Below are 72,089 nucleotides of genomic sequence, written 5' to 3'. Positions count from 1 at the left end.
ATTGCTACAGCATTGAATAAGTAAATTAACTTTTTTTAGTAACATTTTTTGTAATGTTGGCATGACCAATCTATGAGCAATTAATATTCCAACTATCCAACTCTTTATTTTTGGAAAATGTTTCATAGTTATATTAATTTAATTACTATATGTATCTTGTTAGGTAGACTTCCAAATATTTTATACATTGTGTAATCATTTCTTATGCAATTTATTTTTTGATGTTTTCTTCTGGGTTTTGATGATAATGTTCAGAGAAATTGACAATTCATATGCTACTACCTTCTCCCAGCTATTAATTGTTTCAATTGTTTTACTTTGGTTGATTTTCTGTTGGTCTCTAACTAGGTCATCATATCATTTTGCCATATTCTCATTGATTCAATTTATTCTTTTTGTATTTTTGTCAATTGTTATTCTTAAGGTTGAGTGACGTGATTTGGTAGAAAGTACTAACTCTGGCTTCTGAAAAATAAACATAATAGCTATCTGATTTCTTTCACATGATGATCACATCATAAGTGTAAAGCTAGAAAGAACTTTAGAAATCATCCAATCCCTTCATGTTACAAATAAGGAAAATAAGAGCCAGGAAGATTGAGAGACATGCCCCAAATCATACAGATGACAGAGCTGGGATGACAATTCTTTAAACATACAACTCAACTCTAGAGTTTGGACTTGTGACATAGCACTAATAAAATAAAATGTCATGTTCTTCTCATATATTTTGAATACAAAAGGCAATAAAATCAAAACAATACTTGGGTTTATTCAAAACCTGAAAGAAATCTTTTGAGCAATAGATATTCAAAGAGTCAAGCATGTTGACTGTGCAATAGCTTAAATTCATAAGCAAAAAATATTCTTGGGACCAAAACTTCACATTTCAAACATGGAGCTATTTTATAAGAGGCAGGAGGCATTTTAAGTATCTGTGACTATAGCTTTGAGGCTAAATAAATAAATGGCTATGTGACATTTCCCTCAATAATCTCTACTATGGAAAGGACTACTGTGCTAAAAAAAAAAGGGGGGGGGAGATATATAGTTATGTACACATACATGAAGAGTTGTCAAATGTAATGGATAGAAAGTTGATTTTGGAATCAAGAAGACCTAGGTTGCTTTTGAAACATCCTAGATGTGTTACAGGAAAAGCCTCTCAATTTCTCTGTGCCCAAAGCAAATAAGTTTAAAACTAGGGATTCTGTGGTCCAAAGAGAAAAACCATTATCAGGTTTGGAATCAGAAGGTTTTTATTTCAGGTTCACTTTTTGCCACTTACCATATGAGCAACTCTATGATTTGGGTCAAATAATTTCTCTGTGTAAATCATTTAAGGTCTCATTGCCACCTCTTTTTCCTCTTCAAAAATTACCTGGACTTTAGTCTGCTAGGTCAGCTTTTGCCTTATCTTAAGAGGAACCAGGCCTCCAAGCAACTTCCTAGATCCTTCAGGAGTCAACCCCTGCTGGGGTCTACATAGTCCTCCTTATATTCCTTTTTTCCAACTTCCCTTTATTCATTGTCTTCTCCATTAGAATATCAGCTCCTTGAAGACAAAGACCATTTTGTTTGCTTTTATTTGTAGCCCCAGCACTTAAATTCATAACTAATACTTCATAAATAGTCCATCTATCTATGTCTGTCTATTCATCCATCTAGCTATCCATTTATCCATCCATCGATGTATCTATGTATTTATCTATCTATCCATCTCTCTACCTATCCATATATTTCTCTATTTATCTATCAATCCATTCATCTATCTATTCATCTATCTGCCTATCCTTATATTATCTATCTATCTATCCATCTATTCATCCATACATCTATCTATCTATCTATCAATGCATACAACCATCCATCTTTTTGTCTATCTATCCATCTATATAGCGTCCTATTCATCTATCTGCCCCAGAAAATTCTCCAAGACTCTAAGTTGAAGAACACTTAATGAACTGCATTGATAGAAGGAGTTTTGCTCAATGGAAATTTCCTATACACTGATAAAATTGTGTTTAGAACAAAAAATGAAAATATAAATACAAGTACACTCCCAAAGGACCCCAGAAAGAAAGCCAGAATACTTTTTCACAAAGTCCCCTACCATTCTGTCTCTACCTACTTCAAGTCTGGGGTCTTAGCTATAAGGGTTTTTCAGAATTCAATCAGAAGAATAAAAATAAGAATTTGCAGTACTAAAATAGCCATTGAAAAATAAGAACCATTGTGCCTGAGAGAAACAGGGACAGAGACAGAGACAGAGACAGAGATTAGAAATAACTGATGTTTGTGGCTCTTAATGTTTCCCTTCTGTTAGAAACAAGAAGCGTGTCTTTCGTCATAGTTATACAACATATTGTTCTTCATTTAAGATATAAATATATGATATCATTTAAAAGCATAACTATAGAGTGCAAAATAAAATAAAAAAACTGTATATAAATGATTTATGAGAGCAAGGAATTTAATTATCTTTATATCTTTCTTGGTGACGAGCAAAGTATGTAAATATTTATTATTTGTATGTATATGTTTATTTCTTATGTGTTTGCCTACTTTATAGCAGACATTTAATAAGTGCTTGTTGGAATGACTTATTTGGGGGATTTGGCTTTTTGACGAGTGGTGTAGAGAACTTTCAGTGTTTAAATTCTCTATGCTGATACAAATTTGTGACTCATCTATAACATAGAGTCTTAAAAAGTTGCTTAGGGCAATAGGAAATTAAGTTGTATCTATATCTATCTCCCTATATGTATATGCATATGTATATAAAAGACAAGACTTGAACCCCATGAATTCCTGACTCTAAAACCAGCCTTCTATCTACTCTGCCAGGATTACTCACCCTTTAATTCCTATTTGTAAATAGTTTGCAAAGTTGTTATGAGCTTCATAACAACTACATCTTGTCCCCATTTTACAGACAAGGAAATCAGCTCAGAGAGGTTCCCAAAACCTTAGAGCTGGAAGAAAACCTCAGTGACTGCCTATTCCCACCTATAATTGAAAAAGATCCCTAATATCCTCACTAAATGGTCACCTAGACTTTGTTTGAAGAACAAGGGTTAGAGTGAACTCTATCTTCCAAATGTGTCAGTTCATAAGTGACTTGCATCATAAGGTCACCCAACTGTTATAGGAGAAATTAAATTCAGAATTGAATACAGTTCTTCTGATCCCAAAGGTTTTGTTCAGCTTTGCTACTTGATATTTAGCACCTTTTCCTAGCAGTCTCCTGAGGGACATGTTATAATTCTTTACCACAAATTCCAGATCCCGATTAAGAATTGTCTTAAATCTCAGACAATAGTAAGTAGGACTGATACAGCATATTCAAAGAAAAGACACATTCAGGTTCTGTCATACAGGTTCCCTGTTGTCACTCTCATTTCCTAGGTACCCCCAACACCCTCCATCTAATCCAAGCTACTTCTACCTTCCAGTTCCCATTAAAACTACTCCCTTTACTACTCCAGTGATAAAAATGGGAGCTAAGCTATGATCTGGAGCCATATTTTAAAATAACTTTTGGTCTAAACCATCAGCCATCAGCTGATACTCTGGCATAGAATCTCACCATCTTATTCCCTCTTTAAGATCATAGTCAGAGTTGGAAGCTTAGAAGTCACCTAATCCATTTAACGGATGATGATATTAAAACCCAGAACAATTAGGTGGTTTGCCAAATGTCACAGGGATAGTAAGCATCAGAGGTGGGATTTTAAATCAAGTCCATATGATTCTAGTCAATGACCTTTTCACCCTCTCATTGTGTATGAGGACCCCAGACTTAGAAAAAATGGGCAGGAAATAAGAACAGCAACTCACGCATAGGGTAGAATAGAAAAAACATAGTTACTCAGGTTTAAACTAGAGCCTCAAAGGAAGAGGAAAAACTTCAAGAACAGGGTAGGACAAATAAGAAGGCTGACTTGGTGCTGAGTCACTAAGCTATGAATTCCAGGGGCTAGATATATCTCATAATCTATAGAAAAGGGATTCAGCAGGGGAAGCGCCAAACAGTGGGAATTAGAGAACTGCAAAGGCAGGAAATTACTTACCTATCTCTTAGTCTTCCCCTCCCTTTGGAATAATTTATCTTTATCCTGAAACAGGCAAGAGGGAAACAGCCAATGGAAACTGTCATGGAACAAGGATCTCTTCTCATTTCAGTCATTTCAACTTGGAGCCCTACCCACATTACTGAACTATTCTTGAAAGAAGCCCAATCTGCCTTATAATTCCCTGAAGACTTGGCATAATTAAAAACTTTGTAATTTTTTTTTTTTGCAATATTTACCACTAACTCACAGCAGGGCTTGTTGAAACAGATTCTTAGTGTTGTGTTCAGAGCATCATGTGTTCATGATTATTATCCAAAAACAACAATGATAAAAAATATCCAACGACAGCAATCACAATAATACAACCTGCCAGGCAGAACTACCAACTGTTTGGAGATAGGAGTTACTAGAAGCCTGAGCATTCTCGAGCCCCTAATAAAGAGACACAATGATTGGGGGGGGGGGGGGGAGGGTTGGACCATGAGAGGTAATTCAGCAGTCATTTCAATTGGGTCATGGAAAGCATATTATAATGTCTAGAACACAATGGAAGAGGAAGGAAAAATAGCAAATTCTGACAAATTGTCCAGAAACATTGTTGGTGAAATAGATCAACCAATCCATTAACTCAACAAGTATTTGTTGATTCTATTCAGGTGGCTCAATGGATAGAGGGCCAGATTCCTTGATCACAAAATCAAGAGCTGAAATGTACTTAGGAAAACTGAGATCCAGAGGCCTAAAATGTCTTTCCAAGGGTCACAAGTAATAAGGAGCAAAATTATTATTTGAACCTGGGTCCTATAACTCAAAATCCAATGTTCTTTCAACTCATAAACAGAGTGTAGATTCAAACCCTACACTGGATAACTCAGAAAGCAGTAAGGCATAAGTGGTGAAGTAGATAAAGCATCAGGCCTGGGGTAGAAAAGATTCATCTTTCTGAATTCCAGTCTGATCTCAGATACTTACTAACTCACCCTGGGCAAGTCACTTCACTCTGTTTGCCTCAGTTTCCTCATCTGCAAAATGGAGGAGGAACTGGCAAACCACTCTTAGCAAAATACTAATACTACAAAGATACTAATCTTTGCTAAGAAAACCCCAAATGGGGTTGGGAAGAATTAAACATGACTGATAAGTTAGAAAGCACCCGGCACAGCTTTTACACTTAGGTCTTCTGATTCAGGGAATGGTAGCTTTTCCATTTTACTCTGCTTCTACAAAGAGGGTGGGCTTGGGATGAATCAGTTAACCAACCAGTATTTATTAAACTCCTGCTGAGTGCCAGACTCTGAGCTTTGTTCTGGGAATCCAGAGAAAAACAACAACAAAAATAGTCCCTGCCACCAAAGGGATTATACATTATCAAGGAAAATAACACTCCCACATGAGTAAGTAGAAAATATATGCAAACCCAACAGAAGGTAATTTCTTCAAAAAGGAAAAGGGCTGAGGGGGTGGGGATGGGAGACCTTGCACTGGGCTTGAAATCAGGAAGACCCGATTTCAAATATAGCCACAAACTTGTGATCCTGAGCAAAGCACTTAATTTCTGTTTGCCTAAGTTTCCTTAACTCTAAATAGGAATATTAAGAACACCTACCTCCCAGGGTTGTCATGAGGATCGAGTGAAATAATAGTAGTACAACACTTAGCACAATGCCTGGCACATTGTTGGTGCTTAATAAATAAGTGTTACTTTACTTACTTGTATAAATGTGCTTTAGCTGACTTCTGAAAGAAACTGAATAGTCCAAGAAATAAAGAGAAAGAGAGAGACACATAGAGACAAAGATAGAGAGGGAAGAGGGGGAAAGAGAGGGAGGAAAGAGCAGGGAAAGAAGAGGAAGGAGGAGGGAGGAGAAAGAGGAGAAGAAGAAGAGGAAGGGAGAGACAGAGACAGAGTGAGACAGAAAGAAAAACAGAGACAGAGAAGTGGAAAGAGAGAAAGAGAAAGAAGAAAGAGAGGAAGGGAGAGAGAGAGGGAGAGACAAAAAACAGAGAGAGAAAGAGAGGGAAAGAAAAAAAGGAGGGAGTGAGAGAAAAGGAGGAAGGGAGGGAGTGAGAAGGAGAAAAGGGAGGAAAGAGGGGGGAGGAAGAGAGGGAAGGAGAGAGAGAGGAGGGGAGAAGGGAGAGAGGAGAGAGAAGGGAGAATAGAGAAAGGAAAGACAAGGGAGGAAGAAGAAGAGAGAAAGACATAGAGACAGAGGAAACCTGAGTTCAAACCACCACTACTTGGCCTACAATCTTCCCTCAAACCTTTGTTGGAGACAAAATCAGGATCCTGAACCCAAAAGCCTTGAAGAGCAATGCTTCCATTACAGTGCTCTTAGCCATCTTCCTGGGAAGCAGGCTCTATAGAAACGTAGCCTGGCATCTATTCCTGCAGGGTTATGGTCACTACTATCAGACCCAGAAAAGAAAGTTCTTGTTATCAAAGTCCCTGGCCCTGTCAAATTGTTCAATATTAATCATTCATTCAACAATCATTTATTAAATGTCTGCTATGTGTCAATCAATGTGTGGAGCAGTGGAGATATCAAAAGAAGTAAAAGACAGTCTTTGTCCTCAAGGAATTTACTATTGAAGAAGGGAAATAACATATAACAAATATATACAAAGCAAGTGAGATACACACACACATACACATGTGACAAATAGGAAATAATCTGAAACTAAATGACTTTATGAGTAGAAATAACACTAAAGAACATGTGTAAGCGCTTGTTGTGCTCATATATGCTAAGGACTATGGGACTTTTCTATATGAATTGCCACTGAAATAGCGCTAATATGTCGTTGTGCCCCTATTAGGCTCCTAAGTCCTTGCAGTCAAAGACCATCCTACTTTTTATTTCTATCTCGTATTTAGCACAGCAGGTTTTTGTACATAGTAAACCTTTAATAAATAATTTTTTCACTTATTGTTTTCTTTTAAAACGTAGCTTTGACACTAACTATGCAACCCTAATAAAATCGTGTTGCTTCCCTAGATTCCAGTCTCTCATTAAAAGGATCATAATCCTTGTACTCTAAAGCTGTTGGGAAGAAATCTTGGGAAGGAACCTCTTTTATTAGGAAAGCATTTTGGAAAACATAAAGCAACACAAATGGGCAACTTTTGAAACTGTCAGCTCTGTAAATAGAGGGATATAACAAGCAAATGGGTAAATGGGGGCCTATGTCCTCTCCCTGGAAATCCTGTCTTTTCACCCCATCCCCCAATTCTTGCAAAATTCTTCTTGCCCTTTCTCCCCAAGTATCTAAAGGATTTTTGGCATCTTTACCTTCTGAGAACTAAGGAAATTTCTTTCCTCTCAAAATTTCCATGGTCTCCCTGCTATTCTAAATAAGTCAACAGGTTTTAAGTCACTCAAGAATTATAGGCTGAGAATTGTCTGCCAAAGACCTGGTTGTCACAAGAGACAGGATGTGGAGAATCTGTTGTATATTGGAGCATAACTCTTATAACTTCAGAGGTCATCCAGCCCAATCTGTTCATTTTACAGATGAGTAAACTGAGACTGAGGGAGATTTGCTTAATGCTACACAGGAACAAAAAGAAAATTAGTAGAAGAGCTTTTATTCTGAACCTGTGCCATGTTTAGTTCATGTCTACAGAGAGAATCATTCTCTCAATGACACTTCTGACAATTTTGTCACTTGGCTATATCTAAGGCACCCCTAAATTCATCATTTCACCAAATTGGTTTGTACCATCCAATGCATCCAGTGTAGATCACATCCTTTCCTTACCTTCATAGACAATATTCCTGAACTGCTAAGTCAGAAAAATCCATCACTCCTGGAGCTGAGATCCATATCTGAGCTCTTTGGACAGGAACCATGGAGGCCATTGTTGGGCTCATGCTTTCCAGATTGGTGACAGAGGCGAAAAGAGTACTGACTGTAGTTTTGAGGTGATTAGTCTCAAGAAGGAAGGGAGCTGAGAGTCTGAAGGGTAACAGATGAAGAAACATATATCTATATCAGGGAAGTGACTTACCCAAAATGACACAGGTGGTAAGCATCAAAAGTGAGATTTGAACCCAGATCTTCTAACTTCAGAGCCAATGCTTTATTTAATATATAGAGGCGAAAAGAGTACTGACTGAATATATAACTCTGACTCCTCAAAACTTGTCTCTGCTACTTTGTACCTAGAGCAGTGACACAAATCAGAAGGCTTGGCTTCATAACCTAGTTTGAGCTGATAGACAATCCAGCTGATCTTGGTCTGACCACTTTTCCTCTTTTAATCTCAGTTTTTTCATCTATAAAATGAAGGATTATATGACCCCCTCTGGCATCTTCCAGCTCTAGATCTAAGATTTTGTTAGGGAAAATATCTGCTGAAGCTTGCATTTCACGAACGAAACCTTTGAAAACTTGGGATAGATAGATAGAAGACAGAGAGAAAGAGACAGAAAGAGACATGCAGATAAAAATAAATAGCCAAAAGCAGAGAAAGAAAAAAGAGAAAATAAAGATAAAGATAGATACACAGAAAAAGATATAAAAAGATAGAGAGATGGATATACAAGGAAAGATAAATGGAGAAACATAGACAACCAGATAAGAAGAGAAAGAGACAGATCAATAGATGATAGATAGATAGATAGATAGATAAGAGGAAGGAAGGGACAAAGAGATAGAGACAGAGAGACAGATAAAGAAGGATAGCTAAAAGTAGATGGATAAAGAGAGAGAGATAAAGATAGATAAACAAAGACAGTAGAGAAAGTTATATAGAGAAATACTAGAAAAGACAGATGAAGAAAGATAGATAGCCAGATGAGAGAAAGATAAATAGGTAGATAGATAGATAGATAGATAGAAAAGGAAGGAGGAAGGGACAGAGAGATAGAGACATCAGAGAGATAAAGAGGGATACCTAAAGGAAGACCAATAAAAAGAGAGAGATAGAGAAATATAGTAAAGAAAGATATAGAAAGAAATACAAACCTCCTAATATGGAGGAAAGATAGAGATAAGATGGAGAAAGATGGATAATCAGATAAATATAGAAAGAGATAGAGAGAGAAAGAGATGATAGAGAGATGATAGGCAGATAGATAGAAAAGGAGGGAGGAAGGGACAGAAAGAGATAGAGATAGACATATGATAAAGAATAGCTAAAGGTAGAGAAATAAAAAGAGAAAAAGAGAAATAGAGAAAGAAAGATAATAGTTATAGAAAAAGCAGCTTGGAGAGAGAGAAAAAAGAGAGCGGGGAAAAGGGAGACAGAGAGAAAGGGAATAAGAGAGACAGAAATAGAGGCAGAGACAGAGAAATTTTTAAGTTCTTACTGTTTTCCAGGCACTCTGCTAACTGCTAACTACATATAATCCTACCCCTCCAAGATTTTGCATTCTTACAAGGGAAACACAAAAAAGGGGTATTAGAAAAAAAGGGGAGAAGGTACCTTCTAGAGAGGGCAGTGAGGAAGCTTCAGACAATTTTACAGCTGCCTCAGGCCTGCCTGCTAAGACAGAAAGCTCTCCTACCATAGTCAGGGAATTAGGAAGTTCAGCTCGTTTCTCCTGCGGGATGGAGATGGTCCTAGACAAATGTCATGGCAATGAGACTTCAGAAAGGATCGTCTCTTTACCACAACAAGGCACCAAAATGTAACTTAAACAGAGGGACTCTGGCTCCCATGACAAAAATCTGCACTCAGAGAAGTGCATTAGCCCATGGAATGGGCTATATTTTAACCGGGCCAATGAAAGACATCTTGGTGTCCTCTTGTGAATGTGGCAGAACTCCCCACATCACTCCAGAGACAATGTGTCTCCCAGAAAGACAACTCTTGACAGCATGATGGCACTTTAAATCCCTCCAGGCATGAAGCAAATGCTGATGTACATTGCAACAAATATTTATCAAGCAGCTAGTGAGCACCCAATCCTGAGCAAAGCACTGTGGGACTACTGATGGGGAACAAGTCTCAGCGCCCAGAGTTAGCTAAAGACATAAGACTACTGCAAGTGTGAACATTTTTCTCCCGCCTTACATTTTCTCCTAATATGTCAGATAGAGACCTGCAGAAAAGGGAGACATTATCATAGGCTAGAGTGTCCAAGGAAAGCTTTCTTGAAGAATGAGAAAGATTTAATTAGGTGGAGTAAGAAGGGAAGGTATCACAGAAAGGGAGAAGGACAAAAACTGCTGAGAATGAGCATGGTGATGTGTTAAGGATCGTTAGGATGAAGCCATGCTAGTTAGCATTTGGGACAAAGCCTGGGGTAAGGGTATGTTGGGGAATAGGCAGAGATATCATTGCATATGAAGAAAGGACTGATATTAGGACCATTAAAATCCAGAATTAATACTTTGGATTTGTCTTGTGTATCCATACCCTGGATTTCTATTAATGCTGAACTATTTATTTTCCCAAATATCACCAACACACCTAAGGGAAAACTATATGTTTTCTCCTACTTAAAATCCCAAGAGCACCTGCTTTTCAGCAGAGGAGGAACTAGCATTAGGAAAAACAATAAGAGGAAATGCAAAGGTTGTGAAGAAGTGGAAGGGGGAGAGTGAAACAAAGAACATTGTTTAATGTGAGTGACTCTTTGCAAATTATTCCAAAAACTCTCTGATTTTTTGGATGGAGTACACCTTTGGTGGCCCATATCATAAGCCATAGCTTAATAGATGGCAGTCTAAAATCTCACTCTGATTTGAAGGTGACCCTGGGCTCCCAAAGTCCATGCCAGAAGGCCCCGAATCCTGACAGGTTTTAAATAACTGAAAGGTCTCTGAGGACAGACCTTGTAACAGACTGTGTATCTCAGCAGGTCAATCTGGCAAATGTCCAAGAAGCCCTGCACCAAAATGTTTGCCACTGAACGATAAATCTTCTGGGCTTCAGTAACCAAACTTTAAAAAAGGAAATCATATGTTTCTAACATTAGAAAAACAGATCTTTCCATGGCATAAAGGTATTTCTTTTGTTATAAGGCAAATTGAAAGTTTCAGTGAAGGATCAAAGCCTTTGGTGGACCATTAATAACATATGGCTGACTCCAATCTTGACTTTGCCCAAAGTGAAAACTCATGCCTTAGCCCCACCCTCTTGTAGTGTGATATCTAACACTCTAGAGCACTTTTACAATTAGAGCTCCAACACCGTCACTGCCCAGGGTAGAGCTGTAGGTATCCATGGGACTTGTTAGGATTTTGGCCCATAACGCTGATGCTCAGGGGCCACCCTCAGCCCTCTAGCCTGTCCCTGGCCAGCATCACCCCCCTCCCAGGGTAGCCCACCCTTTTCTGTCTCTCTCCTGGGACCTTCTTTCCCCTCCTGCAACCTCTGTCACCTTCTTCCTTCCCTGTCTCGCACCAACTATCCCATGACTGAATTTAGCCCGGATGCTCAGTTGTAGCTCTGCTCCAAAAGGCACAGAACGCAAACTTCACCTACACATTCTCCCCGCTGCATCGGTCTTTGGAAGGTCCCCCATTGAATCCGAGCTGCATTCTGGGACCAGAGCAAGATTTTGTGCTTCCCATGAAAACTTTGTGATCTCTCTGCAAGCGGGCAGCTTCGGCTGGAGCTCTGCTTCAAGGATTGGCCCACTGAGCCAGCCTGGATGCCTGGAAAGCAAATCTCCTCTTCAATATTCAGTCTTCTTTGTGTCGGTATACATTCACCCAAATGTATATGTGCATACTTAAACTGTGTGCGAGATGGGATGTGTGTCCTTGTGTGTATACAGACACGCACACAGACGCACTCTCCCCAACACAAATATATATTTAAGATTTACTGTTCTGGAAAACCTAGTGAATAATGTGGATGATTAAAACAGATGCCTGGCAGGAAATATTGTTGAGACTCCTCATTTAAATTCAGCCTTTTATTCACACTTGGTAATACACACTGCGGTATGAATTATGGATTCCTGTTTTTATCTCTCACACGACACATGAATGTTTGATAAAGATTGGTTCCAATATTATATTTTGTCAAAATGCTCATTGAAAATTCAGTCAAAAACCGCTTTCCAACAATTATGCACTTACTTCACAAGGCAAGGAGGAGAAGGGTGGGGCAAGGGGGATTCGCCGGGGATGTTGTCACAGGGTTTTTTTGGGGTGCCCGTGATGAAGGGGAGAATAGACAGAACCACCACCCATAGAGATCCTTTCTTTCTCTGCCTCCTGACCACAGCAAGATGGCCCTGATAGGCTTTGCGTGTTGTAAGCTCAGAGACTGTCTGCAGGGTTCTGAAAGGACCAGGGAACGGTCCCCAAAATGTTCTCCAACATCCCCATTAGGGATTTAAACCTAGAAGCTCTTCCAGGTGTCTCGTGACTTATGGTAGGTTGGAACAGAGGAAAGAGGGTGGAATTGAGGGTCAGAGGACCCAAGATCAAATCTCGGCTCCTTTGTTTCCTATCTATAACATCGTGGAGTGTCATTTCCCTGGGTCTCAGTTTCCTCATCTGCAAAATTAGAAGTTGAACTAGAAGATCTCCTTCACCTTCAGATTTATAATCCTGTGGTCCTTAGCTACAAAAATCAGAGGACAAACTGATCAAACGGTCCACTTACTCTGCCATGGTAGAAAGGAAACTAGGCTGGCAATGTGGAGACTGGGGTTATAGACTTTGCTCTAGAACTGGGAATCAAGAAACCTGGGTTCTGGACTTCAATCTAGAAGCATGAATCAGGCTACCTGGTTTCTAGGCTTTGCTCTAGAACTGTATATCATGAGAGCTGGGTTTTGAACTTTGCTCTAGAGTTGTAAATGAATAAACCTGGGTTCTAGGGTTTGTGTTAAAATTGAGAGTCAGGAGATCTGGATTATGGACTTGTTAAAGAACTAAAAAGCAGGAGACCTGGATTCCAGGTTTTGTTCTAGAACTAGAAGTCAGGAGACCTAAGTTTTAGGATTTGTCCTAGAAATGTAGCCCAAGAAGTCTAAGTTCAGGCTTTGCTCTAGAGTTAGCAATCTGGAGACCTGGGTTCTAAGCTTTGTTCTGCAATTGAGGTTCAAGAGACCCGGGTTCTGGACTTTGCTATGTTGCTGTAAATCAGGAGATCTGGGTTCTAGACTTTGTTCTAAAACTAAGAGTCAGGGCTGTTGGGTTCTAAGCTTTGCTCTAGACTTGTGAGCTGAGAGGCCTGCATTCTAGCCTTTGCTCTAGAACTGGAAGTCAAGAGACCTGGGTTCTAGGCTTCATCTATAAAAAGTTACCACTCAAGTAACTTTTCCTGTCTGAGCCTCATGGTTCAACTCATTTCTTATTTGCGTGTTTATTATAGGTTTGGATCAAAGCATCATTGAACAGTAGAACTATACCAAGAAAGGCCCTAGGATCACACACACATAAACTACCTACGCCCATTTTACAGTTAAGGAAACTGAGACCTAAAGAAATTAGGTGATTTTCCCAAGTCATACAGAAGTGTTAAGTGTTAGAGTTTGGATTCACACTCAAGTACTATAAATCTAAGTTGAGAGAGAGACAGAAACAGAGAGAGAAAGAGAGAGAGAAAAAAAATGAGAGAGAGAGAGAGAGAGAGAGAGAGAGAGACTCAGAGACAGAGAGAAAGAGAGAGAGAGAGAGAGAGAGAGAGAGAGAGAGAGAGAGAGAGAGAGACTCAGACAGAGAGAGAGAGAGAGAGAGATACTCAGAGACAGAAACAGAGAAACAGAGACAAAGAGAGACAGAGACAGAGAGAGAAATTTGATCTTGATTTACGGTTTCTTGAGCATGGATAAATCCTGATGAGCTCCTTACACTTATGCAGACCTGCAACTTGTCTCTAATCTATTCTCCTAGAGAGCTACCTGGAGTACTGAGGTTTTAACTAATCAATCAACAAGCATAACAAATAATTAGTAATTATAATAATATAATAACTCATTTATAGAGAGCTTTAGGTTTTGTAAAATGCTTTGCAAATGTTTTATCTCATTTTATTCTCACAACAACCCTAGAAGATAAGTACTTGTATTATCCACATTTTACAGATGAGGAAACTAAGGCACAAAGAGATTTTTTTTTTAAGTGACTTCACATAGCTATGTCGGTGCATCTGAACTCATATCTTCCTGATTCCAGATGCAACACTATCCACTAATCTAGCTGCTATAGAAAGAGTGAAATTAAATAATGCCTCAAAAATTTGTAACCATTAACACCTGCAAGAATAAAGTTTTAAAAAGTGCACAGCAGAGAACAAAAGAACAACCTAAAAGGAAGCAAAGAAAAGTTAGACACTCATGAATATAATTTCTTCTGGTATTATATATCTTATTCTTGAACATGTATTTTATTATTATATATTTTGAATTCTCCCTGATGTTCTGCTGGGCACTTGATAATATTCTACTTTATTTTGTTTTGGTTTCTTTTTTGTTTTTCTTTTGTCTATTCTGTTTTTTAATAAGATTTTTTTTTAACACCTGCAATTATAATAGGCAATGAGAAAACATTTGCAGATGATAATGAATTATACTTCGGGAATCCTAGAAAACCAAGTAAAAAACTAGTTGAAATAATTAATAATTTCAGCAAAGTTGCAGGATATAGAATAAACCCTCATAAATCATCAGCATTTCAATATATTACCAATAAAGTACAGCAAAAAGAGATAGAGAAATTCCATTTAAAATAAATGCTGACAATATAAAATACTTGAGAGTCTACCTGCCAAAATAGTTGATGTCTATTTGGTCTTCCTAGTTTAAGCTCACAAGGCACTATTCTAAGCACTAGAGATACAAGGGCAAAAATGAATCAGTCCATCCCCTTAAGGAATTTACATTCCTTTAAGAGACATAATGCATATGTTATGTATATGTTCTATATAAAAAATAATTAAAAGAATGATTGGGGAAACGGGGAGAACAGGAAAAGACAAAATTGAAGCTGAGCTTTGAAAAAAGCTAAATATTCTAAAGGGTGATAGTGATGAGAGAATGCCTTCTTTTTTAAATATGTATTTTTTTATTTTTATTTATTTATTTATTTTTATTTTTTTTAATTTATGAAATAAAACAAGCATTTCCATAGCATGGTATAATTTTTTAAAATGACATGAAACTGCAAATCTGTTGTTTGTTATTAAATTCTATTTCTTTTAAATATATAATAAACTTATCATGTAAATTTCTTTTTTCTCTGTTTTTTTGCCTCCTCTCTCACCCCACCTTGAGATGGCTATCATTAGACACACACACACACACACACACATATATAATACATATACATACACACATATATGTAAAATCATTCTAGATAGGAGTACATTCTCAGCATGGCATACAATTGGTGCAAAATTACAGAAACAAGAAATGGGATTTAGTGTGTGAGGAGCAACAAGAGAGCCAATTTGGCTGAACAGTAAAATGTCTGCAAAAATAGTGTATTATGAGCCTAAAAAAATAGGTTGGGGGAAAGGTAGGTGATATAGTGGAGAGACCGCTGGCCCTGAAGTCAGGAGGACCTGAGTTCAAATTCAGCTTCTTACTAACTGTGTGTGACTCTGGGCAAGTCACTTAACCCCCAATAGGTTACAAAAAGGGAAGTGGGGGGAACCAACCAAAACAATTAGAAGAAAGAAAAGAAAAGAAAAATAGGTTGGAACTGGGAGAAAAGGCTTTAAGATCTAGGTTAAAAAAATCTGACAGTCATAATAATAACTAGTATTTATATTGTGCTTCAAGGTTTGCAAAGTGCATTACAAATGCTATCTCTAAAACCAGGTGGGTTAGCCACACGGCCAGAAGAACTCAGAGGCAGCTTGATCCAGACTCTCCAATCCCCACTCTGAGCCTCTCTCTTCCATCCCAAGCTGATTTTTCCAAAAGAATCTTAGAATCTTATAAAAGGAGCCAAGCCGACAGTACAGAGAATTGTCAAGTCTCTGCTAAAATTCAGACAACCACTAGGAAGGAACGCCCTGTGGTGATACTGGGCAGGCTTTAGATAGTCAGCACAAAGATGTTCTAGAGAGGGAATAACTAAAAAAAGGAGACCAGAAAGGGGCATTTATTGCTGGGACTAGATCTCAAGAAACATTGAGGGATGATGCTGAATGAGAAGCAGGCTGGAGCCAGATAAAAGAAGGTCTTGAATGCCAAACTGAATTTAAAGTTTGTGTTTCTTATTAGGAGAATTATAAGTTCCAATTAGACATGCACCTTGAACTTTCAAAATAAGGTCATCTCCTTCCCATCTGCACTGCTCTCATGAGACCAGTCCCTGTTTAGGAAGCAGATGAGCAGATTAGAGATGGTTGGGAGCAGGAGCTGGAGGTGGGGATGGGAGATGGGGCTAAATTCTGCCTTCTGGCTCACAGGGTTATACAAATAATCATGGGGAGAAGGTCTTCACCTCAGGGAGTAATCATCTTGTTACAAAATCAAGTTGGGTTCTGCCCAGGGGACATGAAAAGCAGGAGGCCAGAATGGAATAAACAGAAAGTACTCCCTCACCAAGCTTTACTTCTTACCTAGCTTTAATTACTGATTTAGGTGTTGCCTCAGTCAAACTGAGATCTGTTAATGATACAGATCAGAATAACAATGTCCAAAAATTTAGGTTTTATATAAGGAAAAACTTTCCAACAATTAGAGCCATTCAAAAGTGGAATAGGAAGCCCTGTGAGATGATGAGTCCCTCTACCCTGGAGGTCTTGGAGCAAAAGTTGGGTTAACACTTATTCATTCTTCTACAGGGGATTTTTGTTCATATGAGGGCTGACCTAGATAGCCTCTAATTTAGTCCTTATGTCATCACCTTGTCTTGGGGTCCCCTGTCTTGTTTACTTGATCAATACTCTTAAAGTAGTGTTGATTTAGAAAAGAGGCAGAATCCCAGATAGGGAGGAAATAGATTCCTGTTTTAAGTGCCAGGGCTAAATTTCCACCAGGTGCTAACAGATTTCCCCTAAGTTAAATCCTCTCTCACACCAATCCTGTGCCCTTACCAGTAGCCAAACATCCCTATGTCTTGCCAACCTATTGAGATATTTTTTTCTCTTTGACTTTCCTGGGCCTTCCTAGCACTTAACTTCCCACTCATCTGGATTTTATCTTTTAAAATGTCTACCACATTTGACCTCTACCTACTTAACTCCTGTACCATAGTTGGTGTATGTACTTTCTATTTCTCAGCTGGATTTCATCTGGACTGTCCCTCCTTACAAGGAAAGAGTATCTCCTTTATTTTTTATTAACATGCTCAATCAACTCACCAACTATCATATATCATCATGTATCTGCCTATAGTTAGTTTACCTACAATCCTTTGATTTTAAACATTAAATTCATTTGTCCAATTGCTTTAAAGTCATTAGGGAATTGTTTCAGCCCATGGTAGAAAAGACTATAGGTGGGTGGTTGGGAAAGGGAGTTGGGAAGAAATGGGAGAGCACATTGACTTGTTTTTCCCTGATGTTCACCATCTTGAAGAGATAATGAAAAATGGAGGCCATCACCACTCATTTTGACTTTTGTCTTGTCTTTGGACTCATATGATTCTTGAGGAGAGAGTGGAGTTGATAACTTTGCCTCACTTAAATCCGATTCATACACATGTCAAAACCTCACCCTCAATGTCATCGGTTCTTTTCAAGAATAAAAGATGAACAACAATGAAAAATGAGTAGGCATCAGACAACTATAAAATATTTGTCCCAGAGAAATCCACCATATTAGAGAATACATTCTCCAAATGTGTCTGGATCTAATATAATGAAATTTAATAGATTAAATATATAGATTTTTTTAAAAACCAACATTACAAATATAAAGGCCAGAGAGGGACCTGGCAGATGAAGAAAAGCCTTGTATGGGCGATGACCTATGAGTTGAGCTTTGAAGGGAGTAAGAATTTATCTGACACATTTGGGAAAAGTAGATTTATAAGCAGGATATTTACATCAACAATGTGATTTTTGAAGCTTTGTTAAGTATTAATGCACTGGATGAAATGAAGGAGGCAAGAAAGAAACTAAGACTGTAGAAATGCAATTACAATATCCAAGCATGCATCAATCCAGACCTTCGATAGAATGGGGGCAGCAGTATCACTTACTTGCTGAATAAATAATTCCAATTCCTCTCTTCTCTGTTAAATGCAAATAAATGAATCGTATTCATAAATAGAATCCTTTTTCATTTGGATTCTCATTCATATAGTCTTGGGAGTCTCTGTAAATACAGTCATTCTCTTCTGGACTGAGTAATAGTCTAGGCTGGATTAGAACCCTTGCCAAAGCAGCTAAGGAAGCAGGTGACTTTGAGAAGCCACCTGGTCTCTCCCTTCAGTTTCTCCTCTTCTATGAAATCAGGGGGTTAGACTAGGTGATCTTCAAGGCTCCTTTCTAAGTTCAACATTCTGTGATCTTATTCTCTTAATTATAGTATGAAATGATAAACTAAAATGAAGGGTAATCTTGGGAGGTTGGGACCACAAAAAAAAAAAAAAAAAAAAAAAGGAAAAGAAATTAAAAAAACATCCACAGAGAGAGAGAAAGCAAGGTAAAGTCAAGGTCTCTGCAGAGAGAAAAGGGGAGGGGGTGGGTCAGTGAACAGCTGGGTCTAGTGGTGAGTTTATTACCACCTAGTTTGTCTGTGTGTGTGTCTGATAGCTGAAATGACTGGTTTCCCCTACAGAATGCACCACTGGGAACAGAATAATACAGGGAATAGCTTACAGTTTATGTGTCTGATGTTAAAAATCAATGGTTTCCCTCTTCGGAAGGCACCCTCAGGGGCAAAATGCAGCGAATCACTTATTAGTTTGTGCGTACACGCTGGCAGATGATAAAGCAGCATTGAAATCAGTCATACATCGTAATAAAGTACCCATCTCCATCTGAAAGCAAGTATGTGCTCGGGTCTCGGGGGGAATGGGCTTCCATTAACCCACGCCATGCTGTTACTCATCTTTAACCACTGATGGGTCATGGAGAGGGAAGGCAGGAGAGCATCCACCCCTTGGGAGATTTCCCATGAGAGAGAAAGGAGGAAAAAGGAAATGGGGGGGAGGAGCATCCTAACCCCATCAAAGACCAGGGATTCTGGTGTTCTTTGTCCACTCCTGAGCTGAATGAGAGCAAGAAGGCAGGGACTTGATTGATCAAAACAAGCAAGGTTTGCTTTTATACATTTCCATTGGTTCTTCCAAGATTCTGGAATTTCCTAGGACATGTTCCTGCCATCGTCCTATGGAAGGTCTGGATTGATTCAGGAGTTGTGATAAAGTGACAAATCCTTAAATTACAGATCAAATATAAATCTGAGATGAATTCTTTTCTCTTGAACAGAAAAGACAGTACAGGATAGTGGGTATAAATCCCAATCTGACTTCTGACATCTATTGGCTGTGTGGCCCTTGAGCAAATTACCTCAACTCTCAGTGCTAGGTCGCTAATGCCATAAATAACCGAATAGATGTATATGAACATTGGTCAAAGGAGTTTCTCACTGGGAATTCCCTTCCCTGATGAAATCATGTGTCTAGTCAATAAATAATTAAAATAAAAGTTGACATTTATATAGCATTTTACAAGCACTGTCTCATCTGATCATTACAATAGTCCTAAAAAGAGGCAGCACTCCTAGCCCATACATTTTTCAAGTGAGGAAACTGAGGCTCTATGAGGTTAATTTATCCAGAGTCACAGAGTTAGGAAACATCCAAGCAGCATTTGAACTCAGATTCAGTGCTCAACCAGTATTTTAACTTGCCTCTAATTAGTTACAGGACACCCTTAATATTGTAAATTAGTAAGACTAAAGGAGACATAGAAGCAGCATGCTATGAAAGAAAGCACCATGGATTTCACGTTCAGTATTGGTTTTATAATTTACTACCTGTATGAGCTTGAACAAACAACAGGCTCAGTTTCCTCTTCTGCAAAATGGGGTTAATAATGAACACAAATTCATTCAACCAACAGTTATAGAAGGATCAGGTCTTTCTTACTCTGTACTAAAATATGTGATATCCCAAAAGTCTTAGTGTAGCTTTGAGTTAGTAAAGATTAAAGCTACAATTAAAAATTTGAGATGCATTGTAATTACAAATAAAATATGTGAGATATCCAGAAATATCAGCATAAACCAGGGAATCACACCAAAAAGAGACCGCCCTTCCTTCAAGGTAGGGAGATGAATGTATCCAATTGCTGAGATCAAATGTCCACTGCTTATTGGTGCTTGTGTCTCACTTAATCTCCAATTACTTTTGAGGAGCTAGAGAGCTACTAGAGGAAATAGAGGTATGAAGAGAGGAGGTTAGTTAGGGAAGGAAGTTATATTAACTAAGTGAAGTCCTGCTGGGTCTTTAAAGCTCAACTCAAATGCTTCCTCCTCCAGGAACACTTTGCTAATTTCTACTTTTTATTAATATGGAAATCTGTCCCACTCTCATACCTGAAATAGGACTTAGGGATTTTTCTGGTGTACTTTTTGCTTATGGAATCTTGGATAGATTTAAGATGAACATCATATTTCAGGACGAGGAAGGCAATGGACTTTTCATTCTGGTCAGGTCACAGATGCATTATTGTGTTCAATACTGGGTAGATTTTAGAAAACATGGTGGCAATCTGGAGGGCTTCTAGAGGAGGATCCAGAAGAAAGTATCCAAGATGGTAATGGATATTTAAGACAGCCCAGAGGAGAATGAATTGAATGACGAAATCTGGGTTCAAATACCAGACTAACTACTGGCTACTTATGAGGTCTTGGACATTGATAGCTATAATGGCAAGCATTTATACAGCACTTGAAGATCTGCAAAATACTTTATAAATATGATCTAATGCCATCTTCACCACAACCCTGAGAGTTATGTATTATCATTTTTGTTGTTGTTATCATTATTATCATTCCCACTTTATAGTTGAGAAAACTAAGATACTCAAAGGCTAAGTGATTTGCTAATGTCTCTAAACTAGTAAGTATCTGACATAGGATTTGAACTCAGGTGGAGTATATTGCCTAAAGGTAACCACGTAGCAAAATGAAGAGAAATTGGGCCTGGAGTTAAGAAGACCTGTTCAAATACAGTTTACTAGCAAAATGATGCTGGATACCCTTACCTCTATTTGTCTCAGTTTCCTCATCTGAAAAATGGAAATAATCCTAGTACCTATCTTATATGATTGTTGTAAGGATCAAATATATATATATATATATATATATATATATATATATATATATATATATATATATATATATTTGATCCTTAAAATATATATATATATATTACTTTTCTTTGAACTTTAAAGTACTATATAAATGCTAGCCATTATTACCATTATCATTATCATTATTATTATTGTCCGCAGGGCCACCTTGTTATTTCTTCTGTGTTACAATGTCCTTGTATTTGCAAAGAAGGAATCATTCTAGATGATTTCTAGGGTCTTTTCCAGCTCTAAATCTATAATTCTATTAACGAGATATTCTATCTCAAATTCTCTTCAATTATATTAAGGACTAGCCTATGCAAGAAGAATTCTATTTATTCTTCTTGATCTTGGAATCAGAAGCAAGTAGAAGTAGAAAATACAAAAAAGAAATTTTGGCTTAATGAGAAAAAAAGCTTCATAACAATCAGAAGTGTCCAGAAGTGGAATGGGCTTCCCGAAGAGCTTGTGGGTTAACCTCACTGAAGGTTTTCAGACTGAGACTGGATGACTGCTTCTCAAGTTATCCTTGACTTCTATGAAGTCATAGAAGAAGGTTCCATTCTGGACTAGGCTAGATTTATGTGCAATTAGGTGATGTAGTAGACAGAGCGCAGGGCTTGGAACCAGGAAGACTTTTCTTTCTGAGTTTAAATCTGGCCTCAGACAGTTATGTGACCCTAAGCAAGTCACTTCACTCTGTTTGCCTTGGTTTCCTCATTTGTAAAAATGATCTGAAGAAGAAATGACAAACCACTACAGTATTTTTTTCCAAGAAACCCAAATGGGATCAAGAAGAGTTGGACAACAGTAAAGCGACTCAACAACAATAAAAGATTTGACTGTGACTCCATGAACGATTTTTAAACTACCTCTATGATGCTCTTTAGTGGAATTGGTTTCCTTTGTCATTTTTAAAATTCTATTTTATTAGTTTAAAACCATGATTCTGAGAAGTATAAAAAGGCTTGATCAGATATCGTCAAAGGGGTCCATGACACCAGAATAAAAAAATAAAGAACCCCCTGGAATAGATGGTCTCTAGGATCCTTTCTGACATTAAGATTCTGTGTGCTTATGTGATTTACAAATAGGTCTATGTGGTTGTAAATTCTAGCACAGTATCTGATCCATATATGTGGTATGCACACTGAAGCAGCTACTGAGTGGATGGTGTGGCTTCAGGAAGACCCAAGTTCAAATTCTGTGTTAGATACTTTCTAATTATAGATTGTGAGCTCTTTGAGAATAGGAACTATCAAAGTTTTCTCACTGTCCCTAGCACTCAAAATAATGTCTGACATAGAGTTTCAAAAATGCTTGTTGATAGGCTGATAGACTCTAGACAACTTATTCAATTTCCTCATTTCTAAAATGATGAGAATAGTACCTAGATTTCAATGTTGCTCTGTGGATCAAATGAAATATTTATGAAGCCTTTTGAAAATTTTAAAGGCTCTATTAGCTACTATTCTTATTGTAGGTACTTAATTAATTATTGTTGATGATTGATGATTATGTGTGTATATGCAATAATGCACTATTAAATTATAAGTTATATGTGGGCATAACAATTTCACTTAATTTTTATCTGTCCTCTAGAACCTAGCACCAAGTGTCGTGAATACAGAAACAGATTATTAATAAGAGTTTCTTGAATAGAGTAGTAAACGGGTGTCACCTACGGATCAGGGCAAGAGGGAAATGGTAGCCCAGTTCTTTTGTCCAAGGATTTATGCATCAATTTAAGAAAATAGGTGGAAGATACAATTTCACCCCCAAAGGCAGAGTCATACAAGAGCATTAAGCTAGGAGACCTTCCAGGCAATGGGAAACGGAAAGGGGAAAGAACCAAAGAGCAGATATTTTCAATGGGAAGAAAAAGAGGAGGGAAACAATTTGAAGTCCACATCACCACCATTAACACCATCACTATGATAGAATGCCAGTGTCACCATTGTTCCTGGATAGGTTGTGACTCCCCAGATGTAAACTCTTCCTTAGCTACCACTGTCTTATAAGTATTATTTCCCTCTACCAGAGCCTAAGTTCCTTGAGGGTAGGGACTTTTTTCCCTTTTTCCATTCCTAATTTATGTATTAGTATATACATTAGTATGTATTATGTATTAGTATTAATACTCATACATAGATTCAAAAAGAAGAAAGAATGACAGAAAAATTAATGATAGATTCAATATGCTCTTAGACAATCTCTTCCATGTTTTGTTATTATTGTTTAAAAAAGAAAAAAGGTTTATTACCGGCATCTAAGAGAGTAGTCACTAGGTGATGAATTTCTTGATCATGATAACCTCTCAGTTGTGTGAAGAATATCAGCCTACTGTCAAAAAAAAAAATCCCCACTTTTAAGGAGTGCATGGTCTAATCCAGTGGTTCTCAAACTTTTTGAGCTCACAATCCCTTTAAAATCTTAAAAATTATTAAAGACAACTTCTAAAAAGCTTTTAGTAATGTGGGCTGATATTTACCACATTGAAAATTAAAACATCTTAGTATTATTATAAAAATAGTTTTTACTTTGGGAACCATCTGGTCTTTGAAAATCACTTATCTAGGGGCAACTAGATGGCTCAGTGAATGGAACACCAGCCTTGAAATCAGGAGGACCTGAGTTCAAATTTGGTTTCAGACACTTAACACTTCCTAGCTATATGACCCTGGACAAGTCACTTAACCCCAATTGCCTCAGTAAAAAAGAAGATCACTTATCTAGACTATTGCAAAAGAAATAGCATAGAAGATGAAAGGGGGTTATAGTCCTGATACCAACACATGCTAGTTACTGAGTTTGCTTCTCTGAACCTCAGTTTCTTCACTTGTAAAAAAGGGACAAAATTATCTATGCTATCTTATTAATAGGATTGTTATGATAAACAGATATAATTGTAAAGTGCTTTGTAAACCTTAATATTGAAGGCTGATGATCAGCAGAAAAAATATTTTTAGCTGGAATAATTCATCTACCAAGCTTTGTAGGGGTTGCTGATTGCATGGCCAGAAGGAATAACTATTTGTTATTGTTTATTGTTATTGTATTCTCTATAGACAAATAGAAACTATTTGTTTCTCTCCTCTCCCTTTAGAATATTAACTTGAGATGAAGGGACTGTTTTGTTTTTGTCTTTCTATCCTAATGAGATAGAAGTGTCTGGCACATAGTAGGTGCTTAATAAATGCTTGTTTTATTTAATTGAACATATTATTACAAGCTATTATATTATGATTTCATTTCCTGCTATTATTATTAGTCTTTACGTTCCCTAAAAATGACACAAAACAAATATGCATCTATGTCCCAAGGGTTACTAGCAACCTTGTGACCCTAGAGAACATTGGCATGGAAATGTAGGTCACTTAAGAGTCTGGATTTGGAAATTGGAATAGGAAGTAGTTTTCTAAGGGCTTGAGGGCAAAACTGGGGTGAGAAAAATGATTAGAGGAAAATTCCTTATAACTATAAGAGTGACTGGTAATTCTAGGGATGGAAAGAAAACAATTCCCCTGCATGCTAAGTTGAACCAACTGGGGAAATGACCTCATCTGATTTGTTGCCACCTACAAGAACTAAAGCCACAGAAAAGTAGGCAACACTATTGGGAAGATACAAAGTTAATTCAATGACTAAACCCAAAAAGTAATTTTGAGAGGTTTGATGGAAACTTAGGGAAAAGTCATTGGGGAATAGTCCAGGGATTTATTTTGGGCCCTTATGGGATCCAACATTTTAATGATTGACATGAATCATCACTTTCAGTCATGAAAATCAGTACTTTCAGAACTTCTGAGTACCCAAAGTAGAGGAAATAGGTAATTTATCAAATGATAGGATCAGAATATCAGCAAGTTACATTTGACTAAATCTTGTGAGATGAAAAGTTCTCATATACACTGATGGGCCTTATCAATATAGCCTTTCTTAAAACTGAGAACATTCTCAAACCATTTCTACATATCCATCTAATCCAACTTGATGATAGAGAGTCTCCCTAGTATACTAACTGCCTTCCTTTCATTGTATTGATGGACAGCTCCATCTGGTATCTGACCCTCTTGCCATCTTTGCCCTTCTTTGTTTTCAGTCGTTCATCTCTCTGATGACTTCTTATATAAACTTTCTCTTGTGCCATTCTTTCCCATGAGAGGCAGCCCGCTCATGCTGACCACGTACCTCTTCAATGTCATTTGGATGACCCTCATGTTCAGTTCTTTGGAGACTATGATACTGCTTGCATCTAAACAACATCAATAAAAGAATAATCTTGATGATAGGAGCGTTTTTGCTCCAGGGAGCAGCTTAGGGTCACTAAAAGTACGGTATGATTTTTCCAAAGTAATTTAGTCTGCTCACCTCTTTCTGTTTAACTCTGGATCCAGTTCATTGTCCATTTTCAGCATGTGTCCAAGATATATGGACTGCTGAGCCACCTTTATGGGCTGCCTGTTCTCTTCTCAAACCTTCATCACAGATGCCCTTGATGTGTACATAGATTATCCTCATAAAAATTTCATTGTACAAATGATTTTTAATGTACATGCCTATTATGGTCTAGATAATAGACATTCTTTATCCACTTTTTTTTTCTTTGTAGATCCTAAGACCAAACTCTTGTAAGTTATTGTGGAGAGAAAATCTGCATATAGCCAGAATGTCCTAGGACATGATGGTATCAACACAATGGCATCTGGGGAAAAATGATTAAGCACTTACTATATTTCAGGTACCATATTAAGTGCTGGATTTACAAATACAAACAAAAACAGAAAGTTTCTCTCTCAAAGACCTTACATTCTAATAGGGAAAAGAAGGTAAAAAGTAAGGGCACAATTTTGAAGTCTGATTCTCAGGGTTTCTGGTCAAAGCAGAAGTGAATGTAAACATCAATCATTTATACTTTATATGATTTTGTGAATGAATTTAAAGTGTCTGTTAAGCATTTACTGTGTATAAAGCACTCTGCTAAGGACTGATGATACAAATAGGAAAGCAGAGACAGCCACAGCTTTCAAGGAGCTCATGCTCTAATGGGGCGGAGGGAGGGTGGAATCTATAGAGTTTCTTTTATTTCTTCCTTTTTTACTTTTTTGCTGAGGCAATTGGGGTTAAGTGACTTTCCCAGGGTCACACAGCTAGGAAGTGTTAAGTGGCTGAGGTCAGATTTGAACTCAGGTCCTCCTGACTTCAGGGCTGGTGCTCTGTCCACTGTTCCACCTAGCTGCCCCAAATCTATAGAGTTTCAATCAAAAATCATGTGGAAAGGGTTTTAGAATGCAGTAGCAAAATGTTAATGGATCTCCTTTAATGTCATTTCTACCAATAAATTCATTCTGGTTTTGATGCTGAAGTATTTGATGATGTCAAGGACTTCAGAGTTGAGAATTTTCTTTTAGAGGTCTTTAGTAGCTGTGGCTGTGGAAGAGACAGAATTATTAGCACCTGAAGAGGCTTGTAGAGGTTTCCAGACCATATCTCCACAAGGGTGATTTTCTGAATTCTAGTTGGAAGTCATCCATGGACCAGTAGCAAAACTGCTGTCTGGGGAGAATTGCCATTACACAGACCCATTAACTGATCTACCCATTTGTGGTGGTTAATCAGTGGCTGATGTTGATGTTGGGGCTAGGGATAAAAAAGGACTTTTTCTTCCCTTCTTTTCTTCATTTCTCAATGGTGGTGGCAAGGGCCAGGCTGCAAGCAGGGCTGGTACTTTAGAGCACACTGGCTCTGTTTTGTTTTGGTATTTTCCTGTTTTGTTTGGGTGGTTTTTGTTTTGTTTTGTTTTTGTTTGTTTTTCTCAGAGTTCCTGCATTTAGGATTATGGATTGGGTCTATTGCCTTCTGGGAGGAAGTGATGGTTGAGTTATGGAGGTGGTCCATCCCAATTCCAGTCTCTCCCTTGGGATCTTTTAATTCTTTAGTAGAGGATGGTGGATGTCTGTGGTTGTCCTTCATTCTCAAAGAAGGTAATGACATCAGGGAAATAACGCCATGATATTCAAGTGAGTTGAATTTAAGTGAGGTAGGACGGGGTAAGGTCACCTGCCTCACTTTCTCTTCCAGAGCCCATCTGGGTCCAGTAGCAAGATATAGGTCAGAAGGACTGTAGATGGACTTCAAAGGTCTGTCTAGGCAATATTTGACCTGTAAAAGATCTGGTTACTTTAATGTAATTAAAGTTCAACATGTCAACAGTTCAGTATGACAGCCCAAAACTAAAGCAATCTTAAGCTCTGTTGAGAAAGGTCTCATGTCTAGGATTCAGCAAGTACTGCTGTATTCTTCTCTGACCTGATTATGTTTGAAGTATTGTGGGTAGCACTGGATGTCACATTTTAGAAAAGTGCTTTGAGAGTATAGAGTGGTTCTGAGGAAGGATGACAAATCCATAAAGGAACTAGAGACTATGCAATCTAAAGGAAAGCTCAAAGTAAGAGGGGAGGAAATAAGTATTTATGTAGCACCTACTATATATCAGGCTTTGTGTTCTCATACAATTTGATGCTATGCCCAAAGGGCTATCCCTTTTATCCAGCACTCTCACTACTGGGGTCTGTATTTCAAAGAAATAATAGAAAAGGGAAAAGGACTCATGTGCAACTATGTTTGTAGCAGCCTTTTTTGTAGTGGCAAGGAACTGGAAACTGAGTGGATGCCCATCAGGTGTGGAATGGCTGAATAAGTATGGTATATGAAGGTAATGGAATATTTTTGTTCTATAAGAAATGATGAGCAGGCTTATTTCAGAAAAGCCTGGAAAGATTTATTTGAACTGATGCTGAGTGAAGTGAGCCGAACCAAGAGAACATTGTATACAATATCTACAACATTATGTGATGATCACTAATGGATTTTGCTCTCCTCAACAATGTGGGGATTCAAGAAAATCCCAATAGACTATGAAGACTGAATATCAAAGGATAACGTTTTCACTTTTTTGTTTATTTGCTTATTTTCTTGCTTTTTTTCTCATGGCTTTTTCCCTTTTGGTCTAATTTTTCATTTTTTTTTCTTTTTTTATTTTTCAAAACATATGCATAGATAATTCTGCAACATTAGCTCTTATAAAACCTTGTGTCTGGTCTAATTTTTCTTGCATAATATTACAAATATAGAAATTTTTTAATTGTACATATTTAACCTATATCAAATTGCTTGCTGTCTTGGGGAAGAGCAAGGAAGGGATGGAAGGAGAAAATTTTAGAACATAAAGTTTTATAAAAATGAATGTTGAGAACTATCTTCACATGTTTGGAAAAATAAAATACTACTGGAAAAAATCATCTCATTTGATCCTCACAACAACTCTGAGAAGAAGATGTTATTATAATCCTCATTTTATAGTTGAGGAAACTAAGGCAGACATAATTGCCCAGGGTTACACAGATATTACCATCAAAGGCTAGCTTTGAACTCACATCTTCCTGACACCAGAGTATCATTGTACCACCAGCTGCCTCAAAAATTGGAGATGAATAATCTAGGGAAACAGTTCTCAAAATGTAGTCCAGTCCTGTGAGTGTTCTTGAGATCTTTTCAGGAGGTTCACAAGGTCAAAAACTTTTTATTATAATACTGAGATGTTTTGATGTTTAATTTACTAACCTACATAAGTAAAAGTATATGGGGAAGAAAGAAGGTTCTCTGTGATTTTCAGAGTATAAAGTGATCCTAAGACCAAAATTTTGAAAACCACTGGCCAAGGGAAAAGACAGTCACATGATATTTAAAGGGCTATTGAACAGAAAGATTCTATTTTATCAAAGCAGGTAAGAAAGCTGAAACACACCAAGGTTCCTCAACTTATCAGGGATCACACTGACTGAGGCTAGACTTGAATCCAGGATTTCTTGCCTCTAAGCCCAGTGTTCTATTCACTAAGCATCTTCATCCACATCCACATCTTCAAATGGAGTCTGCATGAATATATTTTCTGGGATATTTTAGAAGAGATTCTTATTCAGATATGGTTTGGTCTAGGACCCAAAGGCTTCTGAGGGTGTTTTCCAATTAGATTTAGATTCTATAATGGTGTAATATACCTTCCGGAAGACCTCCCTCAACTCATTCTCAAGTCCAATCCAAATGTTCTAAACTCTTAAAAATAGTTCATGAGCCTCCGCCAGTTCTTTTACCTTTAATATACAGTCCAAAGGCAAAATTAGTTAAAGCAAATCATTTCATCAAACAGCATTTCATGAATAGTGTTCCCTCCATTAGCCTGACACATCTTCTCATAAATACACACAATGTCAATGGGAAGAAGTGTGATGTAAGGATCATTAATAGAAAGGTGCATACACAGGGAACACAAATGGTCCACCCCAAAGTCCTTTCTCTTATTATAGCATCCCCTTCCATTCTCACTCAGTGCAGCTTTCCAGCTGGGATGCTGGGAGCCTCTCCATAGCTTAGCTCTCAGTGCCCAAGGGCTAACTCTTGATTCACAAAACCCTCCAGCCTCACAACTTGACTTAAGCATCATTTTCTGTGCTGCAGGGAATTTCTCTTCTTAAGCAAGTATTCCCACTGACTGATGGCCATGACTGATGAACAAGTGAGAAGAAGGAGCATTCCCCCAGAAACAGCAAAAATAATACCTGCTCTAAAGGTGTGTTCCTCTCTCTCATAACCAGCTCTGAGCCAAAGGCCACAACTCCTCAGAGCTATATCCTGTCTCAAATTATCTTCCAGAGAAGGTGTGCAAATTTTTAAAGAGTCAGCAAGGATGTTGCCAGTCTCTTGCCAGTCTCTTGGGATGACTTCAAGATGCACAGAACACTTCACAATTGTCATCTCATTTTAACCTCACTTCGAACCCTGGAAAGTTGATGTTGTTATTTGTCCCCATTTTACAGAAGCAAAAACTAAGGCAGATAGAGATTAAATGACATGCCCAGAGTCATGCAGTTATTGATGTCAAAGGTCAAATTTGAACTCAGGTCCAGCTATTCCCTGCATCACCTACCTTTTAGCTCAGGGCTGTTTCTAATTTACTCAGTTGTTAGTGTCTTCCCCCCTCTAACCTAAGAAACAACTTCATGTTTACCTTTTATAGATTTTGCATTTACTTGAGTGTGCGTAAACTGTTCCTTGAAGTCAAGGTCCTGTTTCATTTTTGCATTTGTGTTTCCATTGGGATTGGGCTGAAATAGGTATTTAATAAAAGCTTGTTGAACTAAATCCTTAATTGAATGATAAATTGATTGGGACAAACCTTTCTAATCTTAAACAATAAGAAAGAAGTTGGAATAAATAAAGGTTGCCTAAAGATCAATCACAGACCCAGGCCTAAGTCTACACCAAGAGTAGGAGCTAAATGTTCAGCTTAGGACTCCACCAGGAACACACACAGCCTCAGGCAAGTGCCATTTTTAGCAACCCCAGAGAACATCAAATGGGCACGAGGTCTGATCATATGCCAGACAATGTGGTTCTTTCTGGCTCAGCCCAACCCTTGGAAACAAACATTTGTTAAGAGTACTCTTTAAAAAAGGAGGCAGTCCTTCTCCTGGCTTTTATCGTCATCTTAGCCTGAGAGCCCATGCAAAGGCGAAGGATGTCAAATTAACACACCATGTTCAAAATTTATACCTCTGCAAGTAGAAAGCTCTCTAGCTCAGCATTTCCATTTTCCTTTTATATAATATACTTTAGTTTTAAACCCTGAGATACGATACATTATGAACACCAGGATCACAAAGCAAAGAATTAAAAAAAAATAAACAGCCATGATCCAAACATCACTTTGAAGTCATAGAAGGTTGCATTCCCTTTTGTACTCTACATTTCAACAAAAAGCTCTGCTTTTCTTTAGCATCTGGGCATAGGAAGTGACGACAAGCCCTCAAGGTAGAACAAGATTTCTCAGTAAGTTTCTCTGTAGACCTATTGGCCCAGGAGATGGAGGAAGGCAAGATGAAGAGTCACAGACAAGGGACTTCCAAAACAAGCCAGGAGAGAGACAGAACAAATACAAGAATTATAGGTCACATGTCACATCAACCCGTGGTCTACAACTGCCTTCCTTGCCTTCTTTCCTAGTCTAAGCATGTAGCAAAAAGAGCTGTAGAGTAGGAGTTAGTAGACTTGGATTCTCCTCCCAACTCTCCTATTAATTAATCAAGTGAATTTGGGGGATCATAATAATAAATAGTATTTATATAGCCCATTAAAGTTTGCAAAATACTTTACATATTTGTCTCATTTGGTTCACTTAGCAACCATGTGCTGGAGGCAAGTTAAGTATGATTATTTATTTTTTAGTGTTGAGAAAACTAAGAGCTGGGAAAGTTGTGGTGATCAAATAGCTCTTCAAGAATAGAGATATTTAAAAGTAGCAAAACTAGATGAATATAAGAAATTGCTAGGGTAGTGTCAATGGTGATGATGGTATAAGGATGATAATGGTGTCGTGACCACTGTATATAGGTGGTAGTATGGTACAATAGAAAAAATGTTGAACTTGGAGTCAGGGAGCTTCAGTTTGCATCCTAATCTGATACTTATTATCAGTGTGACCTTGGACTCAAGCAGTCACTTAACTTTTCTTAGATCTAATATCCCACCTGTAAAGTGATGATACTGAACTAAATGTACACTAAAGAACAGTGATCTAGAACTTAGTTCTGTTGAAGGTACAGAAGAGCAAAGTTATTTGGCTCAAGGTCATTCAGAATTCAGTAGTGAAGAAAAGTTGGCAATTATCTCTTTTGCACATCTCTGACTGTCTCAGCTGAACTGAAAAGGAAAAGAATCCTCCCTTCTCACCCAACAGGTGCATAATTCTTTGTTCTGTCTCTCTGGGGAGAAGCCATGCAAATTAAAGGATTAGACTTATAGAATCTCAGATTTTCACTATTTGTCTGAGTCCCTTAAAAAGGGACCCAAAAGGCCACCTGGTCAACCCCTTAACTGAAAGACTTCCCCACTTTAACATAGTCAATGAATGCTCATGAGCCTTTACCAAAGTCTTCTATTAATGACAAATCTACTCCATCCCAAAGCAGCCTATTTCAAATTTTTAATAGCTCTAATTCTTAGAAAAATTTCCCTGGATATGAAGCCCAGATTTGTATCTGACTTTTCCATCCATTACTCTAGAGTCAAATTGAACAAGTATGATCCCTCTTATTCCTGACATCCTTTCAGGGCACTTAAATCTAGCTAGCATGTCTTCACTGAGCCTTTTCTTCTAGAATCTGAACTTTTCCAGTTCCTTTAACCAATTATCATATGATATAAACTCAATATTCTTCATCATCATCCTGGCCATCCTTTTCTAGACAACATTCTGGGACATAAGTGTCAAACTCACATGTGTCTATAAAATTCCCAGATCAAAACATAATTGATTAGATTTGTGATGGAAAGAGCTATCCACATCCAGAGAGAGAACTTTGGAGACTGAATGTGGATCAAAGCATGATATTTTTACCTTTTCATTGTTGTTGTTATTTGTTTGCTGTTTTTTCTCATTTTTTTCATGTACTGCATGACAAATATGGAAATAGGTTTAGAAGAATTATATATGTTTAATCGATATTAGATTGCTTGTTGTCTATGAGGGGGTGGGAGGAAGGAAAGAAGAAAATGGAACACAAGGTTTTGCAAAAGTGAATGTTAAAAACTATCTTTGAGTATATTTGGAAAAATAAAAGACTATTAAGAAAAATTTTTAAAAGTTAACTAAAAACATAATTTGTCAACAATCAATTAAATAATTAATAACTATTTTTAAAACTTCAAAAAACATAATTGAAAATTTTTTGACAAAATAAATAAAATGCAATGCAAGAGAGATGATGTGAATTTGTGATTTTCTAAGTTGATAGGTAGCCCACTTCTATTTGTGTTTGACACCATTACTCTAAATTATCCACATCTTTACTAACCTGTGGTATCCAGGATTGAATACAACATTCCATAAATGATTTAACCAGGGCATAGTACAGTGAGACTATCACCTCCTTCCTCCTAGAAACTTGGTCTCTCTAACTGTAGTTTCAAGGATGAAAAAAGTTATGGGGCTGCCATATTACATTAGTAATCCACCACTGTGTGGACTATAGGCAAGTCATTGATGCATCCTGGGCTTCAGTTTTCTTATTATTAAATTGCAATGATAGGACTAGATGGTCTTTGAACACTAAAGAGGATCTTCCAGTTCCAAAGCTATGAAACTATGACCATTGAATTTGTGATTCATTAAAACCCCCAGATCCTTTTTCAGGAAAGAAAAAAAAAATCTTTGGTCTAACCACATTCTCATGAAGTCAATTTTTGTAATGCAAGTGCAAGGTTTTACATTTATCCTCATTAAATTTCATCTTATTATGTTCTGCCTTATATTTTAAGTTGTCAAGAGCTTTTTGGATTCTGACTCTATCATCTAATATGTTAATTACCCCTCACAGTTTTATGTCATCAGCAAATTTGATGTAGCTTTATCCAAATAGAAAGGTAGCATGGTATACTGGAGAGAGAGAAAAAATCTCAGAGCTAGGAAGATCTAAGTTCAAGTTCTACCTCTAGCACATACTTGGGTACATGATATTAGCCCAGTTTTTTAAGCTTTCAAGATTTTGGACAACTTTTTAAGACTAAGTTTCAGAGAAGATGTGCAATAGAACAGGGAATTTCCTCCCTTGAGAGTTTCCTCCGTCAGTGAAATCAGGTTCACTTCCCACCATTAAAAGTTAACTAAGTTATTAATAAAATTGTAAAACAGCACAGGATCAAGTAGAGATCCCTGAGTTTCTCCATTGGAAACCTTCTTCTAAGTTGATATGGAACCATTAAGAACTACTCTTTAAGTCTGATATTCAACCACTAGCAGCCAACCTATTTTTCCCCTTCCTTCTCCAAGAAGAGAACAAGATACTTCACCAAAATGTTCTTCTGGGATGAAGTGTGAAATTCTAGCTTGGAGTGTCACCTCTGCTTGATTTTCTTGCTTTTGCTGGAAGAAGCATGTCTCCCACAATTTTCTTCTCCAAATTATATATTTTTTTTTCTTTTAGAAGATCTTCTTAGTAGCTCATATTTCTACTCACTGCAAAACCATCAGAGTATAACTCACCAGAACTGGTCTGGAATTCATCCAACCATCTACTCATCCATATCCATCCATCCATCTAATTATTTAAATGTTTGTCTCTGTTTCTCCCCAACTACTAGGACAATACTTTCAGCATATTTCAGTGTTTGAAAGAGCCACAGTTACTCTGTCCTCTGATGATGGCTCATAACCCTTTTATGTCTCAGGAAATTGATGGTCCCTGAGATTCTCTGTTGGAAAATGTGATATGATGCAGGCAATTCAATTCAATAAACATTTACAAAGGCCTACCCTTAAAGCATGGTGTTAAGTAGTAGAGGTAGATACAAAAACAAGCAAATCAGCAGTTTCTTCCCTCAAGGAGCTTAAATTCTGGGACAATATCCATTTAAAAAGTGCTTCTTATGCAGCCTAGACTATTCCAGGCACTAGACTGTAACCAAAGATACAAAGATAAAAATCAAATATTTCTTGCCTTCAGGAAGTTCACATTCTATGGTGGAGAAAACATACATATATAAAGAGACATACAAAAGAAATCCAAGGTAATTTTTAATTTTGAGGGAAAAGCAAAAACCTTATTTACAGTTTTGAAGGGTATTAGAAATAATAACAACAATAACAACCAACATTTACAGAGTACTTGCAAGTATACAAAGATTTTTACAAATGTCATTTTATTTCATCCTCACAACAATCCCAGGAGGTAGGTGTTATTATTACTCCCATTTCACAGATAAAGAAACTGAGGTAAGCAGAAGTAAAGTGACTTGGCTAAAGTCTGATAGGTAGGAAGTGCTTAAGAATGGATTTTGCTTCTAAGAGATAGAAGTGAAGAGTAATTATGTTTTAGGTGTGAAGGAAATCTTGTGCACAGAGAGAAGAGATGGGAAAGCAAGTGTGAGGAATTTCAAGAAAATGAGTTTGACCGGACTAAAGAATACATGAAGAAGAAGAATGTATAATGAGAGTGAACAGGAAGATTGGAACCAGATTGCAAAGGACTTTAAACGCCAAAGATCTCTAACTTGTCTACAGAGACCCAAATACAAGGCAATTTGAGGAGGGAAAACCCCCTTATAAGCTGAGGAGGTCAAGGAAGGATTTGCAGAGAGAGTAATGAATAAACAGGGACTTGAAGAAAAAATAAGGAGGTTGAATGGTAGATGGGTCAATTGTATCAATCTGGTCAATTGAACTTAACTGGGCTTGAACTCAAATTCATTCCTTGGATGACAGACATACAATTCATCACCCAAAGCATCTCATTTCAGGCTCTTCCAAATTGGTAGGACCCATCAACTCTTGCATTCTGCTTCAAATACTTTCTAAAGTCTAGGATGATCTCAGTAGCAAGAAGAAGTATCAAATGAGAACCTTAGTGGAGACCTCGCACGAGCTAGCTGCTTAATTAAAAAGACTAATTTAAAAAAGGAGTCCTTGGACTGAATGTGGATCAAAGCATAATATTTTCACTTTTGTTTGTTTTTTTCTTCTCACAATTTTTTTCCTTTTTTAATCTGATTTTTCTTGCATAACATGACAAATGTGGAAATATATTTTAAAAGATTGCACATATTTAACCTATATCAGATTGCTTGCTGTCTTGGGGAGGGGGGGAAGCAAGAAAGGAAGAGAGAAAAAATTAGAATACAAAGTTTTGCAAAAATAAATGTTAAAAGGGGTAACTAGATGGTACAGTGGATAGAGTTCCACCCCTGAAGTCAGGAGGACCTGAGTTCCAATTTGACTTCAGACACTTCCTAGATGTGTGACCCCTGGGCAAGTCACTTAACCCCAATTACCTCAGCATAAATAAATGTTGAAAACTATCTTTTCTTGGAAAAATAAAATACTATTAAAAAATACTACTTGAAGACAGAGTCTGGTATAGGAGATATGACCAAAATGCAGATAAATGTGTGTTTAGAAAATCCTAATTGGTTTTATAAGTGCATAATACACTGACCCACAATTAGTTTTAGTCATAGACAGCCTTCATGTCTTCCCTTTCCCCAGTAAGCTGTCAACACCCTTTAAACTCTATAGGATATATGAAAACTAAAGATTAAACAAAACAAAGAAACAAAAAAACCCCCACCATATTGAAGGGTCTTTGAGAAAACTAATAACTGCCTCCATTTCTGATCTCATTGGGAGCAACACTTAGAATCAAATTCCAGATACATAAGAGATAGTAAAGGATTCTGGTTTGAGTGATGTGATACACAGTGATGGGGCTGTGATTCTGACTCTGGCCCTTACCAGCTCGATGGCGTTGGGACGGTAATGTAATTCTTTAGGCATTTAATATCAAATCAACATTCTTAAAACAATATTCCGTCCTATCACATTCAAGACAAAATGCAAAATCCCAGATCTGGTACTTTATGCCCTTCTCAACTGGCTCCCAGCTACTTTTATGGTCTTACAGAAACCATCATTCCCTTCATGGACTCTCACTTCCTTTAAAACCGGCTTGCTGGCTATCCCTCAGACAAAGCATTAGTTCTCCTTTCTCATATTCTTTGCACAGACAATCCTTAAAATCACTTTATGTCATTTTGTATATACTTTTTATTTGTAATTTTGTATCCATGTTGTATCTATTATCTACAAACTTGGGAAAAATACTGGAGGTGGACTTATCATTTCCCTCTGGGCTCATTTTACAGAAGAAGAAACTTAGGTAAACAGGTAAGTGACCTGTCTAGGGTCAAATAGCTTAGTAAGTGTCTGTGGTTGAATCTGAATTTATGAAGATAAGTTTTCCTGACTCCAAATACTTTATCTATTGTACTATCTATCTGTCCTCTTTGAACATAGAGATGTAATTTTTGTCTTTTTATCTCTAATGCCTATATGATCAGCACATAGTAGGGTTTAAAATAAATATTTATTTAACTGAATTGAATTTTTTGAGCTTCAGTTTCCTTTTTTGTAAAATATATATGAAAGAACCAGAGATTCATAACCATTATTTGATTGTCATAATATTCTTTTAAGATTCACAGGAAATCATTATCATTTCATACAAGAACCAAAGAGCTTAAATGAGCTGTCCAAAGTCTTGCAGCAAGTTGATAGCAGAATCAGGACTAGAACTCAGGTCTCTAGACTCCCATTCCAGCATTCTTTCCAATCTACCCTGCTTCCTCAATCTGCCATTCCAGATTTTCATTGCCTTCAGGCACAGGGTTCCAAATCAGAGCCAAGTTGTGGTCACAGGGGTGGAACTGGATGGCGCACAGGGCAGTCATGCCAAGGTGTTGAATTGAATAGACTCATGCCAACAGCAAGGACCAGATGCTAGATTGCGGGAGCTATTCCACCAGCAATGGCATCTGGTGTCCTCTCCCGCTCATTCTGTTCCTGCTTATTCAGGCAGTTCATCTTAGAACCCACGTCCATTCCCAGGAGTGCCATCTTGGGTCAGGAATTTTACCTCTTTCCTCTCGTCCCTTTGCCCCCTTGGCACCAATGCCCACTTTCTGCCAGCAGTGTTCAGGCTTGTAGTGCCTAACTGTGCATTTAAGCGGGAACTGCTAAAACCCTGATTGTTTGTTAATTATAAGGCAGAGAAATTGCCAGGGCATCGAATGCTACTCCCAATTGCCATATTAATTGTCCTTCGTTATCTCTCCACATAAAAGACCACTTGATAGAGACAAAAGCTAGTTAGCTATTCATTCTGCCATAACCTGGCTGTGGAGATGAGCAGAGCTCCGGCTGGCTTCCATCCACTTCCTTCCAGACACAAACCCTCTCTCATCCCTGCAATCCTAGACCTGGAAACCAGCCCTGGACCTCCATGACACAGGTGCAGCACAATGGAGGACACACACATTCCAAACTTTCAAACAAACAAGGCCACTCATTCTTGGGGGTGGAGGGGTGGGACTCATGGGGGAGGGGGTTAAGAAAAGAGACCAGGATTTTTTTGGAGGCAGGGCTGAGGCAAGGAAGGGGAGGGAGAAAGAAAAAAAAAACCAAGAAACTAAGAGAAATTGAGGCACAAAGAGATACAGAGATGCACACCAAGACAGAAAGGCAGAGACAGAAACAAAGGAAACGAAATTAGAATAACTAGCAAGAAAGAATAGTGAACAAATCAGGAATTAGAATCCTATAAACACAATTTGCTTCAAATAGAAAAGGGTTGAAAAAACAATTAACAGAGGCACAGAATTCACTGTTGACACTAAAGTCATCAGTGCCTGTGAATACATAAATGTGTGTTTGGATTTTTCACAAGTATGTTTGAACTTTATGCATCGAATTTTGCAGTGGGACATTAGGGATTTAGGCATAAGCAACAGATGATATGATATTTTGTTGATCTCTCTTGAATGATATTTATTCATTTATTGTGTCCTTCCTTGCTATATGCAGTAACGGGTATTCATCATTGACTATGACAGGTAAATTTGAATTTGTTCATCGAAAATCACAGAATCATAGAATTTTTAGCTTTGAAAGAGCCCTTATTAACAGCCTAACTCAGACATGAAAAGAAGTCTCTCTCTTTCTGTGTATCTATCTGTCTTTCCATCTCTCTCTGTCTCTCTAACATGCCCAATAAGTGTTGTTTCCCATTTTCCATTTGAAGACCTCCAAGAAGAGATTATCCAGCTAACTCTTGGAGAAGGAAACAGTAAACTACTCCAGTATCTAACTGGACTAAATGTGACTAAATGTGACTGAACAACAATAGTTAACTGTAGAGACCCTCATTTGGTTGGGTTGGGGGTGCTTTGCTAATTTTTTTCTTCTTCCTCTGCTTTTCTTTAAAAAAATTGTTTATCATATAAGATAATTCTTTAGGGGAAAGGTAACACAAAAGGAAATTTTGATGATGCAAAACCAAAAGATATCAATCTATTTAAAGAGAGAGAGAGAGAGAGAGAGAGAGAGAGAGAGAGAGAGAGAGACTGCCTTAGTGATATAACAATAAAGAACTTATAGGACTATTGAAGGTGACAAAGACTCTAACTCAGATTCAGTTTACTCCTGTTTCTTAGGCCAGATCATGGAAAGGCAATTTAAAGCCAGTATCAGAAATATCTATGAGATCCATGATGCAGAAGCTCTGAAATGGGTATAGCTCTACTCACAGATATGCCCTGATCAAGAACTTCCAGTACCTCCCATTTTCAATACAATAAAATCCAAACTCATTAGCCTGGCAAAGTCTTCTGCCATCTGGCCAAATAGTCCTGGATACCTTCCTAGCCTTAGTTTTCCTGTTTTTTTTTTTTAATTCAAGCCAACCTAGAATAGTTGCTCTGATGCCATTTTCCCTGGAGCTTTCAATAAGCTGCTCCTTGCCCCTTCCTACTGGCCTGCCTTATTATATATCTTACTCAACTCTGTGAACAGTCTTATTGACTGAACACCTCTCATGTACCCATGCTCCTATACTTGGGAGAATGGAAAACCAAGCCATTGCTGCTGCTATTAATGTTTCTGCCACAGTGTTCTAAAGGAATAATGGACTCCAGATGGGGAACAGGAGGCATAAGGAGTAAGTTTGGGATGTTTTCAGTGGCTACAATTGTGAGTGAGAACAAAGGAAGAAAGACCAAGACAAGCACTAGACTTGGGAGTAACACCTATGCCTTGAGAATTGATGCAAGAAAAGCTACATTTAGAACCTAGTTGGTTGTGCCCTGCCTATATGGTGCATAACGAGTAAGATATAAACTCTTTGAGAGTGCAAACTGTATTTCTTTTAATCTTCTATCTTTAGCACCTAGCAGATGCTAAAGCCCATGGTAGATGTTTGATGAATAGGTGTTATGGGGCACCTAAGTGTCACAATGGATAGAGCACTAGGCCTGGAGTCAGGAAGACCAGATTTCAACTCCAGTCTCAGATAGTTACTGTCTCTGAGACCTTGGATAAGTCATTTTACTTCTGTGTACATTGGATTCTACAACTGTAAAATGAAAATAATAATAGTACGTATTTTGCAGCATTTTTGTGAGAATGAAATGAGATAATATTTGTAAAGTGATTAGCACATAGTAGGTGCCATATAAATGTTTATTACCATCCATGTAAATCCAGTAAATGCAAATGAATAAATTGCTTTAATGAATGGACTCCCTTTTTCAGCTGCAAGACCATCTGTGGAGTTTTGAGACTCTCTCTAAGCACTCTCATTCCTTTTTTCAAAGATAATGGCATATCCATAATCCTTTATACCCCTCTCCCCACCACAATATATCACTCACTCTTTTATTGATGCATGTGTAGGCATGGAAACATGGGAGGCCATATTGTACCTAGCCCTGTGCTAAGTGCTGTGCAGGAAAGATACAAGAGTATGAGAAGTGAACCCTCCTTCCAGGGTATATAGTTTAGCAATGGAGACAGAGCTAATATGCATGAAGTGACTGATATCATAACAACTTCTGAATTATGTGGACAAATCGGTGCAGGAGCTCAGAAAATAAAGGGAACAATTTGGTCTAAAGTCCTTCAGAGAAGGGTTTATAAAGGAAATGGAACTTCAGTGGGACCTTGGAAGATAATATTCCAGGCCAGACTTAATGCAGGCCTATTTAGGGATTTAAAGTGAGACTTAAAATGAGTTACTTGTAAACCATAACAAAAGTAGTTTACCTAACAATAGCGTGGAAAGCATAGTCAGCAAAGGTACCAACTTTGACTCGGTTGGACACAGTTCCTTTTGCTTCTGCATTTGCAATGGCAAAACATCTGGGATGGTGACTCAATCGGTAGCAAAGGATCTATGAACCTCAGGGAGCACAGACTTCAAAAGCAGGATTTTTTTTGGTACCTTAAATAAACCAAAAATAATTGCATGTCACCATTTTAAGTCTGAAACCCCTGCACCAGTCACAATGATGCCATTTGTCTTTTAAGGAAAAAATAACCTAGATTTTGTAGCATAAACTTTATTAGATGTTGAATAACTAGTTTAGCCTACATGGCAAGAACCTCCCAGCTTCTGGAGTTGTTGTTTCTACCATAGATAGATAGGCTCTAGAAAGGCAAAAGACAAAATAAAGGGGCTTCAGGTGAGAGAAACAACATGAGCAAAAGCACAAACATGGGGAAGAGACACATGTGAGAGACAATGAAGAGATTGGTTTGGCAAAAGTGGAGTGTACAAAGGAAATGAGGACGATGAATATAGCATTTTAGAATTTGCAAAGCACTTTAATATGTTATCTCATTTGAATATCACTATAACTCTGTGAGGTAGAAATTAATTACTATTTCTTTTTTTACAGATGAGGAAACTGAGGTTCAGAAAAGTTAAATGATGTGCCCACAATAATATAGATAGATAGAATACATCAGGGGTAGGAGTAAAATCCAGATCTCCCTGACTCTAAATCCAGCATAGTTTCCTCTATAAAATCAGAAAAAAAGTTAGTAAAATAAGTAGATTGGAAGAGTGCCCCTAAGAGCCTCGAAAAGGAGCTAAGATCTACATCTCCAATGGTCTCCCATTCCTTCTAGGTCCTATAGAAGAGGGACATGATCCACATCTTTTTGGTAGAGGGACCTACCAATCTCAAGAAGGAAGCAAAAAGATTTCCTCATGTTGGTCTTCTATACACTACCAGTATCCACAAGCGTGTCCTTGTCCCAGCTACCCTAGCATAGACTAAATTCACCTTGTCTAGAAGATCACAATCCATTTAAAATATGTTTGAACTTCCTCCGTCCTGGAGCAGAGAAGGGAATTAAACCATTCTGTTCTGCCTTCGAGTTTCATTGACTTCTGGCAAAACATGCTGTCCCAGTTCAAAGGGAGGAAAGCATAAGGGGCTTAGAAGGCTCATTGGACATCAAAAGGTTGTTACAAAACAGCATCTTGATGAGCTAATTGTAAACGGATCCCAGGCTTACGGATTACATTTCCCATGAAACATATGGGTTTACAAATTAAGGGAAAGAGTGCTGGGGACAAAATGTGTTCTGGTCTTTGTTGAACCCCAAATATTTGGAAAATAATTCAAGACATTTGCCCACTATGCCGTCAGCTTTCCCTCCCTGCTTTTGTCCTGGGAGCTGATCATGAAGTCACAGGGTTCCCGGTGTCTCCAGGAGGAGGAATTTGCCCCAGCGCTGCTAGAAGGAGTTCAAGGCTGGAACTTAGCCCATTGGCTTCCCAGCACTCTGCCAGAAAGAATCTAAGTAAGATCAGAACCCAGAGGCAGCTCCGGATCCATCCTGAAAGCACCTTTATGGAAGGACTCTGTGACATCTTCATGCCCAGATCTATCAGATAATCATATCAACTACCCACCATTCTGCACACATGTTTTCTGCCTAGAGAAAAACAGCCCCATTTCCCACTATAGTTTCAATGCACACCAGGTCCTTCCCAAGACAAAATCGATCCCAGCTGATTTACTAGGAAGTAATTTTCTTTTTTCTTTTTCTTTTCTTTATTTTTTTGTAAAAAATAGTATGTTTGAATCTGTATTCAGACATCATCAATTCTTTCTCTAGGGATGGATAACATTTTTCATCGTGAGTCCTTCAGAATTGTCTTAGACCATTGTATTGCTGAGAATAGCTAAGTCATTCACAGCTGATCATCATACAATATTGCTGTTACTTTGTACACAATACATGTCACTTTGCATCAGCTTCTGTATGTCTTTCCAGGTTTTTCTGAGAGGATCCTGTTCATCCTTTATTATAGCTCAGTAATATTCCATCACAATCACATGCCATGATTTGTTCAGTCACTGCCCAATTAATGGGCATTTCCTCAGTTTCCAAGCCTTTGTCCCCACAAAAGAGCTACTATAAATGTTTTCATAAAGGTCCTTTTCCTTTCTGTTTTTTTAAATCTATTTCTGATGCAGATCTAATAGTGATATTGTTAGGTACCTTTTAAGTCAAAAGGTACACAAAATTATAGCCCTTTGGACATAGTTCCAAACTGCTTTGCAGAATGGTTGAATCAGGTCACAACTTCACTAATAATGTATTAATGTCTCATTTTACCCACATTCCCTCCAACATTTGTCATTTCCCTCTTCTAGCCTATTAGCCAATCTAAGAGGTATGAGGTACTACCTTAGAATTGTTTTAATTTGCATTTCTAGGAGGTAATTTTCAGGATGGGCTCACTAGCCCATCAATTTTGTTCAGTCTTACTTTCAAAAGCTTTAGAAAAATCAGGAATGACACCTCAATTACAGGCCCTCCACAGAATAGCCTGTGTTCATGTAGTAGGCAGGAGTGAGCAGAGAAAAGAAAGGAAACCTATTTATTTAGAGATACTAAAAATGGGACATCCTTTTAAAAAATCAACTATATTCTGAGAAAGGGGAATGGGCATGAGGGTAAGAGATATGATAACATCTTCTATCCTCAGCTTTATCTACAAAATAAGGGAATTGAATGAGATGATCCCAGAATGAGACTATTTGAAAGTTTAAAGCCACCTGTTTATAGTCAAGTCATGGGATTATAGAAAGAACTCTGGCCCTGGAGTCACAGGGCCTGGATTCAAATCCTACTTCTGATGATTTCAGGACAGTCATTTTAATTTTGTAGGTTCATTTCCCTTTCTATAGAATGAAAGAGGGTTGGACTTCCGTCCTAAATTTATGAACTTAGGATTCTTAAAAAGACAAGAGAGATGACCATCTGATACTGTCTCTGCCACTAAGTTTACAATGCTTCCTATCATACCAGGGATGAGCACACATTTCTTCTGTAGAGGATGTACTCTCCTGCCCAGCTCTGAGGGGATGTTGTTATGTCCATTAACAACTTGTTGAAAAGACTGAGAGCTGCTTCTGGGTCTGGTTACCTGTGGTTCATTTTTATCCCTTTGAAGAAAAATGATTACGGAGATTTGGGTGACTCAGGATTTAAAGGGTCAAAATTACCCCCTTTATACTGGATTTAAAGTGTTCTCTGTAATGGGCTCTCCAACATTATCTGCACCTACCCCTACCTGCAGTATTTGAATATATTTGAGATGCTAGTCTGTCCTTTCTCAGTTTCCATTCCATTTCCTTTTTCTCTCAGGGAGAAGGATCACTGAAGAGAACAATTGCACCCCCTGAATTCTAAAGATTAGCTCAGGGTTCCAGAATGATGCCTTTTGACAACAGGCAGTCCTCCAGACTAACAAGAGCAAGGTTGCATGCTGACAGAAGAGCATTTGTAGCTTCCCTAAGAATCCATTTTTTTTTTACTTTCTCTCCTTTCCTTCTCTTCCTTCCCCATTCATCTGCTCTCCCAGTTCAACATAAGCTCCAATCATAGTCAAGTGGACAGATGTGTAATTATCATAATCCAGAGAGCTGCAGAACCTGGTCACTGGGCCCAGGTGACATAGCTGAAGGTATTCAACAAAGAGTTCTTGCTAAGAAAGAATATTTGATTTTAAAACTTCCATTGAGTGATTGATTTAAAAAACAAATTCACCCTAGTCTTTCCAGGGCTTCAAGATGGAGGAACCTTTTAAAGGCTCATTTCAAACATTTTAAATTTAACATATCTTCCCCCAGTTAATAACAAAAACACTATTCTCACCTCACCTTGGCCTTGCATTGAAGCAAGCAGAAGTGTGATTTTTTAATCTACAGGGTGATTTTCCCCCTACCTATCCACAGACTTTTGTCTCTTCTTCTGAATAGCTAAAGTAAGGGGAAGGGGAATTTTCTTGTAATAATTTATCAGTTCATCATCATCCAGATAAGAGCATGGAAAGGCAGCCATCTTGCAGCTTCCAAGGCTCACAAAGCCCAGGTTGGCAACTCTGCAGCAGTCACAGATGTCGGGCATCTTGTGAAGGGGACTGATATGCTGGAGCTTGATTTACTTGGCACCATCTCACAGGCAAAAGGAGAAATTGGTTGGCTCTAGGACAGATTGCTCTCTGAATGTACACACTGGAAAATGGGGGCTTGAAATCAGGAAAGAAAGCTCAACCTATTTTGGCAGAATAAAAGCTACTTTCCTTCCCCTATTCTGGGACCCCTAGCTCAATCCTTTCCCCATCTCCATCCCTTCACCCTCCCACCCACCCCACAACACCATCACTGCTACCAAAAATAAATAAATAAATAGAGAGGGAGAGAGAGGGAGAGGGAGAGGGAAAGAGAATTCCCTATCTCTCAGAGATTTATCTCTCAGATCAACATTGATGAACTTTCTTCCAAGTAACAAAGCACAGATGAAGGCTAGAATCTAAAAGGGAAAATAAGCAAATAACTTGAAATGGGGTCATTCTAGGAGGACCAAAGATCCAAAATCTCCCAAAGATCCAAAAGAAAGGATTTTAGTTGGAAGCCTAGCTTTGCTACTTGTTACCTCTATTACTTTGATTATGATACTTAATCCAGCCAACTCTCAAATTCCTCATCTATAAAATGAGGATTTGGACTCAATTATCTCCAGCATCTTTTCCAACTCAAAATCTATAATCCAATGATTCAGTCTAATCCCAGGGTTCATGAGATCATAGATTCAGAATTGAAATAAACCTTAGAAATCACCTAATCTAACTGCCTCATTTGAGAGATTAAGAAACCAAAAGAAGGAAAGGAACTTGGACAGGATCACATAGCCAGGATATGAATCCAGTTCTTCCAGTTCTACTCCTATCATTCTTTCCATTTCTCTCATTTTGTGATGAAGCTCAAAGAGGGGATATCATGTCTCCTCATTCCCATTTTTCTTGTAAAAATAATTTTAAATTAAAAGCCCAAAGTTGAATAGCAATATAACCAGCTAGCTTTTTTTTTTTAGTAATTATGTGCATCTTAATTAATTCAATGCATAAAGTATCCTAACAAAATTTCAGTCTCTTTGAAGTCCCCATCAGTATTTTCTGTCCATTAGTAACTACAATTTCATATATATATATATATATATATATATATATATATATATATAATATATTATATATATATATGGTTGCTGTGAGTGTATACTGCATATTTATCCTTTTTTTCCCTTTGCATTATTTCATAAAGGTATTTCTGGGTTTCTTTGCCTTCTCATACTCATTAGTCCTAATGATATTACATTGCATTAATGTATCCCATTTCATTTATCCCCTATCACTGAACAGTAGGTCATAGGATCTACCCCCACCAATTTTTTTCTTTTGCAACTACATATGATACGTCTATGAAATTTTCTGAACAGTTAGTTTCTTTTTGTGGTTGTTGCCCTTGATAAGATTTTTCAAAGTCTATAGAGTCCAGAGTTTTTCCTACTACACCATGATACAATAAAGGCTCAAGTTTACATCTGTGTAAATCCTTATCAAGGGGGATAAAAATAAATATGCTTTCTGCATCATTATCTCTACCAATGAAGTTGAAATGGACAACAGAAGCCTTCTCTGTGACTCTATCTCTACCTCTTCACGTGAACCCATGATATATACAACTTGTGGTCATATTAACTTCCAATATCAATACAAAGGATGGTACCTAGAACAAAGCAAGGAACCTCAAAAGCAATCTAGTCCAACCTCTTCACATTATAGAAGAAGAAACAGAGATGTTGAAAATTTAAATAACTTCCCCTTCTCAAACAGGTAGTAAGTGATAGAACCAAGAATTGAGGCCAGATCTTTCAGCATTCATTCCATCCACTGTTCTGGGGTGATAATTACTGGAGCTTAGTGGAAAGAGTTATGTGCAATCATTTTATTATTATTATTATATGGTATGAAATAATTGTTTTAGTCTGCAAATTAAAAATAAAATACAATTTAAAAATAGAGAAGATTAAAAAAAATGTGGGCTCTGAAATGAGTAGAAAGAACATTGACTTGGTAGGCAGAAGCTCTGGACTTCAACCCTACAGCTTATTATCTCTATGACTTTGAGTAAGTCATTAATCTCTTTGCACTTCAGTTTCCTCATCAATAATATGAGGGCACTGCACTGGAAGACCTTTGGAATTCTTTCCAGTTTTAGTGCTATAAGCCTGAAACCTTATGAACAAGAATCAGAATGTCTTTCCCAGGGCCAACGGGTATGGGTAGAGTTAAAGTAGTCAGGTGAGCAGGTTCCTACCTCAACCCTTGCCTGGTGGCTGCTTTAGAATAGTGGTGATTTCAAATTACCCCTAGTACTGTTCAGGCCCGGGTACGATGGGGCTTAGTAATTCATCAGAGCAACGAGGGCCATAGATTGCTCTCTGTGGCTCTTGAGAGTGCTGGTGGGGCTGTTCCAGCGCCTCATCATGCTCACAGGTGGCATTCAAAAGCTGTTCACCCAAAGCCATGATTTGATGAGCTCCAGGAGCCTGGCACTAGCAGGCAGGAAGGCTCCTCTGATCTACATTTGCATATGTGATCTCATTTGCTCTCCTGCAACAACCCTGACTTGGTGGGCAGGGGGGATTATAATGGAACTGAGAGGAGACTGGACAAAGCAGGTTATCACCTAAGGACAATACAGAATCTGGCCCAAGTCAATCCACTGGGCATTTATGAAGTGACTCCTATGTGCCAGCAACTGGGAATACAAAGATAAAACATAATAATAATAGACTACTTCTACTTCTTCCAATAATAGAAGCCAAACTATTTTTTCATACCCTGCATTTTATTTAACTAAATCAAGAATTTGCAACAATTTTGAAAACAGATCTTAAACATGGACAAAATATAACATACTCAGATATATTAATAATAATAAGTACAATAATAATAATATTACGAATGGACTTGAGGAATACATTTTAATGGTATTTTAATAAGTATTTAATATATTTGCTCTGCATTTCATGTAAGTATTTATTTTGTCACATTTCATGGATGGCAGAGAAGGCATCAAGAGCCACTGAATGTACCATTCACAAGCAGAAGCAGAAATTTTAATCTTTGCTTGAGGTAGACATGTGACTTATTTTAACTCTGGATCAGAGCAAATTAGATCATAGGATTCTGAGATGGGAAGGACTTTAGAGAAATCTCCAACTCTCTAATTTGACAGATGATGAAACTCACATCAGAGGACATGCAATGGGAGAAATGTAAATTGGGAATTTAAATCTAAGCTCTTTTTATTTGCTCTGTGGCTTTGGAGAAGTCAGTACCATCTCTGGCCGTTGGCTTCCTCATCAATAAAATAAGGAGATTGGACAATGGCTCATCTCCATACCTATTATTCTTTATCTTCAGAAGTTCCTTCCAGCCCTAAATCTGTGATCCTTTAAGCCTAAATGGGGAAGTCTGACAGTCAATAAATATTTATTAAGTACCTACTATGTTCCAGATACAGTGCTAAGCACTGGAAAGATAAAAAAAGGCATAAGCTTAGTCTTGCTCTCAAGGAGCTCATATTGTAATGGGAAGACAGAACATAAAAAATTATACATAAAGCATAAATGGAAAATCAGCTCAGAAGAACCAAGACTTGGTAGAGAACTCTTTGGCAATCTGGTGAAATACACATAGCTCTTCTCAGCAGCCTACTTTACCACCTACATTCGTAATCAATGGAAATGCTAAAGTTCAGTTCAAATTTAATAAAATTAAAGAGCTGATTTCCTAGTCCAACAGGTTAAGAACCACTTTAAAGTATATCTGACTCCATCCATTCCTATTTCATATAAGTAAATATGTCAAATTGTTTCATTATTTAAAACTTGGAGAACATTGAAAAAGGTGAGGGAAATGAATCAAGAATACTTAACTGAAGTTCTTGTCCCAAGTTGGGTGTTAATTAGCTCTCTAGGCCTCAGTTTACCCATCTGTAAAATGAAAACAATGTGGTCTAAGATCCTTTTCAGTTCAAAAAATCTGTGATTGCATGTGTCTGAACTGATAACCACTTGGTCTCATACACCACAATCAAAATAATACATTCATACAGGTCACATTTTTTAAAATTCATTTAAAAATGTATTAATCACCTGTTATTTCGAAGCACAATAGAAAGAACTTGAGATAAAAAGACAAAGATAAAGCAATTGCTGCCTTTTTCTGGGCTTCTGTTTCCTCATCTGTGACACGAAGTAGTTGGACCTCAGGACTGCTCAGGTCACTTTCAGATCTAAATCTATAATCCTGACTGATGCAGTCTTACTCTCAAGAAGCTTACAGTCTATCACAGGAAGATGACACATAGCATGTACCCAGAAATCACTATGCCCTTTCCAGCCCTAAATCTAAGCTCATCAGTGAACAAGTATTTATTAAGTATCTACTATGTGCCGGGTATCGTGGTAAGCAGTGGGGACACAAAGAAAAGCAAAAACTCGGGGTTTCACTCAACAACAGCCTCAGAACTCAGGGAATTCAGAGAGGTAGGTCTCAGCAAGGATGGATGCCCCCCTCTTTCTAATCTCCTTCTTTTCTAGCCACCCACAGAAAGAGAGAGAGAGAGGTGCCTGGAAGAAGCAGCTGTCACCCTCCCTCCCCACAGCCACTGCCATTGCCTTTGGGTTCCCACAATCTGATTTTAATAAGGAGGAAGGAATAAGCAGCGGGCAGGAGCCTAATAGCCTTCACTAAGCAATTTGGAGCAAGCCGTGTCAAAGAGAAAGATTTCTAAAAATAATAACAATAAGCATAATATCACGGGGGCTTCCATTATAACACAGCCCAGTTGGCGGCAGGCCTGGTTTTCCAATTAAGATGATAGCATCTGCACCATCATAATCCTAGAGGTTGTAAACTGGGTCGTACTGCTCCTCTTCAGAATGAAAACAGGAGTCAGCTGGTCATAATTTATTGGATGCTGCCTTTTTTCCCCCTTAAAGACACCAGCACTCTTTCTGGTTTGACTGCACGAGCTTCATTTCATAGGTTCCTTAGAGACTGATTCACTGGGAGGGAGGGAGAGTACGTATACACACACACACACACACACACACACACAGACACACGTCTTATGGCAAGGTCTTAACAAGGTGGACAGGATGAGAAACAGTAGATCTTAGGCTATTGGATTTTTCTAAGTTTTGATCATTGATTGCTTATTTAATTAAATTCCACAAACATTTATTAAGTGTCTAGCAGCTGGACAATGAGCCTTGAAAAGAGGAAAACCTGAATTCAGATAGAAATGCTCACATATACTAGCTATGTGATCTTGGATAAGTCTCTACCCTCTCAATGCCCCCAGAGTCTGACTCGAAGATACCAAGTTGGGAAGGACATAGGGAGAAGGAGTTTCTTGGCTGGAAGTTCCCTATACTAATGAAATCACAGAAGCAGTTCTCCCCACTCCCCACCTTTTTATAAATGGAAAGTGCTGCATTTGACCATAATATTCTAAGAATGGACAATCTCCTGTAGTGAATGGGCAAGACTATTGTCTGCCTGAATCAACCAATAAACAAATATTTATTAACCTCTTACTATACAGGTCTACATTATATAGCCTTTTATGATTCCTTCACCACTAGAATCCTGAAATTTTTCTCAGTGGGTGATGATACAATTAATCCTTATCTTCTGTGTTTAATTTTTAGAAGTTCAAGCATTCCCATTTTATCAGTAACTTCATTTTCACTTTCACATTAGCAATTGGGCACATCTGTGATTATTTGCAGTAGAGGAAAAATGAGGCACCTTATGTGCAAGTTTGTGGATCATATTAGACACATCACTGGTCTTGTTCACCCTAGCATTGCACAGTTAACAGTTCTTTGTGCATTCATTTTTCATTTGTTTGCTTTTAAAATTCATGTTGTATGCCCCCAAAGTATGGTGCAAGTCCTTTGTGTTGTAAGCCCAAATGTATAAAGTCAGTGATGTGACTTAGTGAGAAAATAAAGGTATTGGTGAAGCAGTGAGACAGAATGTTGAAGCATTCACTCATTTAACACACACCATCAGAAGCAAAGGGTTCAAGCATGTAAGAGGAGAAGGTGTTTCTGGCATCCTGCAGGAGCAAACCCAGGAGCTGACAAATGAAGAATTAGCTGCAGACCAGAAAGGTCTTAAGGCAACAATGATGAACAAGCTGGTGGAGTTGTGAACTGATCCAACCATTCTGGAACCATACCCAAAGGACTATAAAACTATGCATACCTTTTGACCCAGCAGTGTCATTACTGGAAATCCTAAAGGAGGGAAAAGGACCAACATGTGCAAAAATGTTTATAGCAGCTCTTTTGTGGTAGCAAAGAATTGGAAAATGAGTAGATATCCATCAATTGAGGAATGGCTGAACAAACTGTAGTACATAAAGATAATGCAATATTGTTTTATTTAAAAATGATGAACAAAATGATTTTAGAAGAACCTGGAAAGATTTACATAAACTGATGCTGAGTGAAACAAGCAGAACCAGGAATATATTATATACAATAACAGCAAGAATGTATGATGATTGATTATGAAAGACTTGGTTCTTCTCAGTGGTTCAGTGATTTAAAGCAATCCCAATAAACTTTGGGCAGAAAATACCAGCTGCATCCAGAAAAAGAACTAAAGAGACTGAATGTAAATCAACACGTGCTGTGTTCACTTCTTTTTTTCTGTTTTTTTATCTTTCCCATTTTTTTCCCTTTTGCTCTGATTTTTTTTCCTCCCAACATGATTCATAAAGCAATGTGTGTTAAAAATAAATGTTAAAAATGATGAACAAGCTCACACGATTATGTTACTCAGTTTCTAAGCTTAAAGGGTAGCTTGGCATCACTGACCAGCTGGCGAGACTTTGCTTTAATACTAGCAAAGCTTTTTCTCAGGGAGAAAGTGGTTATTACTTCCTTCAATTAATTAATCAATAAGTATTTATTCTGCACATCCCTAATGCTAATGCCTGCCCTCTGATAAATTATCTCCAATTTATCTTTTATACATATTGTTTTTACAAATTGTATTTTGTTGTATAATTCATTAGATTGTGAGTTTCTTGAGGGTAGAGACTGCCTTTCTTATTCCTTATCTTCCCTAGTACAGTGTCTGACATATACATTGTTCAGTAATTCAATTGTGCCCGACTCAACATAATCCTATAGGCATTTTCTTGGCAAAGATACCAGCAGGGTTTGCTATTTGCTTCCCAAGTGTGTCCTCCATTTTACAGATGAGGAATTGAGGCAAAAAGAAGTTGTGACTTGTCCAGCATTATGCAGCTAGTAAATATCTGAAGTCATATTTGAACCCAAACCTTCCTTGACTCCAGACTCAGTGGTTTATCCACTACACTATACCACCTGGTTGCCCTATCACTTAGTAGATGCTTATTCATTGCAGCTAAGGTGTTTCAGGGAATGGAGCACTGCACCAGGAATGAAGACCACCTGAGCCCAACCTTGGTTACTTATGAGCTACATGACTCTGAGCAGGTCATTTCATCTCTGCTGTCTGACTCAGTTTCCTCAACTGGGGATAATAACACCTTCCCAGGGTTTTTGTGAAAATCAATTGAGATAATATTTGTAAAGTACTTACATTCCATCCTAAAAATAGTCACTTTATAATTGCTCATTACTTTTTCTTTATCGACTAGATGACTGATTAATTAACTACATCCTAAGCACATAAAAATGAATGCTAAACAATCAGAAACCAAACCTTGGATAATCTTACATTCGAACCAATGCATATATGTAGTTGGGTACTAAAAACATATATCTGAAGGATCAGTCTAATAGACTTGCTCATGATCACTAGGTGACAGAAGATTTCAAACCAAGGCCTCTAAATAACGAGGCCATCCATCATTCCACAATTCTACATGGCCTTTCTTTGTGCTCTAGGGGACCATCCCCTCTTCAAATCTATATACAAGTTTGGCTCTGCTGACTAAATGCAATGAATGGGCTGTGGACACAAAATCAATTAACTGTTTGCCTTAGTTTCCTCATCTGTAAAATAAGCTGGAGAAGAAAATGGCAAACCATTCCAATATCACTGCCAAGAAAACCCCAAATGGGATCATGAGGAATCATACACAACTGAACAACAACAAATAATGACTTATTAGTCCCTATGCTGGAACTGAGGGAAAAAGACAAAATAAAATATGTCTTTGACCTTTAGTGGTTTATATTAGTCAAGAAAGATAAGGCAACCTGCAAAGACAGAGTGGTGGGTGGCAAGGTAACTGAGTGAAAGCGGTGGGAGTCATCAGGGATGGCTTCCTGCATGAGGGACCTCCCAGAGCAGAGCCTCCAAAGGACATTAGGATCTTAAAAGGCATAAATGAGAAGGAAAAATCTCGGCCCCAGATATAACTGATGCAAATGCTCCTCAGGAATCATCCATATAGCAACTGTCATTGCCAGAAAGTCAATGATTTCTGAGATGTGAGACTGAACTACAAAACTATGAAGTGAGAGTCTTAGACAAGCTGATTTCCAAAGCCCCTTTAGCTCAGAATCATAGAAGCCTGACATATGAAAAGTCTCCCTCCCTTCTCTCTCCCTACCATGACCCCTTTCTGCAAGGTCTTTGACCTCAACTTCAGTTGCCATCTCTCAAATATGCTGCCTGATGCTGGGGCTTCTGCAGCTTGGCTGTGGGAGGCATTTTGGCAGAGTGGACAGAGAGCTACTTTCAAGATGAGAAAGAACAAATATAAATCCGCAGACTTCAGGGTGGGTCAATCACTTATCCCTCTGAGCAAGTCTCCTCCTATGTAAAATTAAAAAAATAATAGCCTTTGCTTCAAAGGTTCCTGAGAGCTATGGGTGAAATAATGTATATAGACTAGCTTTTTAATTTTTAAAAAATTAAATATTCTTGAGTCAGTTATTTAGGTTGCCTTTTCTAAAATGAGAAAAGGCTACCTAGTTACCTGCCTAGTTTTTCCACCCATACCAGTTTGAGAGAGTCTCTGTGGATTCCCTCCAGCAGCTCCTTCACTTAGAGATCATGAAATTGCCTATCCTTTCTCCACGTTGAATGCCCCACCAACTTGGGTTCAAATTCAGTCTCTTACACATTACCTGGTGACCTTCAGCATCATTAAGCCTCTTCAGACCTCAGTTTTCTTATAAATAAAAGGTTGGTAGGTAATGATTGCAGGGGCTAATAGCTTCCAATACTTGTTTCTCATTCACACTATCATGGGGGTGACAGCAACATTAACAAGATATATCATATAAGAGATCTACTGAGTAGGAACACAAGCAAGTGAACAACAGGAAGTAGGACTGTCCATTGATCAGTCTCGCTAGTTGAGTTATGTCAATAAAAGTTTCTTGGATCTAATCCTGCCCATGTTTGTCATCAAGTGCAAAAAAAAAAAAAAAAAATCACAATTAGAGATTAGACTCAAAGGATATTTCTATTTGTGTTTTTGTTTTTTTACGATTTCTCTATCAGGGGCAGAGTACAGCAGTAGTCAGTTAACAAGACTTGTGTTCAAATCTCACCTCAGATCAGTTAACCACTCAATGTTTTATGGAGAAAATATGGAGAAGGTGGAAGTTTCCTCAAAAGAGATATCTCTATACCCCAACAAAATTATATCTAGATCTAGTTTCAATTCTTTTTAGAAGATGAGAATTGACGAGGTGGGGAACCTGAAACTCTCTCTTTACAACTTCTTTAAGAAGGAAGTCTCCTTGAATCCTGGCCTCTGTATTATTCATATACCACAATTTATTCAGCCATTCTCCAACTGATGGACATCCATTCAGTTTCCAGTTTTTAGCCACTACAAAAAGGGCTGCCACAAACATTTGTGCTCATACAGGTCCCTTTCCCTTCTTTATAATGTCTTTGGGATATAATCCCAGTAGTAACACTGCTGGATCAAAGGTATGCACAGTTTGATAACTTTTGAGCATAGTTCCAAACTACTCTCCAAAATGGTTGGATTCGTTCACAACTCCACCAACAATGCATCAATGTCCCAGTTTTCCGCATCCCCTCCAACAATCATCATTATTTTTCCTGTCATCTTAGCCAATCTGACAGGTGTGTAGTGAGTATCTTAGAGTTGTCTTAATTTGCATTTCTCTGATTAATAATGACTTGGAGCATCTTTTCATATGACTAGAAATAGTTTCAATTTCTTCATCTGAGAATTGTCTGTTTATATCCTTTGACCATTTTTCAATTGGAGAATGGCTTGATTTTTATAAATTAGAGTTAATTCTCTATATATTTTGGAAATGAGGCCTTTATCAGAACCTTTGACTGTAAAAATATTTTCCCAATTTATTGCTTCCTTCTAATCTTGTCTGCATTAGTTTTGTTTGTACAAAACTTTTCAGTTTGGTATAATCGAAATTTTCTATTTTGTGATCAGTAATGATCTCTAGTTCTTCTTTGGTCATAAAGACCTTCCCCTTCCACAGGTCTGAGAGGTAAACTATCCTGTGTTCCTCTAATTTATTAATAATTTCATTCTTTATGCCTAGGTCATGAACCCATTTTGACCTTATCTTGGTGTACGGTGTTAAGTATGGATCAATGCCTAGTTTCTGCCACATTAGTTTCCAATTTCCCCAGCAATTTTTATCAAACAGTAAGTTCTTATCCCAAAAGCTGGGATCTTTGGGTTTGTCAAAGACTAGGTTGCTATATTTGTTGACTGTTTTATCCCTTGAACCTAATCTATTCCACTAATTGTGGTATATGAATATTATGGAATATTACTGTTCTGTAAGAAATGACCAACAGGATGATTTCAGAAAGGCCTGGAGAGACTTACATGAACTGATGCTAAGTGAAATGAGCAGGACCAGGAGATCATTATATACTTCAACAACAATACTATATGATGACCAGTTCTGATGGACCAGGCCATCCTCAGCAACGAGATCAACCAAATCATTTCCAATGGAGCAGTAATGAACTGAACCAGCTATGCCCAGAAAAAGAACTCTGGGAGATGACTAAAACCATTACATTGAACTCCCAATCCCTATATTTATGCACACCTGCATTTTGATTTCCTTCACAAGCTAATTGTACAATATTTCAGAGTCTGATTCTTTTTCTACAGCAAAATAATGTTTTGGTCATGTATACTTATTGTGTATCTAATTTATATTTTAATATATTTAACATCTACTGGTCATCCTGCCATCTGGGGAGGGGGTCGGGGGGTAAGAGGTAAAAAATTGGAACAAGAGGTTTGGCAATTGTTAATGCTGTAAAGTTACCCCATGCATATATCCTGTAAATAAAAGGCTATTAAATTAAAAAAAAAAAAAAAAAAAAAAAGAATCCTGGCCTCTGAAAAAGACTGCACTCAAAGGAAATGGGATAAACACCTAATTCTGGTATTCTGAGAGACCTGCACCACCCCCATTGATAGCACTCACTACTGCTTAAGCTTCCCATTGAATTAAAGATCAGCCTAGAGATACTCATTCAGTTCTAAGATTCTATATTCTAATTCCAGCTCGTCACACCCAGCTCCCATCAGGAGCAAACCCCAGCTTATAACCAAGGTCTGAATTATAAAATGAGCCAGCTTGGGGCTCAGTCCTTGCAGAGGATCTAACATGCCAAGAAACTTCTCTCTCCCTGACATAGCAGCAACCTCTACTTGCTGAAATGATATTCTCTTTCAGCGTTACCTTCTCTTTATCTTTCTCACCTATTTCCCTAACAAGATGTTATATCTCTTTGTTGGGATTTCTCTGCTAGAAACTTTACTTCTCTGCCAGGATTCTTCCACTAGAAACTTTACTTCTTCATCAGACCTTGCCACCAAGGAATTCAGTCTTTCTATTCATGCATAGCAAAGGCTGACTTCCCAATGCCAATAATAAACTTCTTTTACTAGTCTAGCTTTTCAGGTTCATAAATTCCTTTGCAAAAGACCTCTATGCCACCAGAAGGGAGTTCCCACAACTTCCTGCCATGTGCCAAAATCCTAGGGGGAATCTAAGGGAACCAAACCTCTTCATTTGGTTCCCTGAACCCCGAACCTTCCATTAACTTCATTATTTGGAAATCCCAAAATCTAGATCTCATCAAGAATGAACTAAAAAAAAAATAGAGAATTACAGTTAGGGGGGATTCAGAGGCCATCTGGCCCAACACATAACTGGGCGGGATGCCTTCCCACAAATTAAAGTACAAGTGTGGTTCCCCAATCTTTACTCAAAGACCTTCATTATGGAGAAAATTACCATGACATAGAGCAGTTTGTTCCCACCCTTTTGATTATTCCATTTGTTAGGAAGTTTTTTCTGACTTAAATATTCTCTCTGCAACCACTGTCTGAGACCAAATAATAAATCTAACTCTTCTAGCAGGTAACAGTCCTTCAAAGTCTGACTTATAGTAGATATTTAATAAGCATTTGGTCATTAAGTGATAGATTGATCCTTATCCTTACTCTTCATTTCTATAGGATCCTTGAATTCAATAACTGTGTGAGCTAGTCGATTCAATAAGCATTGTGTTAGATTGGGGGTTACAAAGACTAAACAGTCCCTACCTTCAAGAGCCCATCTTATTAAGACTGCATTAAAAAAAATAGAAACTGGGAATAAGCAGGTGAACAAATGAAGGCTCCTACTATACTCTGCCCTGTTCAGACAACATTTGGAATATTGTGATCAGTTCTCAATTTAAAAGAGATATTGATCAATAGTCTAGTCCTTAGAAGCTCTTAGCATCCTTATTCCAACTTCTACTCTCACAGAGGAGTTGGATCTTTAAGTAAAGTCACACCTCTACCTTAGTGTTCTAAGAATACCCCTGGGGAGTTGGGAGTGGGGATATTTTTCTCCAGGATTATCAAGTTAAGACTCCATTTTGTTGGGTCCTCCCCTTCCTTAGTCACCAATGATTAGAGCACCAGTATTCTTTTGGCAATTGTCATCAATTAGCTTTTCACAAAGGGATATTTGCTAGAAAACAGAAACGTTTTCCCCCAATACCTGGGGGCACACTTTTTCTTTTGCTACCTTAGCCCCTGAAGAGAGTAAGCTCAAATTTGAAGCAATTTCTATAAAACATCCAGCTAAATTTTTGAGGTGGCATCACCAACTCCTAACTGCCTTCAATTCACATCTCTGCTAGGTTGAATAGGTCTTTGGGAATTTTATTTCTCACTGGCATCAATTCTCCACAAAATCTTGCATGTACTCAGTCTCCTAGACCTCTGACAAGTTTTCTTGTCAATCCTATGAAGTTTGCAAGGTTGAGACTTTGCGCAAGATTCCTATACCAAAGAGCAAGATCAAATGCAAAGAAAAAACAGAAGTCCATGTTTGGAGATCATATGTCAATGCCTATTGTGGGGAATTGAAGGTCCAAAGTTTCTTCCCACCCAGAGACTTACAATCTTACCTGCACTTAAAAAAAATTAGCCTGAAGAAAAAAAAAAGCCAAATGATCTCTTTAGTGCCTTTTGTAAACTTTTCTGCTTCAGGTTAGCAGCTAATCAAAAGAATCCTCTTCTTCATGAAGTAAACAGACAACCATTGTATGGCCTGAATTCCATGTGAGAATTACATAGAATACACTGAGTGTGCTCAGAAAAACTGGACTCACTGGCCAATCCCTCCCTTCTCCCCAGTTATAAAAGTATTTGGAGGATGGCATAGGAGAGTTGACAATTGAAGATATTTAATGGGGAGAAGATAAGGCTCAGAGAAGACATGATAATTCTTTTCAAGAACATAAAAAATGATCATGTGGGGGGAAATAGACTTATTCAGTTTGGCCCTAGAGGAAAAAATAGGAGTACTGGGTAGAAGTCATAAAAAGCTTAAATTTACTTTGCAATAAAGAAAAAACAAAACTGATCCAACTGTTGGAGCTGTCCATGAATGGAAAAGGCTGTTTCAATACGCAGTAGTTTCAAGTAGAGATTGGAAAACGACTGCTAGACATTGTATAATGGGTTTTTTTTTTTTTTTTTTTTTTTTGGTGGGGGAGGAAGTAATAGGTTGGATAAGTAGTTGCTAAAGATACTTCTAATTCTGAAATTCTGTGATTCTTCCAAAACTTTCCTAACAATGTCTCTTCAACCTTTTTCATGTCCTGAAGAATCTTCTTCTTCTTCTCACTCCCAATCACTGGGAGATCCAAACAAAAAAAAAAAAAAGCAAAAAATAAACAAGCACAATTATGTTTTTATGAATAGATCAAATAGGCAATAAAGGGCCATTGTAATTATAAAGCATAATATTGAGTTGATAAAGGCCCTGGATGTGAGCCTTGAATCTTGTTTTTTTTCGTTTTTGTTTTTTTTTTTTTTTAATTTCTGTGTGAACACAAACAAATTAGTTTCAGAAAAGTCTCCAATTTTCAATTTTCTCATTTGAGAAAATTGGACTACATGACTTCTAAGGTCCCTTCCAACTCTTAACAATCTGTGATACAAAATCCAAAGTCAAAGGATTATAGATCTAGAAGTCAGAATAGACTTCACAGGTCATTCAGTGCAATCCTTTCCTTTTACAGATGAGGAAACTGAAGCCCAGTGAGGTGAAATTATTTGCTTATGGTCACACAAGTGGCATTTGAGATTAGATTTGAAACTGATCCTCTGATTCTAGGGCTAGTTCTCTTCCAATGAGACTCAGCTACCTGAGCTTGGAATTTGTGGTACTCATATAATCTGGTCCCTACCCACTTTTCAAACATTATCTCCCACCATTCCCTACGCTTTGTTCCAAGGTAGGCTAATCTTCTCATCAAATTACTCACATACAAACAAATAAAACATGTTTTGGGACATATTTGGGTTATATATTTTTGGATCATATTGGGTCATACAACCTCCTTCAACTTTATGTCTCATAGAATTGATGAAGTCTTGAGTAACTAGATGGAGTTGGCAGGGAGAGAGTGAGGTATTGATACAATTACCCCCTAGGACACACAGAGAAGAGCATTGATGGGAATCAATTTAACCTGATGGTTCCACCTTCTATGAAGGTCATCCAGTTAAAAATCTAAGTTATGTCAAACCTCTAAGGTTAAATTTCCCCTATAAAATTATCCATGGCTCACATAATCTTTTTTTGAATTCCATTTAGAGTTATAGCTCAATACAACATTCTGCCTGATGGTATCTTTCCCCTTACCTCTTACCCATGCCATGTGGTATCTCTCCTCTCATTTGCTCACCAGGCTTTATGGTGTCTTTCTCCTTCCTTCAGCTTATTCTTGTAGGATGCTAAATCCCTTTTAGAATTTAGCCTGCCAGCTAAGGACATTCTCCAACATCATGGGGGTATCTCCTTTCTCCTGGTTAGTTGTGAATTCCACTAGGGAACTTGTCTTTTTCATTACTAATCATTATATCCTCTCCCAATTATATTTCATATTTACCATTCTTTGCGTCTATTGTATCTCTTCATTTTGTCTATAACTTCTTTTCCTGAATAAACCTGTCTTTTGCCAAAGAGAATGGCCATTGTGAATTCTTCACATAAAAGATCCAAACATTTGTTGCCTATACCAATCTCATCATCCAGTGCTAAACGCTTAACATATCCTTTGGAACTAGAAATTGCTTTCTTAAATCACATCAGAATGACATTTCTGTGTTGGAAGGGACCTATCACAATCCCTTTTATAACACATTTAACAAGCAGTAATCCAGCCTTTGCCTGAAGTATTCTAAGGAAGAGGAAGCCCCTGTTTTCCAAGATAATGCATTCCATTTTTTTTCTTTCTATTAAGTTTGATACATTTAAATTATACCCATCCTTTGAGATCTAGCTCAACTCCCTTGTCCCCTAATTGAAAAGAACTCTTTCTAATTTTTCAACTTTGGAAAGAAATCTCCTTTGGAAGCAAATTTCACTTACAATGGGTGTAGATTTCATTGAGCTACATCCTATAATCATGTTGGATTCATTATATATAATTCTTAATCAGTCCTTATCATTTCTAAATCTCAGTTTTCTCACTTGTAGAATGGAGAGAATAGCATTTAGCACAGTACAATATAATCAGAGGAGTTAGGTTCAGATCCTGCTTTTCATTCAAACTACCTATGTGACCTCTGGTGAATCATTTAATTTCCCTGAGTCTACTGTAAAATGAGAGGCTTGGAATAGCTAGATTTCTTCCAGCTCTAAATCTATGATTCAAAATTGAATAAGTTAATATCAATGTCACATATTTTTACATAACAAGCCTTAAACCCTTCTTCATATTTCATTTTTTTATTGTATTTTGTGATTTTATTTTATGGTTTAATCTTCCCTTCATATTGACCCTGTGACTTTAACACCAGCCAATGATATTTGAGAGAGTCCATTATTAAAATATGGGGCTAAATAAATGGGAAGGGGGGAGAGAGTCCTTTCTCCCAAAGATTCAAGTTCTAGAAGAAATAACTGTTCATTGGCTGACCTTTTAAGATGCTAATTTTTCATAAAGTTGTTCAGGATACCAAAAGAACCTTGGAAGAAAGGAATTTGAGAATGTGTAGTTTGAAATGTGAGATTTGGGGATGGTTACCTTTGAAAAACAAAAGCTTGCTTTAGCTACAGGTATTTTAAGAGTCTCTTTGCTTCAAGGTAGGAGTCAAGTGATTCCAGTCTAATCAACAATTCAATTGGCCCTAATTACATTATGTATGCAAATTTCCATCTGCAAAATCACTTGGTTTGGACATATCACAGGGGTTGGGAAGCTCAAGTTGAAGGCAGAGCAGCAGAGAGAACTAAAAAAGGGAAAGTTTCAGATTCCATAAAATCAAGCCTCTAAGTAAATTTAAAAAAAAAAGTCTTTGTTAAACCTTCATTATGTGTTAGAAAAATCCCAGGGTTTTGGTCCCTGGGTGCTAAATCTAACAACTTGTATATCATTCAGTGGAAGGATTATATGTGGCTCCATTGAGATTCTAAAGCAGAATGATTAAAGAAATCAAAACCAGGGAGCCAAAGGGACTTTGGAAAGAAAGTGGTCCAATACCCTCATTTTACTCCTAAGGAAACTGGAGTCCTAATATGGATGGTGATACAACCCATTAGTAATAGTGTTCAATAAAAAGCAAGTCCTTTCAATTAGAAATCCAATGTCATTTCTATTATAATTGTCAGTAGCTATGAATATCAGGCATTTTTCTGGAGAGTAGGAAAGCAAAAATAAAATAGTCCCTAACCTTAAAGAACTTAGAATCCCTTAGAAGGATACAACACTTACACTAAAATATACAAGAGCTGAGGCAGTGGAGAAGAAGAACTAATTACTTGAAGCATCAGGAAAAGCCTCACCTATGGATGTGGTACCTACCTGGGCTTTGATAGGAACTGGGAATTTTAAAAGGTAGAAGATAGGAGGGAGTCCATTTCATACATGAGGTAATTCCAGTTCAAAGCACAGTTGGCAGAAGATGTGTATACAGTAAGCAGGCCAATTTCATTGAAACAGAGAAGAAGTAATGGGGATTAATGTGAAATAGAGCAAAAAGATCAGTAGGAACCAGACTGGGAAAGGATTTTAATTCCAGACTGGGAATTATTTATTTAATTCTAAGAGTAAGAGGGTACCACTGAAAATTTCTGGCTACACATTGTCTTCATCATACTATCTTTAGGATGGGACTGAAAAATAATAATTTATAAAAGAAAAGGTTTCAATGTCCACAATAATACTGCAAGCTGCAGAGAAGCATAAATCAGGAAATGTTAGTTACAAAGCTAGGCTTGGAGTCCATGACAAATTCTAATTTCAGAACTCTTGTCATTTTTCCTCTTAGCCTCAATTTCTCTATTCATAAAATGTATGGAAATGGAGAGATGACTGGTACCATATAGAGTTGTTATATATAGTTGTTTATAAAACTTAAATGGCTAAATAAAAGTAATTCACTTTTGTCATTTATTGATTGACTGTCTGCTGGGTGCTCATTGTAAAAAAAAAAAAAAAATATATATATATATATATATATATATATATATATATATATATCTTACCAAGAATTCCACTGACTCAACTGATGAATGAAAAAAAAAAGATTTATTTTACACTGTTGCAAGAATGAGTACCTAAGTTAATAGAACACTTTGGGAACTTCAAAGACAGAGTTTTATTTCCTATTCTGAAGAGCAAGTCCCTTCCTGACTTTCCATTAATTGGGTATTACAAAAGTTACAGAATCCAAACCTCTACCTTTCATTACATAGCCAATCCCTGCCCTCATGGAGCTTACATTCTTATAAAGGCAAAGTTCAGAGGACTCTTGTTCAAATCTAAAATCTGCTACCCCAATTATTCTTTGATATCCTTGTGGGTTTTAATTTTCTAATTTAAGTTTCATTTTTCCAATTTAATTTTCATAACTCTATGGAAACCAAATAAATCCCCATCCATCCTCACATCATCATTCTCTTAGAAGAGAAAAGACAACAGGGGAAGGTAGATGTACAGCAGCCTCACCAAGTCCTTGCTGGGATTATAGGATTTTATATATTTGGAGCTGGATCTTTAGAGGTGATCCAGTACAACCCATTCATCTCTGCATTTTTACATCAGATGTGGAAAAGAAGAGTTTAAATTGCCTGAATTCATAAAGTTGGACAGCATCAGTCTTGAGTCAAGCTGCTTTCTCCCAGCAATATTTGGACCTGAGATTTGTGCCCAAGTTCTGTGACACTAGGTTCTGTACTCTTTGCGTTGAAGGAATGAGCCTGCTAAGCCTACACATAGAGTGGGGATAAAGGACACATGAAAAATGTCTTCAAGTTTTTGAAGAGCTATCATGTAAAGGAAGAAAGGGAAAATATTAAGCATTTATATAATACCTACTTTGTGCAAGGTACTATGCTAAGTACTTTTTATAAATATTGTGTCATTTGAGGAGAGGCTGTAGTTATTCTGTTTGACCCCAGAAGGTAGAACCACAATAGTGGCTAGAAGGCCAACTGAGGCTTGATGTCAGGCAAAAAGCTTAGCAATTTGAGTAGTGGAATGGTGCCTCTACAAGTGATGGATTCCTTCTCTGAAAGCAGAGGGATCCCCTTGCATGTCTTCAGACAAAAGCTGGAGGACCACTTGCTGGATACATTGTAGTAGGATTTCTTTTCATGTATATGTTAGATAAGTCCATCTCTGAGGTCTCTTACAACTACCGAGTTCTCTGATTATGTAATTCTGAGATTCCCATACCACTATGAATCAAAAACTATATAACCCAAAAGAACAGAATGATCTTAATATAGCTTCCCTTCTCCCTGCAATTACTGAGCTGCCTGCCCCAAGCTCAGACCTTGGGTAAAAGTGGCAAATCTTGTTGATTGACTGGATGAAGAAACCGAATTTCTCTTCTCTATCTTTACATTTCAAATGGGGCTTGGGCTCTGTCTGACTATCTCCTTTTGTTGGAAAACAGGGCTTCTCAAAAGGACCTGTTGCCCTCAAAGATATGACAGGGAAAAAAGAGTGATTTAATATGAGCTGAAGAGTCATGTTTCTTATCTATTGGTTTATATGTTGCCTCTTCAAGGCACAGAAGATACTGTCATGTGTCCTGATTTATCAGCTTAGCTGCCCTGGCGAACCTGATGGGGATGGCTACCTCACAGCAATTTAAGTCAACCATTCACTGAGGCAAGAAGGGAAAAAGAAAGGCGGGTAGCTCTAGGCAGCTGGGATCAATTGTTTTGAGACATAAGCAATCAAAAATGGAAGCGGAGCTGTACCTAATGGTGCATACTTTTAATCCTTATTTCTTTGGAACCATGCCCAAAGTGCTGCAAAACTGTGCATACTTGACCTAGCAATATCTCTGCTAGGTCTGTATCCTAAGGAGACAAAAAGAAAAAAAGGTGAGAGAACATTTATAGCAGCACTTTTTGTGGTGGCAAAGGATTGGAAATTGAGGGGATGCTCATCAATTGGGAAATGGTTAAGTGGAGGTGTGTAATTGTGATGGGATACTTATTGTTCTATAAGAAATGATGAGCAGAAAAAAAAATAGAGTAAGTGATACAAAGTAAAGTGAGCAGAACCAGGGGAACATTGTACACAGCAACAGCAACATTGTAGGATGATCAGCTGGGAATGAACTAACTGTTCTCAGCACTACAACAATCCAAGACAATTCCAAAGAACTCAGTGATGAAAATGCTATCTACCTCCAGAGAAAGAACTGATGGAGCCTGAATGCAGATTGAAGAATATCATTTTAACTTCCTTTCTTTTTTTCTTTTTGGTCTGTGCCTACTTTTACATTATGACATGGAATTTCCATAATGTGGAAATATGTTTTGCATAATTGCACATGTATAACCTATATCAATTTACTACCTTTCTCAGAGAGAGAGGAGGGAGGAAGAGAAAGAGGGATAGAATTTTGAAACTCAAAATTTAAAAAAAATTAATTTAAAATTACATCCAACTAGTGAAAAAATAAAATATTATTTTAAAAAAAACCTTTGCTTATAGGGAGGCTAAGATGGGTGAATTATTAAACTTGAGAAATCTGAGTTATAGCTGGGCTAAAGAGATGGAGTATCTACAATATGTCTGGAATCAATATGATGAGCACCAAGGAACAAAGGGCCACCAAGCTGCTGAAGGAGAGACAAATATGTCCATGTTGGGAAAAAATGAAACAGACAAAAGTTTCTGTGTCAATCAATACAGGCATCAGGCCCACAAGTGGCCACTATATTTGAAGCCTATATAAGATAAGGAGACCTACCCCGCCCCCCCACATACACACAAAAAAAGAGAAAAAAAGGAAGTAAGTACCAGTAGATTGTGTGCTAACCACATGTATATCCAAATGTGTTCCATGTAGTTAAGCATGTTTTGTAAGTATAGTATGCATGAAGCATATATGTATGTAAATGGAGGTGATAATGGTGATATTTTGCCTACATCACTTCTCTTCCTACCAGCACCACTTTTCTAAGATAACTGTGCCTTTGAAATAACCAAGTAAAAGGATCTGAAGCAAAATCAGATGTTTTCTGATTCTAGTCCTATGTGCCGTTTCATTATACACGTTGTGATTACTGGCAGACTTCTCCCACAGAGCCAGCACAAGAGAAGATTGCCAATATGATAGAACTGCAGTGGGCATCGGATGGGGCTCTCAGCCCAAAATACTTATCCCTTTGCTGGTCATTCCACTAATAGAGCTTCATTGATTTTGGTCTTGAAGAGTACCATTTTGAAATGCAACGTACAGCTAAAGTGGGGCCCAGAAGTAATTGATGTGGTAGCAGATAACTAACTGCTTAGTGGGAATTAGTTGATAGACTTCTAAAAACAAGAATGGGATGGGGGGACACAGGCAAACCCTAAGAAACACTTGTAGAAAGAGAGAACAGTTAGAAATATATCTCTCAGGCATAATCTAAGCTCCTCAAGGTAAGGAACAACCATATACTTCCCATTTTTTTCTGTCTTTACATCCCACAACACATAGTAGGAGCTTAATAAATGTACATTGATTGACTGACTGAAGGAGGAAAGAATTGTTAATCAAATAAATTGAAGGTCATGGAAAATAAACTTTGCTGATTTCCCAATTTTGCCTGAGGTTGTCCCTGACTTGTCCAATCAAAACTATTGTGTTTTTTTTTTTTGTGCCTGAGAAAAGTGGCCCCAAATATAAAAATTTCTATTTATTGGGGGGGGGTAGCAAGGAGAATGAGGATACTATAAGGTTGCAGCTAGAAAGGTAGGGGAGGCACCTCAAAGTTAATCCAGGCAATGGGAGGTCACCTAGGGTGAAGAGAGCTGCCAGGGAAAAGTTGTGTATGATGGTCCTCATTTTCAACTTTGAACAACATATATGCCCTTGGACCAGCATGAAACATGCTTATGAAGTTAAGTTTTGTAACTAACCCCCACAGTGAACCTATTTGACTTAAGTCTTGATAGTCAGTCAACAAACATTTATTAAGCAGTTACTATATTGTAAACACTGGAACACAAATAAAAGTAAAAGAAAGCCAGTGGCCTGCCTTCAAAGAGTTTCTAATAGGGGAAGACAATCTAGATAAAAAAGTCAAAAGGGGAAAGAAAGGGTGAAGATGCAAAAGAGCTGGGAAGAGGGAAGATATGGGGCAAAAAAAATCATTCGTGATGGAAAAGATTGTCCATAGTCCAAGGGAGAAATGAAGATGACTGGCCAAGGATGCCTTCCTTAAACGGACATTGTAGGAGAAACCATTCAGTCTGAGGAAGGGGAAAAGAGTGCTTGTGACAAGATAGGAATTCCAGGAATTGAAGTGATCCAGGATATCCAGGTTTCGGAGGTGTGATGGAGAAGACTGGAGTATGAACTTGGTAGGAAATGGAGAGATGACTGGTCTGAGGACCAACTGCAGCTGACAGTGGTACTGATGCTGATGTCATAGAAGATATATTCTAGGGAATTTTTTTTTGGCAAGACAAATGGGGTTAACCTTGTCCAGAATCAAATAACTAGTAAGCATTAAGTATCCAAGGTCATATTTTAACTCAGATCCTTCTGACTTCAGAGCTGATGCTCTACCCCTGTGCCATCTAGCTGCCCCACTGGGGGAAATTCTTGAAGAACTCTCAAGTAAGGAGTTTGCTTCCAGCTCCTATAAAGCTACACATACAATTTACCCAATCCACATCTGTTCTATGTCCAGTCCAAGATTCTCAGTCAAAAAGGTAAGTGAGGGAAATGTAAAGTGAACTACAAACTAGAAACTACCCAGATTGCATTCAACCATTCTATGTAGTCTATTCATCTTGGAGACAGATATAGAGAGGAACAGTTTTTTTTTTGTTTTTTTTTTTGTGACTTAAGGTGGGACTGTTAGATTCAACCTCTCTCCCCACTCTACTCCATCCCTACCCATCTATATTTGTCAAAGAGATAGTATTGAAATCACTCAGTGGGAAACAAAATTTCTAATGAGAATTCAGTCACTTATTTATTTCTCTGGGATCTAAGAATGCTGCCATTTCACCGTACTCCAAGAAGGTCACGATTCTGCTTCCTGCTCTTGATGTCTAGCTGATTCTGGTAAATGAAAGTGAATTAGGTTATATGCCATCTCTCCATCTATAATATCTCCCCCATTCTTCTCTGTCTCTCTCTGAATTTCTCTACTTTTCTCTCTATCCATCTCTATTTCTCTATGTCTTTGTGTTTCTCTCTGTTTTTTCTGTCTGTGTGTGTATCTCTGTGTGTGTATATCCGTCTGTCTCTATCTCTGTCTCTGTGTGTGTGTGTCTCCCACCCTCTCCTCTCTCTCATTTTCTTTTCCTCTTCCTCCCTCTCTCCTATTTATTCTCTAAAGTGCAGCTCAAGTCTTAAAATTTTGTTGAAACTTTTACTGATTTTGCTAATCTAGCCTGATATCACTTTTCATTGAACTCCTCACTATACTATATATTGCTTATTATAGAGCTCATTTCCATTTGGAATGCTTTTTCCTCCTATCATTTACAAAATTATAAAGGTGAATTCCCTGCAGCATTATTATTATTATTAAAAATAGTACTCTAAATATTAAAAAGTACCTTTACATATATTATTTCATTTGGTCCTCACAACTCATCTATGAAATAGATGATATCCCCATTTTATAGGAGTGGAAAGTAACACTAAAAGAATCTAAGTTTTTTAATCAAAATTACAAAGTTAGTGTGGGAGAATTTGGACTCTTTTCTCCCCAGTTCCAAGTCCAGCACTCTAAATATTATTCCACCTAGCTGCCTAAAATGTTATTATATATTGACATTTAAACATATAGCATAAATGTATATGTAAATATATCTCTATAAGATATTTTAAAGATATGTTATTATACATATAATTTGCCACAAGTTTTAATATACTATTATTTATCTCACTCTCTCACCATAATACTGAAAAGGTTGTTATATTATTACTTATATCATAGAATCATAGATTTAAAACTAAAAGATACCTTAGAGGTTATCTAGTCCAAACCTCTCATTTTACAGATGGTAAACTGAGGCAGGCAATGTTCTATCCACTATGCCATTCCAGGTTCTCATAGGTATAAAGAATTCTCTGAGGAAGAAACTCCCTTCACTAACGCAAACCTGCCAAGGACACTGAGTAGTTAAGTGACTTACACTTATACATCACACAGATGTATACACACACAGATGTATACATCACACAGTTGGGATCAGTTAGAAGCAAAATGGAAAGCTGGATCTTCCTGACTACAAAGCAGGCAGGCACTCTCTCCATGATGGGAGCATGTTTGGTCAAGGATGTCTGTATCTTAGCTGAGGTCACACATCTGGGAGCTGTAGAGCAATTTTCTAACTGGAGCCACTGTCTGTTTCACCACAGCACAGCCGCCCCTCCAAATACCATTATTTGTGTTTTGATATACGGAGCTTTGCTGTCAGACTGGCCCTCTGCATCCATCCATAGCTTCTAAGAATAATTCACACTGACAGGTTTATAAAGCCTTTATCCCTATGAGGTCAGTCCAGCCAACAAATAGGAACAAATAACCCTGTGAGGACAATAGAGCAAATCATATTATCCCCATTTTACAGATGAGGGAACTGAGGCATGCCAGAGGTAAAGTGATTTACCCAGAGGTCACATAGCTAGGAAGAAATATCCTTAGTTATTACTTGTTTATTTTTCAATGTATTCTTCTCCCCTCCCCAATACAGCATAAACTCCTTGAGGGCAGAAAATGTTCTATTTTTCTCTCTAACACTTAACACTGTGGGGAAAACATGATATTTGTTGAATTGAGGGAACAAGAGTCTGCTAAATTGAGAGGCTACCCTGATCCTTGACCTCTTCTAGCCTGCTCCTAAATTGAGGAATAGAATGCAAGTCATCTAAATCCAGGATCCATATTTAATTGCAGCATCTTCTCTCTCCTTTGAATAGATATCAAAACCTTGAGTTTATTGCATATTGAATTCCTTTCTGGACTACATAACAGGAGCATCATGGAGAATTTCCAATGTAACAATATTTTACATCTGTAGAAAGCCTCTCCTCTAAGTGGAACACTCCCAGGAGCTGATTTTGCAGCGAAAAATGCTGCTGAAAATGTGCAAAACTGAGAATATCCAGGGCCAACCCCATCCCTGCATACTTACACACACACACACACACACACACACACACACACACACTATACTATATATTGCTTATTATAGAGCCCACCCTCATTTGGAATATGAACATATATGCATACACATGTGTACACACAGGATTTATCAGAATAGATTGAAAATAGATAAATATATAAGACATTCAGGGCAGCAAGCCAAAATCAAATGGTTCCAATGCTTACCTCAAAGGACAGGAGAGCACACATCAAGGATAGCATCAGAAGTGTCCTGACCCTGGAGTTGCTGTGACTTAAATCCTTAAAATCAGTATGCACTTGAAGTACTTGAGTTCAGTGCTCAGGACAGCTTCCATCTGATTTGGTTCCTTCAAATCAACCAATAGTGGGTCTTTCCTTTCAAGGCATTGTGCTAGGTGTTAGAGGTAGGAAGCAAAAAAAAAAAAAAAAATAGAGCAATTCTGCCCTGAAAGAGCTTATACTCTACTGGGAAGGAGAGAGAATACATTCAAAAATAAACAATTATACTATGGTTTGAATAGGAAAAAAAAAAATATGAACCGCTGGAGAGATGAAACAAGATTGCAAAGAAGAAATGGCACTTGAGCTAAGCTCTGAAGGAAATCAGTTTCAGAAAAGCTATGTTTAGGAGGGACTGTATTACTAAGGTGGAGAACTGATTTAGCAAATATAAGGGGGAATATTGAGTTTAGTAAATAGAATTTAGTTGGGTAGCTAAGTGGTACCATGGTACATACAGCACTGAGCTTAGAAACAAAAAACTCTTCTTTATTTCAAATCTGGTCTTAGACACTTAATAGCTGTGCGACCCTGGGCAAGTCACCAGACCCTGTTTGCCTCAGTTTCCTCATCCATAATATGAGCTAGAGAAGGAAATATTGAACCACTTTAGCACTTTTGCCAAGAAAAACCCAAATGGATTTACAAAGAATGGGATGTGACTAAAACAAATGACCAATAACAAGAAGAGTATGTGAAGAATTTGATGGAAAATAAAAATGAAAAGGTAAGTAGAAGTCAGTTTATAGAAAAGTTAAATGCCAGGATGAAGATTCTGTATTTTTTCCCTGTTGACATTAAGGAGCCACAGATATTTTTTAGATCAAGTGAGTCACATCATCCTCTCTGTGCCTTAGAAAAACTATTTTGGCAGTTCTGTGCACGATCGACTGAAGATGAGAGAAAATAGAAGCAGTAAAACCAATTAGGAAGCTTTTGTGGAGATGAGAGGTAATAGGAATCTGAACTAAAGTAGTAAATACTGGAGGAAGAAAAGGGGGAAGATGGGCAAGGTACTGTGTAGGTAAACAGACAAAACTTGTCAACTGATTGGGTTTTGAGATACATCAAGGAGAATGTCAATGTTATGAACCTGAGTAATTGAGAAAATGATGTCACCTTTAATAAAGGAAAATTTGGAGCACGATTAGCAATCAGTACAGAATCAATTAATAAGCATAATTAAGTACCTATTATATATGTCCCTGTATCTGGTATTATGGATCCAAAAATATAAAGAAACTAGCTCCTTTTGCTTTCATGAAGAAGACAGTACAATAAATGAGGATGATAAATTTCATATTTGGCAGGTTTACTTTGAGATACTTTAATAAAAATCAACTCTGATTTCTCACACCAATGTGGAGATGACCCTGGTTTCTTCTTAAAGCTAATCCAGGAAAGCATGAGATCTGTCATATTCTAGTAACCTAGAATGGCTTTGTATATGGGATCAGTGAGTCATCACAGATCTGTTTTCCTAAGATTAGCTGAGTTTGGTACTGAGCTGCTTATCCATCAAATTGTCTAAACAATGACTTTTTCAGCCATAGCATTTCTTGAAGACCATCTATTA

This window comes from Sarcophilus harrisii, chromosome 2 (genome assembly GCF_902635505.1).
Source record: "Sarcophilus harrisii chromosome 2, mSarHar1.11, whole genome shotgun sequence".
Classification (NCBI taxonomy): Eukaryota; Metazoa; Chordata; class Mammalia; order Dasyuromorphia; family Dasyuridae; genus Sarcophilus; species Sarcophilus harrisii.
The sequence above is the reverse complement of the archived record's forward strand: the minus strand, read 5'-3'. Positions refer to the sequence as shown.